Raw genomic sequence first — 56,564 nt, forward strand, 5'->3', positions numbered from 1 at the left:
AGGTGTCCCGACAGGAAGACATTCGAAGCAATTGATCGGCGTCTTAGGGAGCACGGAACATTCCAGCCTATGACTCGCGACTGGGGAAGACCTAGAACGACGAGAACACCTGCAATGGACGAGACAATTCTTCGTGCAGTTGACGATAACCCCAATGTCAGCGTCAGAGAAGTTGCTGCTGTACAAGGTAACGTTGACCACGTCACTGTATGGAGAGTGCTACGGGAGAACCAGTTGTTTCCTACCATTTACAGCGTGTGCAGGCACTATCAGCAGCTGATTGGCCTCCACGGGTACACTTCTGTGAATGGTTCGTCCAACAATGAGTCAATCCTCATTTCAGTGCAAATGTTCTCTTTACGGATGAGGCTTCATTCCAACGTGATCAAATTGTAAATTTTCACAATCAACATGTGTCGGCTGACGAGAATCCGCACGCAATTGTGCAATCACGTCACCAACACAGATTTTCTGTGAACGTTTGGGCAGGCATTGTTGGTGATGTCTCGATTGGGCCCCATGTTCTTCCACCTACGCTCAATGGAGCACGTTATCATGATTTCATACGGGATACTCTACCTGTGCTGCTAGAACATGTGCCTTTACAAGTATGACCCAACATGTGGTTCATGCACGATGGAGCTCCTGCACATTTCAGTCGAAGTGTTCGTACGCTTCTTAACAACAGATTCGGTGACCGACGGATTGGTAGAGGCGGACCAATTCCGTAGCCTCCACGCTCTCCTGACCTCAACCCTCTTGACTTTAATTTATGGGGGCATTTGAAAGCTCTTGTCTACGCAACCCCCGTACCAAATGTAGAGACTCTTCGTGCTCGTTTTGTAGACGGCTGTGATACAATACGCCATTCTCCAGGGCTGCATCAGGGATTCCATGCGACGGAGGGTGGATGCACGTATCCTCGCTAACGGAGGACATTTTGAACATTTCCTGTAACAAAGTGTTTGAAGTCACGCTGGTACGTTCTGTTGCTGTGTGTTTCCATTCCACGATTAATGTGATTTGAAGAGAAGTAATAAAATGAGCTCTAAAATGGAAAGTAAGCGTTTCCGGACATATGTCCACATAACATATTTTCTTTCTTTGTGTGTGAGGAATGTTTCCTGAAAGTTTGGCCGTACCTGCTTGTAGCACCCTGTAGATGGCAGGATAAAGTTCCCACCAACATGCCCAGGAAATTCACGCAAAATATTAACCAGGTTCTCCTCAAACTATTCCGCCACTATTGCTGATGAAGCAGGAGTGGGGTGTCGATAGAAGCATCCCATTACATTGTTTGATCCACCTTTAACGCTTGTCTTGACACAAATTATTTTACATTCGGGATCTGCACTAATCTCTCTAATGTGATCTTACTTTTCACAGCTTTAAACACCAACGATCGACCTCTCTTTACAACATATTCTGCGATCGGAATTTAGAATCTCGTTGCTGCTGACTTTGGTTTTCAACCAGCTTTCTGTCCCTAATGCTATGTGAGCATTGTTACCGCTTATAAGCGAGATTAGTTCTGACATCTTTCCATAGACGCTCCTGCTGTTAACTAATACCATGTAGACATAGCAAGAACAATTGAAGGTTAAGTTCTCTAGACTATAGTGTGCTGCATGCGTGACAAACGCGCCATGAGTTGCGTGGATTCTGGAAGCAATTACTGCCAAACGTCAGTCTGTTGCCAAAGGACGAAAAACCAGAGCTCTTAATCGACGAGTAGTCCAAAGACATTTTTTCGCATAATCGGTGAGGACTAACCTGAGACTGCCTTTTACTTACTGAATATTCCAGAGTCCTCCGTTCCGAAATCATTGATACCTGGGACGCATGACAATACAAACGGCAGAATTTCAGCTCAGTTCTCGACTGGTTGCAGAGTTACAGTAAGCCTAGTGTGCGAAAGGACCTCGTCCGCTACTGTTGTGAGGCAGATTTTTGGAGGAGGAGGACAATGCAATTTCATAATCAGTATTTAAAAGATGCACTCGGCACTTCTGCTAGTCGTAATTGGAACTGATACTTTGAGCTAAAATATATGAAAATTTTACTCTTGTGGGTGTGAAGTTTTTCAGTTGATTTCAAACATTTTGATTGGACAAACACATTCGCGACTGGAACAGGAAAAGCCTGAAACAGTTGTGGTACTCAAAGCATCCTCCGTCACACACCATAATGAATCTGTGAAAATATATCATTTCAGAGGTTTCAGATTGGTAAATTATTTCAGAAAGGTGTTATCTTGTGAATTTTCAAGCAGTTTTGACAAACTCAGATGCATTCAATTTTATGTTCATCTGCACTATAAATACAAAAACAGTTGTGGTACAATGATTGGTTGCAAGTCTAAAGATAAAGATTGACAGTATTTTGGGCTAACATTTTAATCTGAGTCATTTGTTTAGTAGAAAGTAGAGAATATAAATTACATTGAAAACGGATTGCTCTTTTGCAGGCGAATTGCTTCATGTACTGGCTAGCCTGGATTTCGCATCGTGTAGCGTGTCCTTCACATACTTCCGTTCAAAATTTAATTTTTTCATAGTTTTGCTGCACTGTATTGAGATTTACGTATTTCGATATCAAAATAAATGTCAACAATTTCTCAGATACCACACACACTTAAAACTACGAGTTTAAATAAATACGAACACATTTCAAAACATATGACGTTTTTTTCGTCACCAGGTATATGCAGATAATGCTGTTGTGTTCGTGGGCTGTTTTCCCTCTGCTGAAACGCACCATACTGTTCCAGTGTGCCGTAATAGCAGAGAACAACAGATGAAGGGTGTTAAAGGAGCATTCCGAATATTCGGCAGCCGCCGTTTTACAGCACGCTCTAGCGCCGTCACCGCTCGTCGCCTGAAAATCTCACCTGATTGGTGCGTTCTGTAAAAGAGTTTCACTACTATAGTTTTGTGTGAAGTTTTCAACTTCGAGAAACGCATAGTCTTCGCGAAATGAACGAAAACCTGAGAAGTGTGAAAATTTTGACACACACTGGATCTTTCGTGGCGAAGCCGATATCCTACAATGCAGCAAACACGAAATTTGGATTTTTTTTTTTTTTTTTTTTTTTTTTTGTGGTTTTAGGGCGCACAACTTCAATGGTCATTAGCGCCCTGACTACTCTAAAAATGCACCGCGAGCCACAAGTTGACAACAACAACTAAAAGGAAAAACACAATAAAAGACAGACTGACAGGCATAGGATTAAAAAACTTCATCAAATGTCCTTAGCAAGGTGTGTCAAATTGATAAAACAAAGAACACGAGCAGCTGCTCGTGGGTCATCCGCTAAAACGGCATCGAAAGTAATAGGCAGGTTAAGATCGAGGCGCAGTTGGTTAAGATCGGGACAGGACATTAAAATGTGTCTAACCGTCAGCAAGTGCCCACATGGGCAGAACGGCGCCGGCGCAGCCGTCAGCAGATGGCGATGGCTGAACCGGCAGTGGAAATTTGGATTTAGCAGCCCAAAACACAATTATAGAACCGCTAAGAAAATATCTTCCGCAGTTTCATTATGGGGCAACCACCAGTTGACTGGGCTACATTCAGCTGCAGAGGTGAAAACAAGACACGCACACAACGTATTTTAACCCATTAAGCACCAGTGTCCTATTTTGAGGACAGCACATATTTATTTATAAATACACAAATTATTACTTTGCTACTATTACTGTTCTACGTCATTTGTTGATGCTTTTTATAACAAATGTATGCTTGCAGGAAATTAAAAGCAATAAATCCTACCATTCATTGATTATTGAATACAAAGGCACACTTTTCGTTATTACATGTATTTACTTTATCGACAATTTAGTAATATTTTAAATATGTGGCAAAGATCTTTTTGCGATTATTTATAGTCAACAATGTGTCTTTTAAACCACTTGCACTGTTAGCTCAATTGGTGCTATATTCATTGTTTTCCATTGTTATAAAATTTGGTGTACTCGAAATAGGACACTGGGACTTGGTGTTATCATTTCAGTTATTTGTATTGCTGCACGTTCGAATATGAAACTCTGCTACTGCTGATTTATTTTCTTTTTAGAACGTGGTAATTTTACCAGATTTTGTTGCTGAGGTAAGTAACGACCCTTTTGATATGAAGTTACTTTGAAATTTACAGTGTATTATGTAAGTATATTTATGAATATGTTACCCTTTAGTAAATAATACAGTTCCAGATGGACCGTTCATCCGAGGCAAGCCTATTAGATTTGGCTATAAGTTGTGGTCTCTTTGTGGAGCAAGTGGCTACTGTTTCAAATCTGATTTATACTCTGGAAAGGATCCAGAAGATACTGCAAGGGATGACCTACTATTGGGATCAAGAGTAGTCCTAAACATGTTGGACTGCACTGAAAAACCCGAGAATCATTGTGTGTACTTTGACAATTTCTTCATTAGTAGAGATCTTCTGATTCATCTGAGAAATTTGGGTTTTCAAGCAACTGGGACTGTCAGAGAGAATCGAGTTGGTGACTGTCCACTACTGAGCAGCAACAAGCTGAAAACGACAGTTTGAGGAAACTGTGACTACCAGTTCGACAGGAATGGTAAAGTCTTATTTCTTCGATGGCACAACAGATGCGTTACAATTGGTACAAATTTTGACCAAGTTGAACCTTTGGGAGCAGCTACGCAGTACAGTAGACAAGCAGGTAAGAAGACACAACTGCAACAACCTGCAATTATGAAGTCGTATAACGTGTACATGGGACGTTTTGACCACCATGACTGGTTAATTGGAATATATGCGACGGTAATTAGAGGGAAAAAAATGGTACTGGGTCCTATTACATGTTTGCTGTAAATGGCCCTCGTAAATGCCTGACTCTGCTACAGACTAGTACATGGGAAAAATGCACAGGATTTACTGGATTTCAGACGTGCTGTTACAGTTACATACCTGAAATTGGACACTGGAAGACCGAATATTGGACGTCCAATGGAATACCCATAAAGTCAGTTGAGAGTGATACCAGACATCAGGTTTGATGGAATTGGTCATATGATTGACAAAATAAGCATGCAAAGAAGATGTGTAAGAGCTAAATGCAACGGGAAGCCAAAAACATATGTTAAATGCTGCGTAACACTGTGTGCGAAGTGTTTTGTACCATTTCACAAGAAATCAATAGTTAAGACTTGAGTACAGTTTAGTATAGTATACGATACTGTTGGATCCCAGTGTTCTATTTTGAGGACGGCCATTATATCAGCATGTATGAATATTCTTTGGCTATTTTTGTACTTATTGTGGTTCATACACTATGTACAATATAATTAAGGAATAAAAAATTCAATTTAAAAAAAATTAATTTGGGACTTAATGGGTTAAGAACCTGCCAAAGGAAAGAGGCCTAAAACTAAACTCTTAAATATTTGTGGAGTCGTTTGGCGCCATTACTTTGTAGATTTTTCCATTTTTTCGATGGCGGTGCGGTCAACAATTATGTTAATTACTGTTCCACTTCAGCTCTAAGACAATTTTTGTACAATTAGATACCCATTGCGACATTTGAATTACATACATTCTCCAGTTCCTGCATAGCCAGTCATTTTACGCATCTTATTATGTAAATGTGTCGTACCAGTGAGTGTGGTAACATATGTAGTTGTGAGGACTTTATGAAAGGGTGTATTGTTGTGACTTAATGAAGCATAGTTATACCTGGAATCTTTCCCATTCATCAGTCGTTAAATTCAGTTCCTCTTTTCTTCATTCTTTACATTCATGAATGTGTTTGCTTACTTGCATTGCACATCACGAGTTGTATGCTGCAGAAACATTATTATGAAACGTTATAAGATACCGCCTTGCATTGCATATCACTCACAGGTACAGTAAATGAGATTTCGTTTTTGACAGTTCAATCATTAACTTAATTGTAAATAGGTTGCAGAACAGATGAGCCTTCCGTTTGCAGAGGGTAGGCCAACATACGAGGGTAATCCCAAAAGTGAGGTCTCCTATTTTTTTTATAAGTACATAGACTTGTTTATTTCTACAATGGTTTAACCAGTTTACAGCTTGAACATTTAGCGATTTTTCGACGTAATCACCATTTCTGTCAATGCAGTTTTGTAGACACTGTTGCAGTTTTTGTATGCCCATGTCATACCAGCTCGCCGCCATGCTGTTCAGAAAGTTATGAACCTCTTCTTTCACATGATCAGAGCTAAATCGCTTTCCAGCCAAATGTTCTTTTAACCTAGGGAACAGGTGACAGTCACTGGGCGCCAAGTCAGGACTATAGGGTGGGTGGGTGATTATGTTCCACTGAAACTGCTGCAGGAGAGCAACGATTTGCTGAGCAATGTGTGGGCGAGCGTTTTCTTGGAGAATGTGTACGCCCTTGCTCAACATTCCTCTTCTTCGGTTCTGAATTGCCCGTTTGAGTTTTTTCAGAGTCACACAGTACCTGTCAGTGTTGTAATTGTGGTCCCAGTGTGGTCCTCAGTGTGTATCAGATTGGTGGATCATACTGGAAACACCACATTCTTCAGTGTGTGGTTTAAAGTATTGACTCTTATGACAACATCCGTGGAAACCATATAAATAATAGGAAAGAAATTAATTTTACGTCACTTATAAGGAGGGCATATTACTCACATAACGAATGTAACATTTCTCAACTAACAGAGATAGGCCACAGTTTGTTGACCTTCACTAATCAAAATAGGACACAATATAACAGAAGAGAGTACTTTGGAACTTCAGGCATGACTCAATATTTTGGTCTGGTGGGGGATACTTTGTTTCTAATGATTCCCCTTCCCTCCAAATATAAGTAGTGTTATCTTCACATTTAACATGTCACAAATGAATGATTTTAAGACTTGTTAAATCAGTCCTTGGCACATCAATTTTCCTTAACTTCCAAGAAATATATGACGAAAAGCATTCGTCTGGAAATATGAGACCTAGTAGCATCATCCAAATGACTTAAATATAACAGCGACAATCTTTCATAACTTTGACGAAGCAGGGGGAGACGTTTCTCTCGGTCGCTTCTACCTACATTCTGAACAGTCAGTCCTTATGTTAATTGTTTCTTAGTGTAGGCCTAGGAGTAGAGTCTTTGTCTAGTAATCAAAAAGTCTTGGGTCCTGCATTTGAACCTCACCACTGTTTATAGGTTGAATAAAAATCATCAGCAACAGCAGATTAAGACTTACGGCATAAGAAATCACAATCGTTCTGTAGGATGAAATTTACGAGACTACGCAGAAAAAACAATAAGCAAAGTAGTGGGATATGGAAATACTAAAGAATGAAGAAATACTCTTGAAAGTCTCTAAGGCAGTAGATACTGCAATAAAGAATAGCTCAGTGGGCAGTTCAGTTGAAGAGGAGTGGGCAATCACAGAAGTTGGAAGGAAAAACAAATATAAAGAAGCTAACTGTGAAGAAAACATCAGTAATAGAAGATCAATGAAAGAAGGAAGTACAAAAATATACAGAGAAACTCAGGAATACAGAAATAGAATGAAATAAACAGGAAATTGGAGGAAAGGCAAGGCGAAATGGCTGCCTGAAAAATGTGAAGAAATCGAGAAATGGATGATTGTCGGACGGACTGACTCTGAAAAAAGAAAGTCAAAAGAATGTTTGGTGAAATTAAAAGCAAGGTAGGTAACATTAAGAATACAACGGTAATTCCACAGTTTAATCCAGAGGAGAGAGCGAATAGGTGGAAAGAATGCACTGAAGCCCTCTGTGAGGGGGAGAACTTGTCTGATGACGTGATAGAAGAAAAAAACAGGAATCGACAGTGAAGAGATAAAGAATTCCGTATTAGAATCAGATTTTAGAAGATCTTTGGATGACTTAAGATCAAATAAGGTAGAAGGAATAGATAACATTCTATCAAATTTTCTGAAATCATTGCGGGACACGACAACAAGACGACTGTTCACATTGATGTGTAGAATGTATGAACTGGCAATATACTATGAGGCTTTTGGAAAAACATTACCGACGGTTTTGAAGATAGCAAGAATCAAGAAGTGCAAGAATTATCACGGAGTCACCTTAACAGCTCATGCATCCAAGTTACTAAGAAGAATAATATACAGAATGGAACTGAAAATTGATGACCTTTCCAATGACTATTAGTTGACTTTATGAGAAGTAAAGGCCTCTGAGAGGCAGTTCTCACATTGCAGTTGATAATAAAAGCAAGACTGAAAAAAGTCGAGGCAAGTTCATAGGATTTGTCGACCTGGAAAAAAACACTCGACAATGTAAAATGATGCAAAACATTTGAAAGTCTGAGAAAAATAGGGGTAAGCTTTAGGAAAAGATGAGTAATTTACAATATGTACAGGAACCAGGAGGAAAAATAAGACAGGAAGCTGAAGAATGAATTGCTCAATTAAAAAGGGTGTAAGTCAGGAATGTCGTCTTTCGCCCCTAGTGTCCAGTCTATACAGCGAAGAAGCAGTGAGGGAAATAAAGAAGATTCAAGCATGGGATTAAAATTTGCAGTGAAAGGATATCAGTGACATGATTTGCTGATGACACTGCTATCCTGAGTGAAAGTGAAGAAGAATTACAGGATCTGTTGAATAGAATGAATATCTAATGATTAACAGAATAGGTACTGAGAGTAAATCGAAGGAAGATGAAAGTAATGAGAAGAAGCAGAAATGAGAACAGCAAGAAACTTATCAGAATTAGTGATCACCAAGTAGATGAAGTTACAGAACTCTGCTACTTAGACAGCAAAATAACCCTTGACAGACAGAGAAAGCATGACAGAAGAAGCAAACTAGCACTGGCTAAAAAGGCATTCATGGCCAAGAGAAGTCTACACTAGTATCAAATATAGCTCTTAATTTGAGGAAAAAGTTTCTGAGAATGTACGTTTGAAGCACAGCATTGTATGACAGACTGACTGTGGGAAAGCTGTAACAGCAGAGAATTGAATCACTTGAGATCAGAAGAACTTTAAAAATTCACTGGACTGATGAAGTAAGGAATGAGGTGGTTCTCTGCAGAATTGGAGAGGTTAAGCAATACATGGAAAACACTAACAAGAAGAAGGGACCGGATGATGTTACATGTGTTGACATGGAGCTGTACTGAGTAAAAACTGTACATGAAGACAGAGATTTGAATACATCCAGCAAATAATTGAGAACCTAATTTGTAGGTGCCACTGTGAGATGAAAAGCTTGGCACTGTGTAGAAATTCGTGACAGGGCACATCTTCACCAGTCATAAGACCGATATAAGTGATAGCAGGACTTAATACCCACCACCATATATGCAGATGTGAATTTTAGTTTGTGAAATCTGAGGCTTCTGGAGTCAAACCCATGGCCCAGAGGTTCTACCAACATCACAATACACCAGCACAGCAACATCATCAATAAAGTACCAGGTGAGGAATGCTCACTCAAATTTCCTTTGACGCTTTTCACAATATTAGATACTCTTTCTGATAGTAACCCTTTTACACACCTACCTCTTGTGTTACTGATCAGCTGTGCCTTGCAGCAGTGACAGCACCAGCTACACCACCTGATGATGTCAAGCAGTTCCATCAACAAAATATTGTGTGAGTTACACAACACGATCTGGGGGCAAACCCAAGAAGCGTATTTGCAGATTTCTTCTATTTAGTGTGATTTCAACTAAGTGAGCCAGTGTATGGCATGCACTAGACAACCTTTCACTGTGCGTTTACGTGTCTCCAGTTTCAGTGTACGACACATACAAATTGAAAATAATTGGTAGTACGATTGTTCCTGCACGTTCATAAGTAAATTGCCATTGCTATCACAGAGATTTTCACTAGTCTTGTATTCAGTTCACACTAATGTATATCCAGATGTAGTAATAATAATTGTAGCAATGAAAGTAGTTAATTCTACGTAACAGCTACCTAAAAAGTTATGAAAGGTTTTTTCTGTTTGCTAAAAGTCTTAAAAAGAAGACTTTATGTATTCAAACAGATCTTCCCAAGCCACTTCCAGATGGAGGAGTCATCTGAGAAGCCATATCCCCTGCCCGAAAGACTTCATTATCCGAGTATGCAGGTGTATCACAGGGCATCCAGTCAATCTCTCCTGTAATCCAAGTTCCCACAAAAAATGTTGCACTATTCTTCGTCAATGAACTGTAGGTGCCATGTGTTACTGGATGGTTGTGTACAGTGCCACACACCAAATTCATTAAGCTCAACAGAAATTTTGTATTGTATTTAAAATTATGCTGACAAGAAAACTGGATACTGTGTAACCGTCTACACTGTCTATTCGGATCAGGAAGAGAATGCGCAACAACACACATCGCCATTATGAATACAGCATTTATTGTGTTGATTTAAGACCAAATACTGGATCGATATAGCTCTCCATATTAGCCTAGCTTCTGTGTGCATTGCCGTCTCTGCCCAATAACTGCAACACACATCTATTTGTATTCCCTCACTGTATTCAGTCCTTGGTCTCCGTCTAGAACAGCGGTCGTCAAACTCTTTTACTCAAGACCCAATACTGACATTCGGAACGGGCACCTCAGGCTGCATATGTACTTGCTTTATTATTAATTGGTAACATAAATTAATATGTTATGAACCCCCAACAGACTAGTTACGTAAACTGACATACAGGTGGGAGAGAGGTGTGTTGACCACACAACCCTCCATATCCATACTCAGTGATGCATATGGGGTGAGGACGACACGGCGGCCAGCCAGTACCACTGGGCCTTCACAGTCCTGTTCGGACGGAGTTTAGTTTAGTTTTTAACAGACTAGTTATAGTAAGAGTTTGGTAAGTTGGCCGCGACCCCTGAGTTAGCACTGTTTGAAACACTTCATGTCAACTGTTCTCTGTTTCAGATTGCTGCCACCCTTGTGACACTGTAATCATCCCACGAAATGTTGTTGCGGTATTTGTGTGAGCAGGTGACTGACTAATAACAGTAATTGTACTCATATTTAAATGCTTTTTCGAATATGAGGCACGATTACAAATTATTATTAAACTTCATGAATGTCTGCTTCATAAAGAAGAAGACTCCTCTTGCTGCACTGCATTTTATTTCTTCCAGACGCATTTCACCTTTTTTCACTTTATCATCAGTGGAATCTATAATAATAGTTTTCTTTTGATATGCATTATTCGTAGACTATAAAACAGTTCTCTTTTTATGTACAGAAATGATTGGTCACAGTTCTTCGCATTTTCAGTTGGTATCTGCGCTTTCTGCCATCTAGTCACATGCTGTGAAATGCACCTGGGAGAAATAAAATACAATGCAGCAAGAGTAGGCGTTTGTTATTTACAAAATAAACATTTCTGTGCTGGCTGTGGAGGATGGCGACGCAAACAAACTCGTTATATTGAATATTATTTTACTTCTACTGTATCGTTAATGAATACATTAAGTAAAGAACACTTTGCCATACATGATATGGGTAAAAAATTTGACGGTGTTCATTTATCATATTATGCAGATATTTTGTACCATTGAAGAGCATTATATTCTGAAAGGAATACAAATAAAATAAAATTAAGTAAAGCTATTAAATATAGTGAGCTGATACAAGAAAGTGTTTATGACCTCTTCCCAAATTTAAGATGATTACAATCAAATACAGAGTCTTCACAAGAAAATGAAAAACTAGGTGAAGATTTCATAAAAAAATATACAGTAAAACCATCTGAATATGTTTGGATGAATGATAGAGATTTAATTGATAGGTCACCAGTTATTTGCGGGAATAACACAGATGTTAAAAATAGATTTAGTGTTTTTATTATTAACAATCCAAAAGGAATTCCATATTTGATTACATTTTTGAGTAACTTGTCACATACATTTTAGAAAAAGGATAATATGGAAAAGTATTAGTTAATACTTTTATTAATAAATTATCATTCGAAATGAATCCCTATGGTCATAATTGTTGTGGCCCAGGAACAAAATCAGAGGGAAGATTAGCTGAAGGTGTTCAAGGAATAAATCCTCTAAATGGCGCTTGCAAAAAAAACACGATATTGCATATAGAGATAATAAAGATTTAGAAAAAAAAAAACAAAAAAACAGAATGTATCAGAATAGTGTCAATTTAATTTCATATTCCTTGCTACATGTATCACATTTGAAGGGGACTGCCTCTGTAATGCACAATGCCGAAGTCATGTTACTTCTGTTTCAAATTTATACAATAGCAGCTGATCCGTATGAGGCATACTTGCCTATGAGTTGTCAGCACAGAAAACATTTCTCACTCACTGCAACTGCAGGTATATCTACACCTGCACACAGCTTCGCTCTTGTAATGACCGGGCAACTTTACTTTGCTCATGGTGAAGTTGACCAACATCAATTAAACTTTAAGACGAATTAACATATTACAGTACCTCTGAGTAATTTTGTTTGTTAACGAGCAGGAGTACTACACTCTTAGTAAGCTCTCCATTGACGCTTTTGGATTTCGCTGTTGCTAGATGTACACTGAAGCACCAAAGAAACTTGAATAGGCATGTGTATTCAAATACAGAGATATGTAAACAGGTAGATTACGACGCTACAGTCAGCAATGCCTATTTAAGGCAACAAGTGTCTGGTGCAGTTGTTAGATCTGTTACTGCTGCTACAATGACAGGTTATCAAGATTTAATTGAGTTTGAACATTGTGTTATAGTCTGGGGACGACCGATGGGACAGCGTCACCGAGATGAATCGGAGATTTTCCCATATGACCATTTCATGCGTATACTGTGAATATCAGGGATTCGGTACAACATCAAATCTCTGATATCTCTGTGGCTGGAATAACATCCTGCAAGAATGGGACCAAAGACAACTGAAGAAAATCATTCAAGGTGACTGAAGTGCAACCCTTCCACAAATTGTTGCAGATTTCAATGCTGGGCCCTCAACAAAGCTTCATGTTCGCCTGGGCCCAACAACACTGACATCAGACTTTATGACTGGAAACAAGTTGCCCAGTTGGAGGAGTCTGGTTTCAAATCATATCAAGCTGATGGACTTGTATGGGTATGGAAACAACCTCATGAATCCATGGACCCTGCATGTCAGCAGGGGACTGTTCAAGCTGATGGAGGCTCTCTAATGGTGTGGGGCATGTGCAGTTTTAGTGATGTGGGACCCCCGGTGCGTCTAAATACAATCCTGACAGGTGACATGTAAGCAAGCATCCTGTCTGATTACCTGCATCCATTTGTGTCTACTGTGCATTCCAACAGACTTGAACAGTTTTAGCAGTACAATGTGACACCCCACACGACCAGAATTGCTGGAGTGGCTCCAGGAACAATCTTCTGAGTTTAAACACTTCTGCTGGCCATCAAACTTCTCAGAGATGAACATTATTGAGCATATCTGGGATGCCTTGCAATGTGCTATTCAGAAGAGATCTCCACCCCTTACACTCTTATGGATTTATGGACAGCCATGGAACATTTGTGGTGTCAGTTCTGTCGAGCACTACTACAGATGTTAGTGTAGTCCACGCCATGTCACACTGCAGCGCATTTACATGCTCTCGAGGGCCCTAAAAGATATTAAGCAGGTGTCCCAATTTCTTTGGCTCTTCGGTGTATGATATCACAAAGGGAAATACGAAAAAGAATTATTACTGTATTTACTCGAATCTAAGCTGCACCTGAAATTTGAGACTCGAAATTCAAGGGGAGAGAAAAGTTTTAGGCCGCACCTCCAAATCAAAACAATGTTGGTCCATTATAATATGAGACACAATTTAGGTCGAATGTATGACGATACAGCTACAGTAGTTTGCTTCGAGTCGTAAGCTTAGCAGTTAAGCTTTACCAGGTAGCCATTGCTATGTGTCAGGCGCTCCGTCCGTATTTATACGGGTACCCTTCCTTTTTCACGTGCTTCGTCTGGTTTGAATTGATTGCTTATTTTGCTTCCATCTGATAAGTGCCGTTTTCTTTGTTCTAGGTGCTTACGTCACTAAGCAGAAAATGCATTACTGTACTGTTCGTCGCATTCTGATAGTGCGTGTTTAGGGTCTGTCGCCGCTCGCGGCATGGCTTGCTTTTGTGCGCGCTAACACCGCTTACACACACACACACACACACACACACACACACACACAAAAAAAAAGAGAGAGAGAGAGAGAGAGAGAGAGAGAGAGAGAGAGAGAGAGGAATTGTCTCATTAGTGAAACAATGGCCACAGACTGCTATTTGTTGTTACTTACACTGCTGCTTTCTTTGATAATGATCAACAAGAACCAAATAATAGACTGCGTATGATAGAACATGTTCTGAACGAGAGTTAGGCGAAAATGTTTCTCCATTTGAAAATCTTTGCAGCCGCTTCTTTAGTACATCACATTCTGCACAGAAATCAGAGTCATCTTAGATTTAAAAATCTAGTCAGTTGCTGTGCTTCATTTCTGACTGTATCACTATTAGGCATAAGAATAATACGAATATGAACATGTCATGATACGTATATTCTTCCGCGTTTGCTGTTGCCTCACTCAAGTTTCTTAGTTTATTAGGCAGACAGCATTTAAATGAGATAGCACCAAACACGAAAGAATACATGGCAAAATGTTTATATACGTATTATTCTTATGTTGAAGAGAATACTGCATGTGATTCACATTTCATCAGGTTCCTATTAGCAACCATCTCTTCTCAGAGGTAGGAAAAAATTGAGAATGTAAAGTTGGCCATATTGACAAACATCCCAAACAGTCTCGCCAGACGGATTTTCATAGTACACTGAAATTCTGCTACATTCAAAGATGAAAAATATGGAATTTGTATTTAGTTCGTTGGATAATGTATGAAAATGCAGTGGTCGAAACTCGGGGCAGAGAAAAAAGCTCTTCTTCCACGTTTATTTTTAAATTTATTTACTGACGCAGAGGTTTTGGCACCAGTATTTATCTTTGCGCTTACAAAGCATGCCTGTGTCGCGCTACATATATTCGACGGCAGAAGTTAGTTGTGGCGGCACCTACCAAAATTTTTCATAACTTCCGCTTGTTTTGCACTCAATTCTAAGCTGCAGGCGGTTTTTTGGATTACAAAAAATGGAAAAAAAGTGCGGCTTAGATTCGAGTAAATGCGGTAGTCCTAAATGAATCTGATTGACATTATGATATTTAGTTTTGTGTATTACGTTTCAAATTATCCTTTAGCTGCAATTAATGAAAGATGTGTAGTTTTTTTTTTTATTATCTCAAGTTGGTTCTTTTATTCAGGGTCAAGAGATGGCAAAATAATCTACGCAAGATACTCCATATCCCAATGTAACACACTTGCTGTTATTTTGGACACTTCAGTCCACAGTGTTGCTGGCCTATAATGCAGGCTACGGTATGGTTAGGGGCTGTTTCACAACTGCTGTAAGGGAGCTTCTCTTATGTCAGTTACCTTTGCTGCATGCTTCTTGCATCTCAATCTGTGAATTGCTAGCAAGAAGCCCCGTGTTCGCGGCTATGTTGTGAAGTGACATGCAAGAAACACAACATAGCCACGAAGACGGGGCTCCTCCCTGCCAAGATGTGACTGTGCTGACTGCTCCGAGCCCCTGGGTGCCAGAGTCACGTCTGCGCCATTTTAAGCTTTCAGCAGCATGCACAGGTCACTCACAAAACTCCCTCTCTCAGCCTTCATCTCTGCCATTACAGTCACTTCTGAAACATACAGAGTGCAATATAAGTGGAATCTGTCATGCCGCACATAAAGTAGTTTATCTGTTGTTCCACCAATGCAGAGTAACAAAGATCTCGAACTAGGTCCAGCTCTTTTAAAGATTCTGAGGTACACCCACCCTAAAAGATGGAAATATATATCTTTTTCAGTAATGTATATAATAATTTCAAGTATAAGGAAGAACTTAATATTTTCTCAGACACATTTCATATAGCTGTCAACGTTTGAGAATGCTGATATCATGTGATGTTTTCAAACAGGAAGTAGGTAGCCTTAAAGCTGCACCTTGAAATGCTGCCTTATTCTTTAGTAGTGTCCTACAGACTATATTATTACGAAATAGGAGGTCTGTTCAGAATACTGCAGAACATTCGTAATTTCACGCTAATAGTGTGTTGGAGCAAAATGTGGTTGGCATCTCTGCACACACTGTGTTTAATGCGTAACTGCCAGTGTTTGTTTAATGCGTAACTGCCAGAAGGTTCATTGATGTATGTCTGCTAGTTACTGTTCAGTGCTATATTGAGTAGCATGTTGTGTCACATAATTTCCAAATTTCAAGGTGGCAGAGTTAAGAGAAGCCACGTGTCTGGTTTAAATTTTGCGTGAAACTCAAGAAAACCTTTACAGATACACATCAAATGATGCAGAAAACGCACAGTGATGTGTGCTTAAGCCATACTTGATGTTACAAGTAGTTCACACAGTTTAAAACTTGCCGGACTGAAGTTAAAGATGACCCTCGTTCACGACGCCCTTCGAAGCCTGCTGACGACGCTCCTATCAGGAACTTCAACGAAACTGTGTGTGCCAATCAAGACTTACTGTCAGACATTGCAGAAGAATGTAACATTTCGGTAGGATCATGTCGCGTAACACTGACACAGCATTTTGGGATGCATCGTGTTGCTGCCACGTTCGCCCCACGGTTTATGAGTCGAGACCAGGAAGACCTCCGCCTCACAATCTGTGAACGGCTTATGTATTCAACAAATGAGAACAAGATGTTCCTTAAAACATCAGTATGTTAAAATAACTTAAATTCTGTAACACTTAGCTGATCTCATTCTGTTGTGGGGACACAGAAAGCCTCTGCACCTATTCAGATTTTGGGAGTGCTTCAGCTGTGACGATTCTGTCCAAATGTGTAACTTGAATTAATATTAACACTAACATGAATCCAATTTTCCATGTAGCATCAACATCACCCAAGTATGTCTGTACGAAGCATCACAATTGATTCATAAGTCCCATATAAAATTGTGAAACCCCCTGTACTTACTTCTTGTGATGTAACGGGTTTGTTTTGTTTTTTTTTTTGTTTTGTTTTAGGGCGCAAAACTTCTATGGTCATTAGCGCCCAGCCCGTGACTTAAGACAGTAAAAAACCGAAATTGAAAACCAGCAGCAATGGGAACAAAGTCATAAAATTGGAGAAACTAAAAATAGAAAAAATGCTTAAAAATCCACTACAGAAAGGGGGGTGGTTGTCCCCAAAAAAAGCTTCAAATGACTGACGTCATTTCACTGTCACTAATAAACTGGAGAACGCGGTCGGCTGAGCGCGTGTCATCTGCTAAAATCGACGATAGATCAGGCGATAGCTGTAGACGGGAGCGTAACGGATTAAAACAGGGGCATTCAATTAAAAGGTGTCTTACCGTCCACAGCTGAGAGCAGTGGGGACGGAGTGGGGGAGGATCGCCGCTTAAAAGATGTCGATGGCTAAAAAGACAGTGCCCTATCCGGAGTCTAGCTAAAATTACCTCCTCCCGACGACGCGTTCGGGAGGAAGAGGTCCAAGCGCAAGGAAGGGCTTTCACTTCCCGCAATTTATTACGGGGAAGTGTTGACCAATGCGCATGCCATAGATGAGCAACTTTGCGACATAAACCGCTCCGTGGATTGGTGAAGGGAAGCGACTGAATAGCTGGCCGAGGAAGAGAGACTGCAACCTTGGCCGCTATATCGGCCGCCTCATTCCCACAGATACCAGCGTGTCCCGGGAGCCAGAGGAACGCCACTGAGACGCCCCCCAGGTGGAGCAAGCGCAGACAGTCCTGAATCCGGTGGACCAGAGGGTGCACAGGGTAAAGAGCTTTGAGACTGAGGAGAGAGCTGAGAGAATCTGAGCAGATAACGTACTGTATCCGCTGATGGCGGCGGATGTAGTGGACAGCCTGGAGAACAGCGTAAAGCTCCGCAGTATAAACCGAACACTGGTCGGAAAGCCGAAAGCGATTTGGGGTGTCGCCAACAATATAGGCACTCCCTACACCTAACGATGTTTTCGAGCCGTCGGTGTAAATAAATGTGGCGTCCGTCATTTCTGCACATAGAGCAGCAAATGCCTGACGATAAACAAGTGTAGGGGTACCATCCTTGGGAAATTGACAAAGGTCACGGAGCAGGCAGATCCGGGGACGGAGCCAAGGCGGTGCTGTACCCCAAGTTGTCAAGAAGGTTTTAGGAAAGCGGAAGGAAAGAGAATGGAGCAGTTGACGGAAGCGGACTCCCGGGGGTAGGAGGGAGGAGGAGCGGCCTGCATACCCTACATCAAAGGAGGCGTCGAAAAAAAGGTCATGGGCTGGATTAGCAGGCATGGAAGACAGATGGCTGGCATAACGGCTCAGAAGGACTGCTCGCCGATTGGACAGCGGAGGTTCTGCAGTCTCAGCATAAAGGCTTTCCACAGGGCTAGTGTAAAAATCTCCAGACACTAAACGTAATCCACAGTGGTGGATAGAGTCGAGACACCGAAGAATAGACGGCCGAGCAGAGGAGTAGACTATGCTTCCATAATCCAATTTCGAGCGCACTAAGGCGCGATAGAGGCGGAGAAGGACCACTCGGTCCGCTCCCCAGGAGGTACCATTCAGGACACGGAGGGTGTTAAGCGATCGCAGACAGCGAGCCGAAAGATAGGAAACGTGGGAGGACCAGCACAGTTTTCTGTCAAACATAAGACCCAAGAATTTAGCGACATCTGAAAACGGAAGGGTGACAGGACCTAGATGTAAGGAGGGCGGAAGAAACTCCTTACGTTGCCAAAAATTGACACAAACGGTCTTACCGGGTGAGAAACGGAAGCCGGTTTCGATGCTCCACGAGGAGGCGATCGAGACATCCTTGAAGACGTCGTTCAAGAAGGCTGGTCCATTGAGAGCTGTAGTAGATCGCAAAATTGTCCACAAAGAGGGAGCCCGAGACATCAGGAAGGAGACAATCCATAATTGGATTTATGGCGATGGCAAACAGTACAACACTCAGCACGGATCCCTGGGGTACCCCGTTTTCTTGGGAGAAAGTACGGGAGAGAGTAGTGTTCACCCGCACCCTAAAAGTGCGCTCTGCCATAAATTCGCGAAGAAAAAGGGGCAGCCAGCCTCGAAAGCCCCAAGAGAACAGTGTGCGGAGGATGCCTGTCCTCCAACAGGTATCGTATGCTCTCTCCAGATCGAAAAATATTGCTACCGTTTGGCGTTTCCGGAGAAAATTGTTCATGATATAAGTGGAGAGAGCAACAAGATGGTCAACTGCAGAACGATGTTTCCGAAATCCGCATTGGGCTGGTGTTAAAAGACTGCGGGATTCCAGCCACCAAGCTAAACGGTAATTCACCATACGCTCCAAAACCTTACAGACACTACTCGTGAGAGAAATGGGGCGATAGCTAGACGGGAGATGTTTGTCCTTTCCAGGTTTCGGAACGGGAACGACAACAGCTTCCCGCCACCATCTGGGAAAGGTACTGTCGGTCGAAATTAGATTATAAAGGCGAAGGAGGTAACGCAGACTATGGGTTGATAAATGCAGCAACATTTGGACATGGATACCATCCGGTCCTGGGGCGGAGGAGCGAGAAGAAGAGAGGGCATGTTGGAGTTCCCGCATGGAGAAAACAGTATTGTAGCTTTCGTGATTTTGAGAGGAGAAAGCAAGATGTCGCACTTCCGCTGCACGTTTCTTCGGGAGAAACGCTGGCAGGTAATTTGAAGAGCTCGAAATCTCAGCAAAGTGCTGACCCAACGAGTTAGAAATTGCGACGGGGTCCACTAAGGTATCATGCGCGACAGTGAGCCCAGAGACCGGGGAGAAACTAGGCGCGCCTGAGAACCGTCGAAGCCGACTCCAAACTTCCGAGGAGGGAGTGAAGGTGTTAAATGAGCTAATAAAGAATTTCCAGCTTGCCTTCTTGCTATCGCGGATGACGCGACGGCATCGCGCACGGAGCTGCTTATAGCGGATACAGTTGGCCAAAGTAGGATGGTGATGGAAAATGCGAAGAGCACGTCGCCGCTCACGTATTGCGTCACGGCATGCCTCGTTCCACCAAGGAACTGGGGGGGGCGCCGGGGCAATTCGGAGGTGCGTGGTATTGAACGTTCCGCAGCTGTAAGAATGTCGGTAATATGTGTGACCTCATCGTCGACGCTGGGAAAGCGACGGTCATCGAATGTCGCTAGAGACGAAAAAAGTGTCCAATCGGCTTGGGCAAATTTCCAGCGTTGCGAGCGCACATATGGCAGTGGAGGCTGCAGTCTAAGGACACATGGAAAGTGGTCACTCGAGTGTGTATCATCAAGGGCGAACCATTCGAAGCGCCGAGCTAGCGGAACAGTACCGACCGCAAGATCCAAATGAGATAAATTTGTCGTGGAGGCAGACAAAAATGTGGGGACCCCAGTGTTGAGGCAAACTAGATCCGCTTGGTGGAAGACGTCTAGCAATAGAGAGCCACGTGGACAAGGATGTGGAGATCCCCAAAGCGGGTGGTGGGCATTGAAGTCCCCAACCAGCAAATAGGGGGGTGGAAGCTGACCAAGAAGATGAAGGAGATCAGCTCGAGCCATTGGTGTGGATGATGGAATGTATACAGTACAAAGAGAGAACGTGTATCCAGAAAGGGAAAGACGGACGGCGACAGCTTGGAAGGAACTGTTTAAGGGGATTGGGTGATAATGGAGAGTATCATGGAGAAGAATCGTGAGTCCTCCATGGGCTGGAGTGCCTTCAACAGAGGGGAGGTCATATCGGACGGACTGAAAATGAGGGAGAACAAAGCGGTCATGGGGACGCAGCTTTGTTTCCTGAAGACAGAAGATGTCCGGCGAGTAGGATCGTAAGAGGACCGACAATTCATCCCGATTGGCTTGAATGCCGCGGATATTCCAGTGGATAGTGGACATAGGGAGAACAGAAAATGGAGGAATGTGACCAAGTTTGCTGTCAACTCAACGACTGCTCAGAGCTTGCGACCGACAGCGTGGAATTGCATTCAGCCGAAGGCAGAAGATCCTGATCCATAGGTTGGTCAGGAGCAGCTCCTGCCACCAGCGATCGGCCGGTTGACTGGCCACCAGCAGTGCGCCTCGGCGACACAGAAGACGGCCGAGGGCGATTTCCGCCAGGTGGTGCTGTAGATGGGACACGCCTTGGCGGAGAAGGAGAGGAACTGGGTTTCTTTGTAGCCTTCTTGGAAGTATGATGTTTAGATGAAGGAGGAACCGATGGTTGTGAAGGTGCGGTACGTAAAAACTCTTCACGAGTATGCTCTTTTTTCGAAGACTTGGTGTCTGACTTTTGGGCTCGAGATTTAGCAGAACCCAACGAAGGGTGAGCCATAGAGTGGGCAGGCGAAAGTGGTGAGGTTGAACGGGCGATCTTTGCGCTGGCCGATCTGACGACCGTGGTACTAAAGGTGAGGTCGCAAGTCTGCGTGGCCGCCTCCTTTGTTGGCCGAGGAGAAGCAACGACAGTGCTGTATTTTCCTGTCTGGGGCACGGTGGGCTGTCGACTGGCGAATAATTTTCGAGCAGCAAAGGTCGACACCTTTTCCTTCACTCTTATTTCCTGGATGAGCTATTCGTCCTTAAAAACGGGGCAATCTCGAGAGGAAGCAGGGTGGTCACCCATACAGTTGATTCAGCGAGGGGATGGAGGTGGACAAGCACCCTCATGGGCATCCTTGCCACACGTAACACATTTGGCCGGATTGGAACAGGACTGGCTGGTGTGATTGAACCGCTGACATCGATAGCAACGCGTAGGGTTTGGGACGTAAGGGCGAACGGAAATTATCTCATAGCCTGCTTTGATTTTCGATGGGAGTTGAACTTTGTCAAATGTCAAGAAGACAGTGCAGGTTGGAATGATGTTCGTGTCAACCCGTTTCATAACTCTATGAATTGCCGTTATGCCCTGGTCAGACAGATAGTGCTGAATTTCTTCGTCAGACAATCCATCGAGGGAGCGTGTATAAACGACTCCACACGAGGAATTTAAGGTACGGTGCGGTTCCACCCGGACAGGGAAGGTGTGGAGCAGAGAAGTACGCAGCAATTTTTGTGCCTGGAGGGCACTGTGTGTTTCTAACAACAGGGTGCCATTCCGTAATCTGGAACAAGACTTTACAGGACCTGCAATTGCGTCGACACCTTTCTGAATAATGAAAGGGTTGACCGTGGAGAAGTTGTGACCGTCGTCAGACTGAGAAACAACAAGGAACTGTGGCAAGGATGGAAGAACCGTCTGTGGCTGAGACTCAGTGAACTTACGTTTGTGAGCAGACATAGTGGAAGGTGAGGAAACCATTGCGGAAGAATCCCCCATGATTACCGGCGACTCCGATGGCGCGCTCCTCCCTTGTGGGGGCCCTCTCTGAGGGCACTCCCGCCTTAGGTGATTGTTCACACCTCAGGTCACACCTCCCGACAAACGGACGGAGGGACCAATCGGCACTTTCGGAAGGTATCAGCTCGGGTAATCACCCCTCCCTGGGCCTGGCCGTTACCAGGGGGTACGTACGTGTCCTACCTGTCTACCCGGGGCGGGGAATTACGCGTTACCCCGTCACCGGCTACGCACAAAGGGCGTGTGTCGGCCTTCAGACAAGCACAGGGAGGAAGAAAGAGAAAGGGAAAGGAAAGAAGAGAGGTCTCAAACGCCGCAGCGGAGAAAAGGGAAAAGAGAAGGACAAAGGAAGGAAGAAGACATAAAAGCAAGGAAGGCGAAGAATGCAGTACATTTACGAGCGTCCGTCTCCGGACGTAGGCACAAACCATACTCCCAGATGGGGAGAAAGGGAAGGAAAGAGCCAGAGGTGAGGGGAGGAGGGGCGAAGATAGGGATGGGGAAGGATGCGGAAAGGGAAGGTATGCAGCCTGGAAAGGAAGGAAGGCCACATTAGCTCGGGGTCCCGTGCTCGTTACGCACGTATCCACAAAAGAGTTGTGGACCCCCTGGGGGGATGTAACGGGTTAAAGTGGGTAATCACTTGCTCAACTTTCAGCTTACATACTGATGAAGAAGGAAAGTGCATGAACACAAAGCAGCAACCTTGCTTCCCTTGCACTTCTACCACACATTCTTCCCACCGCCACACAGTAACACACATGGAACACAAATTATCCATAAATGTAACTACTGTTCTTAGATGTGGTACACACATTTAATATTTGTTTGTAACCCATTTAATTTCTAGGCAAACATGAATTTTTACATCTTTAAAACAATCATTTTCATAATCTTGCAATTTTTCTAACCCCTGCAACACAAACTATTAGTCCTGGAGAAAACAAAACTTTTTTGGTAGCAAATTTTAAATTTGTACTGGTAAACATTATTGCTGCAAGCTGCACTGTTCAAGTTATCCCATAAATTATAAAAAAAGTAATCTTTAAACAACCCCTCCCCTCTACTCCAATGCACACCCATCACTGAACATGATTTTTAGTATAGCTTTCAGGACACTCGTTCCTAGCAATGTGCAAAAATTTGTGACTAAATTTTGTTCCCCTCATTTTCCTTCTCTGACTAGACTACATGGTGAATACACATTTTCAAGTTACATCAGTAAATTTCTGCCAGTTTATGAAAATTAGTTCAGAACACCAAATGTACTTTAAACATGGCTGTGGTGGTTGTTATTAACATTTAATACACCATGAAGTTAAACTGTGTGACAATATTAATACACAAACAATTCATTTGCCAGCAGAAAATCTGGAGCAGGAGCATGAAAGACATTTCAAACATTTTTAATGAAAACTGTGACAGGCTACTATGGTGTAATGTATGTAAATGAACATAATGATTATACAAGGAAGCATAAAATGTAATTTTATGTTGTTTAATGTTCTTTTGTACTGGGCACACACCAAAAAGCTTTACTTTCTACATACTTGGCAGCTAGACTATATCTCATTCCACTGTACAACAACTGAAGAAGCACACTAAAACCTTAATGTAGTAGACCAAGTTTTGAGACTCATTTAAAAGAAAGACTGTCAAGTATTAAGCAAAACTAAATTAAAAACTGAACACACAAGAAGTTTCCAAATGGAATGGCAACAGAGATGGAAAGTACATGATGAAATGTTTGAATGACAGTAGAAGAAGGTATTAAAATTGTAAAAACAAACTTCCTATTTTTTTGCAAGCCAACGCAGACAGTAATCATGGGTTATTTTAATTCAGAATGGTAACAATGAGATACAAAGTGACAGAGGAAATTTTTGGGTCTAGTGTGTAAGGGACAGAAGGGATACATATTTGCTTAAAGACTACCTAATGGAATTCTTTTGAAGGCAACAATTTTCTCGACGAAAAAATACACTGGGTGTATACGGGGACAAGGAAAAAATGCCCGGGTTTTTCCCAGATATCCAGTTTAAAAAAATATGCTTTTTCCCAGGTGAAAATACACTTTTTCCGTGCTAAGTGACAGTAGGTTTTCCATAGATTTTCCAGAGGAACTATGAAACTTATCAATACTTTGAATGGTTAACGTAAAAAGAAGTTTTGGAAGGACCTTTGATTTGCAGCAACATATACACTGCATATTTTTGTATTACAAAAGTATAAATTCAAATTGCACCAACCACAGCACGTTAGTTTCCGGAGCGTTGAAACCGAGGTTGCGATGACCTTCTGTATGCCAATCATATCTCGTGCCACATGATCTTGGCAGCTGATGACAGCAGATATTCAGAGCATAGGACAAATGTTACAGTCAGCCAATAGCAAGATCACTGGTTACATAGCGCAAACACAGAAAGGGGAAAAGTTAGAGGTTTGTATTAATATACATAGTATAGCTACAACAGAAGCTAAGCTTTCACATGTGATATTGATCTTTTTTGCGTGTGTTATACTTTAACATACATCACACAAACGTGCCAGTAAATTTAATATTATGACATAAATGTCTGGGCTTGAAATTCTTGTAAGTGGCTGGTCCTCAAAGTCTTCAGTTTTAAGCGCTCTGTGATTTAGAAATTCATGCCACTTTCTCACACGTAACATAATTCATCTTGCATAAAAAGAAATTTACTTTGAAAGTAACACATTTCGAACCACCGTTCGCAATACTATCTGGAGACTGTTAGAAATAGGTTCGATTTACCAGCTGCCAGTGAGCACCAGAAAACAAGCATTATTGCGCGTGCACAGCTGCAGTGGTGTAGGGAGCCTGCGTGTTCATATGTAGAAAGTGCTAAGAGAGCTTACATTACACCATAAAAGAAACAGGGCATCACAGGATACTCCCAAGGGCATCGTAATTTCGTAAACTATACTAAAATGCATAATTCGGCTTGAAGTGCTCATTGGTTTTTTCCAGATTCACAAAAAAGTAGGTCTCATCTGATACTCTACGATCTCATTTTTGGTTTTTTATTATGGCATAATGCCATATATGGCAGAAGGTAACATGCTCTTGAAATTCAGTGAACAGTTGGAACTAGCCAATACTGAGGAATGAAACACTTTGTTTCAAATAAAATGGTTGCCTCAGCAGAAAGATTAATGAAGCTTAATTTCTTGAGCAAAATTGCAAAAATAAATTCACTGTTCTGCAAGGCAATTAATCTTTGACTGCTAATAACTTGGAAATAAAATTAAATCAGGAAACAAACTAATAAAATATTTCGCCCTCCGTAATCATGCGAATGTATTTTAATTCACTTGATAGCTCCCAGCCACAGAAATCAGTTTTGTTTTCATATGACGTGGGAGCTGTAAACCAAGAGAAGCAGCGAAATCACTAAATGTCATTTAACGCAAATATGGGTCACATGGAGACTAACCCTCTCCACACTACAACTCAGACAACTCTGCGCATGCACGAATCTGGCAGCTAGGGCGCGCGGGAAAAATTTTTCTCGTTTGCATCTGGCTGTTTGCTGCTACTGCCCATACAGCTAACAGCGACAATTGAAGTAGCGGAAAGCGGGAGAAGGAACTGCTCATACGCAAGTCAACTACGCATGCGCATCAGTCCCCTGGCAAATGCTCAAACGAGCCTAATGTTAACAGTTGTGACATCAGGCCCACAGCAAGCAGTTTATTGTTACAAAGAATTACATAGTCTTCGCCCTATGCCCTTTGACATATTTTTGCTATTTGCAGACACTTGTGCGTGCACGGTGTTTTATTGTTGTAAATTGTGCATTTCCTTTGCCGCTAAAGTTTCATTTTTTCTCTCTCTTTTATATTTTATTGCTGCAATATCATTCTCCAGTAGCAGGATACAGAAACATTCTTTGCTAGAGAATCGATTCTTACCAGTCAAAATTGCAAAAATTTAACTGAAAGCTAAAACAATGAAAAATTCCCAGAATTACAAAAAATTCCCGGGTTTTCTCCGGTTTTCTCCCGGGTGAAAAAATTCCCAGGTTTTTCCTGGATTTCCCGGGTCATATACACCCTGAATACATGATTATTCTCTCTTCTGGTTCTGAAAATATTACTGTGGAAGTACTACTGAAAGCTGAAGGACATCAAATAATAAAAAGGAAAATGCATTTTATGAGATGGTGTTATCAACGGACTGAAGCACCATCACAGACGGTTTCTATTTTCAAGGAAAGGAATGGAAGAGACACTACCTCCTAAGAGGCATTAATGTGAACTTTACAATGAGCCATATATTTTGCGAAACTATGGAGAAGAGAGTAAGACAGTGTTGCCCACCATACTGGGAAGACCAAAGTAGGTTTAGGCAGAACATATCCTGTAGAGAAGCCTCTTTATTTTACAACAGCTAATGGAGAACTCCATAGCAATAGGAAAAAAAGAGTTATACATGGGCTTTGTAATTTCAGTCAAAGCTTATGACACAGTTCCTAGAACAAAACTGTCAGAGGTTCTCAAAGATATAGATGTAGTTCCATCTTCTACACACTACTACTGAAATATGCAGAGATATAAATGTACAAATTAAAATAAAGCAAGTGTTATGAAAACCTATTTAAATCACCAAAAAGTGGACAGCTGTGGAGGAATGTGATGTAGAGGTTTTTTCATTAAGTTTTTCTGGCATCCAGGCTACGTAGCTAAAGATGCATTTCATCTTCCAAATCTATCCATTTTAGGTATATATCAGAAATGGGAACTCCAGAGGATTCTAACAAAAACTGAATATCTGGTAGTGAACAGTGGCACTAGATTTGAATTACATGCCAATTACAGAGTAGCTGTGAGACAAGTCCAACAATTTAAGCATCTACAGGGCACATAACAACAAAAGTGGATCAGGCAGTAGAGAACACACAATACAACAAAACACAAAAGTAATAGGGTGTATGGATTTATTTTTGGTGTAACAAGAACCTTTTATAACAACAATAGGGAAAGGTTGTGTGACTTAATTTTTGACTCTGTCCTATGCTATGGGTTTTACAAGCTGACCTCAAATGAGGACATAGCCATGGAAATGCATTATTTAGACAACAGTATCAGAATTACAACAAGCCAGAAGGAAACTAATTATGAATTAAGAGCTACAACTGGGAGAAATGAAACACTGACAGACAGGTCTGAAGGAAAATTAGTAAACTGGTATGGACTTACGTTGAGATTACACATCATTGGTGCGCCAACATAATTTTTGAATGGAGATAACAAAGGTTGATGGAAATGCTAGAGACCACGATGTAGCACTGCAGTGTATGCACAGTGGCTGCCCCTCAGTGTCTTGGCATGAGGTAACAGGAACACAACAATATGCTGCTGTTAAGTGAAATTTGTATTCATTAATCTTGTATAATACAACAACAACAATAATTATAATTTTTCAAGAATGGGAACTGCCAATTATGCATTCAGTATTATAGTTTGTAAATGGAAACTGTCAAAGGTCATGGGAACCATGTCAGAACAGCAATGAGAATGCTCAAATGCATCTGTTTACTACACAAACTGAGAAATAACTTTCAATATATTTCAGCAGCTTTTAATGAAAATATCCAGACCTGTAATTGAAGTAGTGCATGAAGTGAAGGAAGATATCTCATGGTCTCTACATTTTCTGAGGTTCAACTCCAAGGTTAAGCAGTGTTCAACGGAACTCCTTACCTTTGATTTTAGAACTTTAAAATTTTCAATTAATTTAAAAAGACTCATTTTAAGCTATCGGTGTTATAATCTTTATTTTAAATGGTATTTTCAAGCAAATGTTGAACCTGGTAATCTGGATTAACTCATAACAATATGAAAATGGTGAGTAAGAATCTCATGCCAAAAACTAAAATGGCATAAAATAAATGCCAAAATAATAATAAACTATAATATTCGCATGACATACCATCTGTTGGATTTGCCAACTCACAATCAAACTGTCACTTCTCAAAGTAATCTATACATTCGGCTATGCTGTAGATCAGTATGTAACAACAAAGAATTAATTAATTTTCATTGCCTTTGCCAACTTACCACCAAGGAGTCACCTTACAACCTAATATATACCTTGTACTATGGCACAGATCAGTCTGTCACAACAATTATCATTATGCTTTAACCACCCTATCAATATTTGTTATATTTACGCACTTTCCTAATTTTTTCCACAGAGCTGAGTGTGGATTACATTTGTGAAATTACTCGCAAAAGTAATCCCAAACTGATACCTCACTTTTTAAAATCATAATGAAGCACATTTACATTTATTAAAATTCAAGTACAGGAATAACATCTTTGTAACAGTTTCATTCTTGGGCCCATGAGTTAAGTTTGCCAGCCAATAGCTGATCACACTCCAAATGGCTGCATTTTGTCAAATTTCAAGTCATATGCAAATGATGCTTCACAATTCACACGAAGAAGGGCTTCAATTTTCTGTAATATTATTTACAACAATGTGAAGTGAATTTAGAAGTTGGTTATGAACAAACTTGTCAATAATCGATGGTTTATAATATATTTCTAAAAATATTTCATAATGCATTTCAGGTATAGCCCAGCATCAGATGGCTTGCTAAATTAACAACACAATGCGAAAATGTATAGGAATGCATTAACACGGACACAAAAGTTTTGAAAACTAACATTACAATACTGTGATAAGTCCTTCCAGCTTCTAAGACCATGAAGTTACTGCATTCAAATAAGCAATGCTGAGGTAACATACAGACAGCTAGCAGACAAATGAATATAATGGGGAACACAATATAAGTAACCTTCCTTGTACTAGATGGATTGCGAGTGACAGTGCTGCAAACTGCCAATACAGGGAAGTAAATCATTACTGTTTACCATGATTTATTTTGCAATAACAGAAATTTTTACACATTTAAAGTAGTGTATATTTCATGCAAACATACAGGGAAATTAAACATACTGAAGGCAAGTAGTAAGCAATAAAGTGTAAAGTAAAAATACTTAACCTTAGCATAAAATTGTAGTTACAAAGTAACTTGCAGTGTAACTGGATAGATACAAAATCTACTCACCAAGCAGCGGGAGGCGAACACAGATATAGAAGGTATTATGTATGCAAGCTTTCAGAGCCACTGGATCCTCCTCCTGGCAGAAGAAATTAAGGGGAAGGAAGGGGAACAAAGGAAAAGGATTGGCGAGTTGGTCGATTTGGGGGAGGATGCCAAACAGCGAGGTCATCAGTCCCATCGGATTACGGAAGGATGGGGAAGGAAGTCAGCCATGCCCTTTCAAAGGGACTATCCCAGAATTTGCCTGAAGCGATTTAGGGAAATCAAGGAAAACCTAAATCAGGATGGCCGGATGCAGGTTTGAACCGTCTTCCTCCCGAATGCAAGTCCACTGCGCCACCTCACTTGGTATGAAGGAAAAGGACTAGAGAGGTTTAGGAAAAGGGGTAGAGTTCAGAGGAGTCACCTGGAACCCCATATCAGGGGCAAATTACCAGATGGGATGAGAAGGTAAGACTGATTGTTGGGAAATGCACTGGACAAGGTTTGAAAACCTGAGAGCTAAGAAGTGGAAAATAGGGCAGTATGGAAGACAGATTACTGCTAAAACATCATACACAAGTTAACAAGGGCACTGTGTGTGACAGAGGTGGGTTGAAAAAAATATACACGTCAGAAAATGAAAGATATAGGAAACTAAAATGTTGAAGAAAGGAATAGCTACTGTGAACAAATGCTGAGATGGAAGAAATTAAGCTAAATAAAGGCCAGGTGGGTGGAAGAACTAAGGACATGTTGTAGTGCTAGTTCCCACCAGTGGATGTCAGAGAGACTGGTGTCTGGGGGAAGAATCCAGATGGTATGTGTGGTGAAACAGGTACCAAGGTCATGACTGTCATGTTTTAATGCATGCTGTGCAACAGGATATTGTGTTTGCCAGTATACACCCTCTGTCTATGCCCCATTCATCCTGATAACCTGGTGGTAGTTATGCCGATATAAAAAGCCAAATAGTGTGCATGTAACAGCTAGTATATGAAGTGTCATTTCACAGGTGGCTCTGCCTTTGACAGTATATGTTTTGCCAGTTACAGAACTGGTATACATAGTGGTTGGAGGTTGTTTCATTTCACTATGTGTACCTCACAAAACATTAGATAGCAGATTTGTAGTAGTGGGAGATGTGAAAGAAATCATGAAGAAATTAAGGGTCCAGCTGCACAAACTAGGAACAGGCTGCCTCTACACTGAAATGTTTTGAGGTAGTAAGTACTGAAGAATGATCATTTTATTCTCGTTGCTGTACTAACCCAGTGCTAACTGATCAATGAAAAAGTGAATGGTAACAGACTATGGTTTACAGCATTTTTTATTATGCTACTAGCTTAATTAGTCCTCTGTATTTTCCACAGTTACAGATGTATGATCTTCCATTTTGTGATGCATACAGAGTCAAAACAAGTTAAAAAATAACTATTTTTTATGCCAAAGTTGAATCTTTTTGTGTATATGAAGACGGTATCTGTTCTTCCGGACATGTCCGAAAGAACAGATACCATTTGTGACCATGCAGCTCGTTAGAATGAAATTACAATGAAATAAATACCCTTAGCTGCATACAGGCATTGGCATACGTCAACGAGGACAGATGAAAATGTGTGCCCCAACCGGTAATCGAACCAAGGATCTCCTGCTTACATGGTAGACGCTCTACATCTGAGCCACCGAAGACACAGAGGATAGTGCGACTGCAGTGACTGATCTCTGGCACGTCTCCCGCGAGACCCACATTCTCAACTTATTGTCCCGCACTCTATCCATAGTGCCCCTGCCCATTATACTCATTAATTGTGGCGTTACTGCCGATTCCCCTAAGAGTTCGGGCACTGTTTGTTCACCCGTATGGAAGAAGATGGTCAATGGCCGAACGGCGTCCCTGTTGACATATATCAACACGTATGGGTATTCATTTCATTGTAATTAAATCTTTTTATGTCCTAAATATATTTTATTCTGCGTTTATGTTGGCAAGAAATATATCCTAACTTAAATGTGTAAAATTTTCTGGTCTTATTGTGAAACAAATCTTGGTATGAAGTAAAGGCTTACTATCCCATATTGGCAGACGGCAGATCCACCACTCATATGCCATCTAGCATAAGTGAGGTTACTGATGTATGCATTGTCATAGCACTGTAATTATAACATATTGCAGTATGTATTTATGTGAAATAAATATGAATTTTGGTTTTCACACCTTTATACCCGTATTAATACATCTGTATACACTTTGACATTTGCAGTATAAAAATGTGTTGTTAATTTAGTAGGTCATCTGGCAATGGGTTACACCCAAAACGCAATGTGAAAATCAAGGAATCCCATTAATACCTAGTTATTACTTTTTGCAAACTGTCAGTCTTTTATAGAATCACATTAAAAACTGTTAGCTTTGATTGCACATTTTGCTATTGATTTTCATTGGTAGTTACAATAATAAATGTGTGATCTCATGACTGTCACCTTTGCTGACAACACAGACCATTTTGCACCTATTGGACTGCATAACAATTAACTCCTAATGATATTTATCAGAAACTGAACTTTACAGCTGTTGCTTCTGCCGAAGCCTTATTTACGTATTCAAAGACTGCTTATGATGTAGATTGCCATGAAACTAACTTCTCAGACCAGTTATCTTTTCAAACTCAATTCCAAATTAATTATTTTCGATTAGAAGGGTACAACTAACAACAACAACAACAAGTAAATCACATTTTCCATGTAACGTAATAATGCGCTACCTGCACTGGTTCAATTTATAAATCTCTTTACATTGGTGATATTCACCATAAGGTGACCATTCTTCTGCTGCACATTAAGAGTTGACATTTAAAAGAAGCATACCAAATCAGAGTAAACCCTTTCTATGCTAACATACCATGAATTCCATTGAGTGGCACATTATTAGTTTATGGACATTTATTAAACTCTCCTCTCCATTCAATGTGAAGTTCAAAACCAACTGTACTTTAATGTAGTGTTATGAAGTCCTACATTTAACATCAACACTAAGATGTTCTTATGGGGCAGCCACTTTATTGCTCACACAATGATTTCGGAAAAGTTAAAATTCCATCATCTGGTGTAAAAAGTAAAATCACTTAACTATCTGAGATCACCCCAATGTTGTCGAAGAACAGAAGTTCAAAAAGAGCAAACGGGGGACATGAAGTCCATAAAAATTGCTCCCCCAAAAGAAACATTTTATGGAATTTATGTTCCCTTATCCTTCTTTTAGTCTTTACACAATTTTTGTTCCATGACAACATTGGGGTACATTATATCATCAGATGGTTAAATTATTCTTTTTTTATTTTTTTTTTTTTTTTACACTACATGATAGAAATTTGACTGTAGTGAAACGAGCCATGTGTGCAACATCGTTGATTCAGGATTATTGTATAATTTATTCATTTCACAAAATTAAATCAACAGATAACTGTTTTATTATTATTATACTGAATTTCTCATGCTTCCAGCAACATAACATGAATTATGCTTATTACCACACCATCCTGCACACAAAAATTAATGAACAGCAGCAATATACACAAGGAAGTCACTTACCATGGTGGCTGGCTTAGCACAGATCTCATCTGATTTTTCTTTTTTGACTGAAATGGTCCTCAAATTGGCCAGGACTACAGTTTTGTATATCTGAAAAACGAGGGCTCTCATAAGAACACTCATATTAAATTTACAACGCTCTACTGGCCACAGGAAATGGACAACTACACAGGAAATAACAATTGGTAGGACACAAAATGTCCAATGGAAAAACTGATTCACAACTTTCTGGTTATATCATCACAAAACGAAGTAACAGGAATTATGACCAATCAAAACAACTGAGAGACTGAAGTTAATTCACCAAACCCAAATAAAACCATTTACTACAATGCTACTTATGAAGGAGAAAAAGATAAGATGGCTCTTCAAATCTTGCTAGATAAATATTCAACTGAATTTATCTTGGGCCTGTACTGTAACCCATGAGGTTTATAACCGTATTCTTACTAATAATGGTAAGGACAGACCGGAATTCGTACTGTGAACCACATTTTCATTATAACATGTAACATGCATTTTTAACGCACGGTTTGTTTGAAACTTTCTTCAGCCGCATTTTCGTGGATTTATACCTACTACTGCAGTTTGCAACCCTTATGAACTCACTACAGGGAAAAAAACCACACATACTGCTGTTCACATACTGTACTGAGAAACAATTGATCTTTTGATCAACACAAACATGTAACACATGTTCCCTCATGACTTACATTTCCTCTGACGAATCTTCTATTCTCTCATATCGAATAACGCACTTAGTGAAAAAATACACGTACTAGCAGATCTCACTGAACCTATTTCGTTTGTTACACATCTCCAAAACCCTGTTGCTAAACGTTTTTACGAAAGTACACTGAAACACCCTATTACTATGTTCTTCCGTCAATACACGATTTAGCGATCTGTAGAGCGGTATGAATAGGCGAATGCTCGAGCACACTAAATGGCCATAGCAAATATAACAGGATTCGGCATTTCCCTTTCATCCAAATGTAACAATTCACGAAATTATGTAATAGCCGTGGGAGGCTTTAATCTGAGGAACTTAGCAACACGAACCAATGGCTCATGCTACAGACTGAGTGAGCTCTACATCAGATCACAGCAAACACACTTATTGTTCCTCGTTCACAGACATCACAGCCCATGGGCTAAGCAAGCCACCATAACGATACTAATATAGGTAGTAAATGTGCGACATTCACTGTCCATTTCTTCTGGTCAATAACGAAGTATTGAACACTAACTTTGACTTTCTCTCTCGGGACAAACACAACCTGAAACATTTGACAATCACACGCCCTCTCAGTATAATACAGAAGTCGGCCAATGGTGACGCAACCACTATTTTTCAGGCACGGAATAAAATTTCTTTGAAGTATGCCCAGTAAAAAACAATATACTAATAAACACTGTATTAGTATAGTTAACGTAACACGGAGGCATTTACTGCTTCTCAAGATCAAACAAACTACAATAATAAATTCTGCATTATGCTGTTTCAAAATAAAGATTCGTATTTCCAACATATATGGTTATAAATTTCAGTAGCTTATTTCTTACCTAGAAGCATTAATTCACGTATTCCTGCTAAATACAATATTGCAACTGTTTTTCTTCTTCTTTTTATACAGAACAGTTAATTCTAGTTGAAACACAAAACACTGTTCTGTCTACAGGCGTCTAAAGCTAGCGAAATGAGGGATGCTCAACTACCGGGCTTACCGATAGATGGCTCTAGCGCGTGCCGGTCAAGAGATCATATCATTGAGTGTCCGCCATATCTGAATTTGACAAAAAAGGAAGTGTCAAAACACGGATGAAAATGTTTTTCGTTCTGCGCCCTCATAAGTATTTTATATTGGATGCTTAGGGGTATCTTTACTGACAACAGAAATTACAACTGAACTATTAAAGCATTACTTCGTATAAACGGAAAAAAATCATAATTTTTTTTCTTTATCTGAAGTGATGCATTACCGATCTGCATATATGCTGACACTGTAATTGCAACATGCACTTACGAATTTGGCTCTTTCTTTGATCAGAAATTTAAATGCCATGATTTTATTAACGCCTGTACATGACAGTATTTTAACTGAGTGATAAGGTAGAAGCACCAGTTTTTAACAGTGCTTCAGTCTTTGATACGAGACAAGAAATACATTTAAATGAGACAAACACAAAGGCCAACGTTAAGGCTCCTCTTAAATGCATGACTTGTATCATTTGGAAGTTAAGTCTAGTAATAATATAATAATATTATATTGGACTGATCCATGATGATGTAGGAGGTGAAGGAACATGTTGAAAATAACCTCGATCACAGCTGTTAATTTTAAGGCTGGGGTGTCTTAAAACTGTAATTTTCCAGTCTGACACCCAAACAATGACTGGTACAATGGTTTTATTTTAAAATTGAATTTAAAATATGTCAGGGAGCAAAATTAATTACACTTTGAATTACAACCATGGAATTTTCGTGAAAGCTGCAGAAGCTGGCCAGACAGACATCCCAATGGCTGCTACAATCTGTGTGGGACAAGGGTGACATTATATTGCAAATTTAGTGTAAAAAGTTCCATATTGTCTGAATTTGTCCTATACTGACAGGACATTCTAGTCCAGTCGATTTTCTTATCTGCAAAAGTACACTAGCAAATACCAGTTGCACAAAGGTAGTGCCACATTACAAACTATCCGGTAACAACAGAATTATTGGTGAACAATGTACAGTAAATAATATGTAATAACCTGAGAAATTCAAAAAGAAATAGAACAGTATTTGGAAAGAGAGTAACATTTTGAAAATAACAAATGACACAAGTAGAGTTTTCAGTTTTTATGAAAGCTCACTTAATTTTTTCCCCCCTCTCTCTTCTCCATTATCGAGGGAAAAATGTGATAACAAAAGTGCAAGAAAGTTGTGTACAATGTTGGAAATGATGAAAAAGAAAATCTCACTATGCTTCCTCCTCCATGTGAAGAGTATTCCTGTAATAATAGCTAATAGCATACCAAGAACGTGAGGGTGTCACAGTGGAGATTTGTTTTCTGGTACAGACATCTGATACAACTATTCCACAGCAAAATATACTGTCAGTAGGTGTGGTACCAGTGCACTCCCACAGGATAACAGCATATTATGTCCTCCAGGAATCATATTGGGTACACCACATACAGCATAAACTGTACAGCAACTACAAGGCTTTGTGAGCAAGTAATAACAGTCAGTATCTTTAATTTCAACGTAACTCTTAACTCCCATAATTACCTGCTTAAAGGTGTGCTTGTACTACAGGTTATTGGTAAAGCAAACACTAATTGAATAGGTCTTCACACTTTTAATACTTAGCAGAAATTCTGAAAAAAGTAAATTGTTTTATTACTTTATCACCTCTATGGCGAATGAAGAGGTACTGACTGGCTTCTTTGAACATTTAATAGAAGCCTTCTTTTTACCTGCAATTGATAAAGAGCCATTCCAAGTTATGTACAGAACAATCTCTCACATTTTTCATGAGGTTTGTTATTCTGTACACTAATATTTCTTCTTCAAAATGGTAAATAATGCATTCAGACAGTGTTGGTATTAAAGGTAATTCATGAAATAAATTATATTTAAACCAGAAAATTAAAGGTTCCACATGACACATGAAAAGTACCATTCTACACACATGTATGTACAGATTCCAAAATGTCTGTGAATTTGAGTTACAAACTTTTTTAAATAGAAATATGAAGATCACAATACTTTGGGTCTGCAATAACACAAACGTAAAATATTTTAGTTCCATATGGGAAGCTTTGTTCTTTACATGACTCGTGCAACTGCTTTCACTCTTAATGGAAAACTAAATGGTTTATGTTAAAGTTAACTAGCAAAGAGTGTAACCATTTTTGCACAATTTCTGTGAAGTAAAATTCCTTAATGTTATTTCCTTCCTTTGTCATCATAACTTGATAATTTCAGTTCCGTATGGAACATATGAACTAACAAAATGAAATACTTTTATTACTATGACCAGACAAAATCTTTTTAACATGCAGTACACAGTTCAAATCAGCAAAAAGTGTAACTGTATAATTAAGGTGAATGTTGATGTAAATTAGGCATGTAACATGAATACTGAAATTTCCTAGATTTCCAAGTGTACCTGTAATCACTATATTCTGTACTTTGTAGTGCTAGAAAGATATTTGCATTCTTCCCCCCCCCCCCCCCTCCCCTTCCTCAACACAGCAAAATATAATAGAAAGACATCCTAGCAGAATAAAGACAAAATTCAGAAAATTAGGTTCTAAAGTAATAAGAATGCTTACGATTGATTGGCACATTGTGTTCGTTCTAGGAAGTATTAAAACAAGAATTAACAGAGTAACAATTTTATTGCTCTTATGTTGCAGTGTATCCACAAACATTACTGTCTGAAACATAGGGCCACTGCATACTCCATTAGATCACACTCATCCTTTGATTAAACTGTTTTCTTAAAGTGAAAAATTCAAGTTGACATAGCTATTGAGGGAAACATTTTGTCACACTTAAAGCTATCTGTCAAATAAATCTCAGAACATTTTTTTTCATTAATTTCACACAAATCACCTGTTTTTAATGCAAGTGCATATTTTGTAACACCAAACATCTTAATATAAGCTTGTATAATAAACAATTATAATTTTGTTACAATATCTACACAGGACGTAAAGAGATAATTTTACTTCAATGTGATTCATCTTTTGAAGTTCATCATTACACAACAACAAATCTATGGACAAAATAGTTCTAAAAAATCTGTCAAAATGTCACACCCATGTGCATGGAATGTCCCATTACATAATATTTTCCAATTTTAGCACTATACATGATTAAACAATATGAGTTTATTTAAATTCTGGCTTATACTTGATTTATTGTTTAAAATTTTCTCAGCTGCTTTTTTCCCGTATGTTTTTAAGCGTATGCAGGAGTATAGGGATGCAATCTTACAAACAAGTTGAGCCTCATGTAAGTTCCTCAATCCTAATTTCATAATGGTAATCATGACCAAGAGCAGGAAATGGGTAATTTACAAATTTATTTTTAACACCATGCAAAATCTTGGCCTGTACATATTTCTGTCGCATATCCCGAGCAATCAGAAACATCTGAAACAGTTTCTGAGTATTCTACAACACAGTCACTTGTTTTAACCAGTTTTCCCCGGTTAGCAAAATTTACAAATGCATTTTTATTGGCCATATTGGGAAAAGCATAGAGAGAATCACATTCTAATGCAGATTTAACTACTGGTGGCTTCAGTATGTGAAGACAGTCTTTGCATGTGATCTGCCTTGAAAGGCGCAATGACACATACCCTGCAATATAATACAGTATGTTTTGCTTGTAAAATGAGAACTTAATCATCAACTTACCATCAAGAAGTGCACACCACTTCTCTACTTCATTTTCTGCAGCACTTTCATCACTTTCTACTACATGCTTTCTTGCATGAAAATCATAAACAGGTGGCAAACAACACACATTAAAATTTGAGCAATTCCCATTTATTGCAGTGACACTGTTACCCAAGAGCAACTTTCTCATGGCAAATTTGAACTGGTATGCATTTGTATTGTTCCAAACACCTCTGGACTGAATGCAGGAAAAAAAAGCTCTATGTGGTCTTGTGATAGTTTATATGTTAGAAAATACTTCAGAGGAGATTCAACACAAAGCATACTTGCCAGAGCTATGTGCCTGACTGATTGCATATTGAAAATTATCCCAAAAGCAAAAGTATTTCTTGCATGGAGCAGCGACGGAACACCAATGATTTGTAAGCTTTTGATATAATTTTCAGTGTGTGTGAAAATAGCAAGCCAATAAGATTTGTTGTCATCCCTCAGGGGGCTCTTATACCCTTTACCTAATGGATTTCTGGAGTTCAGAATATCAAAAATCCTATCAATATTATACAAGTATTCTACTGTTGCTTCACTTCCTTTAAAATTTGGATCACCAACCCTCCTCGAAAACTTTATACTATCTGCCACGCTAGAACTCAAAAGTCTGTGGAGCTAATGAAACAGTTATTTTTTCTATTTACATAACTTATATGTTGTCCTGATAGTTTGTTGGCAAATGTCATACCTTCTTGTTGTACCTTGTTCAATTGCTGAATGAAATGCCATCTAATAATGCCAGTTGGAGAGTCAATAGCAGATACTTCTGCTAGAGCATTTCTGGCAAACTTAATTATATGACACATGTCCAAGATACAATAAAAATTGTATTTTTCCACAGGATGAGGAAAGTAGCTTTTAAAATCACCCTTGGAAAAATTTAAAGTACAGCCAAGTGAACATAAAGTGCTTATATTTACCTTGCAGCCATCACATGTAACACACCAAACCCTAATGCCAGAACTACGCAGCCTCTCTAAAGCAGATTTTATCAATGTGGCCTGATTATTTGCCTGTACACCGTTGATAAAGAAATATGCAATTGGGCATTTAAATTTGCCTTTAATAGAGACAAGCATGAAAACCAGAGCCTAAGATGCCTCTATTACTTCTTTTGACTGAGGCACTTCCCTACCAAAGTCTAAAAAACCTGTGTATTGCTTAGTTCCTTGGTCCCAAAGTACTTGCTTCCCAATTGCCATACTGTCTACAATTAGACATGAATCACGGAACTGCTCCCTTACAATTGGGTTCAAATCAATGTACTTAAAAACATCTTTTAAGAAGCCAGGTTCACAGTCTACACTTGCCACCCATTTGGAAATTAATGATTTATGGGGCAGAGGCATTAATTTTTGCAGGTATTCATATGCTTCTGGTGAATAAAAGTTCACAGTCATCACAAACATTTTCACATTTGTTGTGTATCTATTACCCTTTGACGAGAGAGAGTTGTTCACTAAATTGCACACTAATTCCACTTGTGTTCCTTTCTGATGATTAAGGAAGTTATGTAACTTCTCAGGAAGATGCCCCTTCCTCAATGAACTTATGATGTTATCCTTGGAAAACACTTTCTTCTCTCTTCTTCGAAGTTTTTCACGGGCGCACTTCAGTTTACGTTTTAATTCGTGCACACTGTCTGAGAAAAAATTGCAAGTTTCGGTCGCCTTGTCTTCCATTTCTACTTTCGACTGTATACCACAATCAATTACTTAAGAACCAACTGCACTCTGAAATAAATAATTTCGTTATATATGATTGAAATAACTCAAGGCTTGATGAAAAAATATTATAAGAAAACTTTGGGGATGTGAAAACATCCTTATACTAACGTTTTCGACACAATTCGCAGCTTCTGCATTGGATAAATGGGACATGCTTTCCCCAGAAGAATTCTCATTGACAACATTCTCCACGCAACCAGTAGCTTCTGCAGTGGGCAAATCGAGCACGGATTCCAGGACAGAACGCTAAAAACAAAAATATGGACCTGTATTACAACACTGCTTAGACCTATGTAGCCCATTTGCGTCCGTACGAAATAAATTCACAAAAGTCAAAAAGCATACACATAGCAAGGAAATTCATTAGCTACCTCAAATGGAGAAGCATCGTTGTCACTCAAAATCCTAACATGTCGTCGTGGCTGTTTATTTGGTGGCATCAAATGTGCCGGAAAGTCAAAAACTGATGGCACTGCTTCGGGTCTGAAACGTTTCTTCCATGTTCCAGGGCTCACTACGTAATCATCTTGCCGGAAAAGGTTTCCGCAAAGAAAACTGCAAGACGTAGGATTAAAATCTTTCCACTTCATGGAAGTAATCCACTTCTTTAGCGGCTCTGCGTGCTTCAGAGGAAACCTGTTCAAAAACATCGAATTAGCAAACGCACTAAGTCTGTATTGTTATCGTATTGTATCGGTAATCCTACTACCTGTGAAATGGTAAGTCACTTTCCTTACTCCATCGTTTCGTACAATTGAAAGCGGAACAAGAAATCACCATTTCGATAATCCTTAATTCCTTATAAACCGTACAGACCGAGAGAAACTTCTTGGCAAATTCGAATATGGCGGGCAATACAGACGACAGTAATCAGGTGGTAGAGCCATCTATCGGTAGGTCCGGTAGTTGAGCATCCCTCATTTCGCTAGCTTTAGACGCCTGTGTTCTGTCTTCTCAAAGAAGTTCACTGTGAAAGAATCTACTATCAAGGATGCTTCACAACCTTGCATACATTGTTGTTGCTCTGCCAGAACGGGCGCTCTATCTACTACTCCTACTCTCGCGCTTTCCGTCAGTGAAATGTGTTTTATTCATTTCATAACTTACACAATTTCAGAACTTATGTCTGAGATACAGGAGACATGTCAAGGTAACAATTTCCTTTTTTGAAATTTTGTCACACTTATAATAATACTTCATTAAGAATTTACTTACTTAAAATTTGTGAAACTTACAGTTTTTACATCCACTATAACCATCATAAATTTTAGTTAATTTTAGGGATCCAACTCAAGGTATCACTTCGTGCTTCATGAAATCTTCCGCAGCGTCGCTTTACGTGAAATACTTTGAAACGTAATAGAAGCGTTCTGATATGATGTTAACTTACAATATCATATCTTAATTTACATTACACCACGTGCAGTATGTGGCCTCTATTTACGGTGGTAATGAATTGTATAATTTAGACAAGATATCTGTATGACGCAAAAGGTGGCAACTGATTCTACGGAATTAAAAGTGTGAAGTTATCCACATAGGTACTAAAAGAAATCCACTAAATTTCGGTTACACAATAAATCACACAAATCTAAAGGCTGTAAATTTAACTAAAGGCTTAGGGATTGCAATTACGAATAACTTCAATTGGAACGATTACACAGATAATGTTGTAGGGAAAGCAAACAAAAGACTGGGATTTATTCGTAGAAAACTTAGAAAATGCAACAGGTAGACTAAAGATAGTGTGTACACCACGCTTGTCCGCCCTCTTCTGGAGTACCACTGTGCGGTGTGGGATTCACATCAGATGGGACGGAGGCCATCGAAAATGTTCAAAGAAGATTAGCTCGTTTTGTATCATCACGAAGTAGGGGAAAGAGTGCAACGGACATAAAGCGTAAATTTGGGTGAAAATCATTAAAACAAAGGAGTTTTTTGTAGAAACAGAATCTTCTAGTGAAGTTTCACTTCAAAATGCGAAATTATTCTATTGACTCCCACCTTCATAAAGAGATACGAACATTATGATAAAATAAGAGAAATCAGAGCTCGCAAAGTGCTCGTTTTACCCACGCACTGCTAGAGAGTGTAACCATAGATAAATAGCTTGAAGGTAGTTCGATGAACCCTCTGCTGCGGACTTAATTTTGAATTGCATAGTAATCATGCAGGTTTAGATGTAGGTATAGACGGTAGTATTTTTTCGTGTAATGGGGTTGTATGATTAAAACAGAGAAGATCCTCCGAATCTTATTCTCAGAGTAAAAGAAAATTCTCTGTGCAAGTTCTTAGTTTCATATTAACAGAAATTTTGAAGCATATTCTCTAACCAGTGCTTACTCTTTTCTTTTTTTTTTTAATTTTTATCCTCCAGCGCGACTCTATTTAGCCACCATAATTTAAATAAAATGACAATTAGAGCAGTGTAATCTTGATCAGACGGTCTGTGGAGAGGAGACATACGTAAATACGATTTGAGAATATAATGGTAACACTCATTCATTGAGAGTAATGGATAAAAATAACAGTAAATCATTTGTTTGTTTGGAAGTCGGTAATTCTGTTCCTGTTCATTACTCCTCGTTTTGTTTATCTTCTTGAGCCGTAAACTTGGCTAAGGCATCATATATACTCCTGGACTGATCTCCAAGAACTCTGGTAGTACAGAGTAGGTGGCAGTAATCAAGTCTCAAGAGTTCCTGTACAACGTTGTCTCTGCTGATCTCACAGTGTTACTATTATCACAAATTGTGATGCCACCACATTGACAATAAGGTGTCCCCAGTACGCCAATCTAATGTAAGTGGGCAGGGAATGATTAGTGATTGAGATGCATCCATCTACACAGTAGATGATATTAATATCCTTGACTGTTTGGACTTCACGAGCCATGGCCCTCTCGTTGTGTTTGGCTGTATACCTGTGTACCTTTTACCCTGTATTTGATGACTATCAGTCCATTCCACTGGCCAAGAAAGAATCGCTTGTCGTTTGATCTGTAAAAGGAGGTCTATGTTTCAAAGTTTGATGTTCATAGGTCTTCCGCTGCTAACCGCATGTTGTCCTATTTGGTCTGTTTTTTCATTATGGATGATGTCCAAATGTCATTTGATCGAAATGATTTCTATAACGTGACCAGTCTTTTTTGCTTGATAATAGTGATCTCCTAGGTGTAGGGCAAACTGGCATGTCCGTTTGTTCTGATTCGGATCACTAATAGAGTTTAATATGCTATGTAAGACAGTGCATATTACTGCTTTGGAGACTGGCATGGAGTGTAGCTATTTTATTGTCTGCAGAACAGCGAATGTTTCATGGAGAAAAATGGAAGCATCACATGGTAGCTAGAACTTCCCTTGTTTCGCAGTTTTTTGGCAGAAAAATGTGCACCCCATATAATATTCCATATCCATGTTGAGCCATGAGTATAAATGTGAGTATAGTTGCCTACTTTTACACGAGGGAAGAAATGGGCGAAAGCTCCTTTGCTGGTGCTAGAACAATCAAAATAAGTTACATGAATGAACTGAGAAGAGCCTTGATAGTCATACTGGAACATTGGAAGGACTTCAGTGCAGTGAATTTTAATTTGCCATTGCTTCCAGTATTCCCACCATTTATAGAGAAGAAACTGATTCCAGCGGATTCCAACTTCCGTAGCAAAACACACACGTGTACATTATCATAGGCACCAACAACATCAACAAAGACGGCTGTGATAGTTTCTTTCCATGTGACTGCGTCATAGATGTCAGAGATTAAAGTATTTAAATTATCTATTGCTCCTTTGCATTTTTGAAACCCATACTGACTCGATGGCAGGCTTTGATTTGATACCAACCGCAATTCCAAGCGATTTTTGATGAGGTGCTCTACAGTTCTGTGGCTGCAGGAAGAAAGGGAAATAGGTGGATATGACGTGGCCTGCTCTTCATCTTTATGTGGTTTCAATATGTCCAGTCTTCTGTTATGTGTCATTCATCCAAATTTGATTAAACCTTTGCAGTTGTTTACAGAGTGCTACGTCTGGGAGATTTTCTATCACTTGATAGTGAATAATGTCCTTGCCAAACGAGGAGTATGCCGCCGTTTTAATATTTCAGTTCTTGATACGAAAATCGTCCTGCTAGATGATGATTGTGATCACTGTATTCTGGTGGATGAAACGGCTGCTTGCTGCTTGACTGCAGAAGCTCATGGTGTTCAGTTCATTACAGGTAGTCGAGTTCTTGTATTTAAAAAACCAATTTTCCATACATCAGCAAGATTAAATTTTTAGTTAAAGATTGACGAAAGGTTTTCCAGCTGTTCCTTGGAATGTCTTATAATTGTCGTCGAGCTCTCACCGGTATTTCCTAGTACACAATGAAGTTTTCTATAAGCCGTTGTTTCCGAAAGGACCATACACATTTCTTCATTGTGCTATAGTTCTAGAGCACTTTGGTGTCCACCAGACAGGGACAATTGCTCCATCTCGATATGGCAGATGCTATTTGGATTGTAACATTAACAGGATTTATTTGTGGGTCTATCGAAGTTTACAGAGGGAGATCATTCGAGTCAAGAGAGAATTTTTCGACTGTACGCTCCGTTACATGCTGAAAGTCAGTGGAGCAAAATGTCAAATGAACGGTCGATGGTCGTCCGTATGGGTTATGTAGCATGGTAGGAGAAACATCACTAAGGTGTACTAAAATGAGATTCCCCAGAAGTGTAAGCAAATACGTGCCAACTACAATGCCCGTTTCCCAAACCCATACTGAGCACTGTGCATTGAAATCTGCACAAAGGAGAAATGACGTTTGAAGCTGGCCAAGAATCTGATCCAAAGCAAAGTTTCGTAATTAACACTGAGGAGGTTTGTATATGGTGACAATAGTAAATGCTCTAGTAGGAGAATAACTTATAGTGGCCACTGCTTGGCAGGCTGTCGTCCTAAGATCGATATCAAAGTTTTTAAATTGCATCTCATCCCTAATTAAAAATGTGACAACTCCTTTTCGATCCTCAGCATCAGCAACAGCTGTTCACCTGGACGACACACATACACTTTGCACTCACACTAACACATCTCGAAATAGTAATAAAACACAAAGTCCTAACACACCCACAGCAGAGACATAGAGATTAAAAGCAGAATACGACTCAACAAACTGTTGACCTCACATAAAGGTAGTGCGCTTTGTTTATTGAGGGTCTACAAACAGTCAACAAATTCAAGTACCTGTAATAGACAGCTCGGAAACATGTGAGCAGAATGCAGATAAACCAGTGATTAAAACAAAACCTGTAACAGTCAGTTGGAAGGAAGGTAACAATAATGTAGGTGCCACACAAGCAAAACTAACACGAGATCACACAGACACATAAAAACCTTGAAAATATAAACACTCAAACAAAGACAATCTGCAGCCATCTGTGTTACATATGTTAACAGAAGAACCAGAGTATCCCAAACAGGTCCAGAAACAGATATGGATACCACAGACCCACTCCTAACTAAGAAGACAACTACTAGGATATGAGAATTTTAAAGTTTTCCCCGCGAACTGAATGTTCAAACAAATTTCAGGCTTGTAGCCAGTCGTTAATTCATTCATTGCATGATATTTCGACAGGGCACCTGCAAGGTTTACAGAGGGAGATGATCCGATCAGGTGAGCCATTGAAGACTTTGGAAGTACCCACACACAATATGCTACCCAACCACGTAGGAGACAGACATGTGATCCTCTTTACTTGTTTATTTATTCATGTTCTGTAGATCCAGTACACAAGATAATTGTACGGATGTGGAATGAGTCATAATAAAATTATACATGAGGACAGTAGCCTACTTATATATACTATTAGATGCAAATTACAGTATGTATACAGGAACAAAATATGTTAACAATTACAATATTAGCCAGTTCCTAAAGTAAGACAAGAGTTATAAAACAATTCAATAATAAATTACAATTGTTCCATATTAAGTTATAAGTGTTCTAGACGTGAAGTACATTGTTATTCTGACATAGGTCATCATGTTCAGTTTACAAAGTGGTAACAGCAAGCATTACAAGTGAATGTGCCATATCTGACTAACAATATAGAAGTGTTTATGTCAAACAACTCATCAAGAGAGTAAAAAGAATATTCCAGGCGATATTCTTTTAATTTACTATTAAATTTTTTAAATATAATTGCCATTCTTGGCGTGTAAGGCCTCCAGCCATAACTGTGGTTACTTGCCTTAAGATTCTAATTTGGGATCGCATTGGCTTGTTTTTTAAACATTATTTGCTGTATCTATTTTATGTTGATTTGCTAAATTGTAACACACTCAAAGCACTATTATTTTCACAGTTCTTTATTCCTTCATTAATAACGTGTGTGATTTTTATTTCTCGCTGAGACTTGAATTAATGTTTTAAAATAAATGGGTGTAATTGTAAAAGGGAACCAACAATAGCTGGCCATTGTGGCTGAGCAGTACTAGGCACTGCAGTCCAGAACCGCACTGCTGCTGCGGTTGCAGGTTTGAATCCTGCCTCTTGTGTGGATGTGTGTGCTGTCCTTAGGTTACTTAGGATTAGATCTTTCTTAGTCTAGAGGACTGATGACCTCAGATGTTAAGTCCCATAGTGCTCTAAGCCATTTGAAACTTTTTTTTAACCACTAGTAACTGATTACGGCCCCGTCCACAATCGTAACTGAATCCTGCCTTCTCTTGACTACCATGTCTCAACTGGTAGCAGAGTGTGGTTACGATTGTAATATCGCCATTTCAGTTACTGTTGGTTTGATTTGTTAAACTCTGTTAGTGTTGTATGATTTATGCCTTTCTATTGTGCTCTGTTTTAGGTGGTCAACTCTGTAATGGCGGTCTCACTTATGAGCTGGCGATAAGACGCCAGCCTATTGAGGGTAGTGTTCCGGACTTAGCATCCCACTTGCGTGCTATCATTCTTCAACCAGTTGACGTCATGCCGGATGCTGTGGGTGAGACAAAGGCAGCCACTGAGTTTTTGTATAAAGAAGTTAGCAGTCTTGAGAACGTCGGCTTTTTAGAGGGCACTCAGCGTAGTGGCAGTCAGACGGGGTGCAGGTACAGCTGATACATTTAACCAATAGGATATCTGACTTAAGGGTATTAATGGTAGGAGATCGTGATAAGGAATCTACTGCTGAATTGGAGTCTTTGGTTAGTGTATTGCAGTTTAAGGTCACATGTTTACGGCATGATGGGAAGAGGATGGGGGAGCAGGATTTGCAGTGCACAAGCGAGCCTGGGAATGACGCCCTTTTGTCCTCCGAGGGGTTAGTTGGGGCGTTTGCTAAATTGCCTAATCCCCTGGTGCATCTGTTTCGAGACATCACAGAATTAGCTATAGATGGTATAACATTAAACAGCTTATGTAGCACTATCAGTTACCAAATTTGGTTTACCACGTACCAAATGCCCTGTCACGGAAAAAGCTGAATGTAACACTCATGCTGCCTCTCGTTTATGTTCTAAAACTATTTTGTTAACCAATTATGATATGTAGAAGCAATACAATGTTTCCCTCTGTAAGGAATTTAGTAGTTTTGACCGTAAAATGCCTAAAGGAGGTTGCCTATCCGACATGAAAGTTAGAATTACGTAAATACTCAACTAGCAACAGATACTGTATAGAAACTGTTTTAACTGTCCAAACTGCTCAAATGATAAAGAAAACGGTCGCCATCATAATTAGGCATAGAAATATGTAACACCTCTTTTCAAAGAATAAGATATACGCAACTTTATTGGAAAGAGACAACCTATACTTTTCTGGTACGGAAGTGCGATGAACCCAGTCACAAGCAAAAACAAAACTATTATAGTGGGTAAAAGCAGTAGCAGAAAGATATTCATGTTCTCACAAACACATAGGACACTGTTACAATCATCAACATTGAATACTTTGTCAAAACTGAATAACTTCATCAACACTCCAAATGCAAGTCACTGTTAAACTCGAAATTGGGCATGGGCCTAGTCTTACTTCATCAGATATTTTCTGCACAGTACAAATTTAAACAAAACTCACTTGCATAAACATTCACACTATCCTTTAAAGTCAAAGAAGTAACTGTATTCATGGAAAACGTTATTCATAGTAACTTCACCTTCAGTAAGTGGGTGCTCATAAACTGATATTACACTTTTTAGAACACAGTGTGCACAGAACGCAACATAAATATCAAGAGTAGTTAGAACTTTCTATAATCAAGTAACTTTGTGCATTAGAGCAAATTTCAATTGCGGAGGGGTGGGGAGGATGGGGGCTTAATCTTGACCGAGGTTGTAAAGCAAACTAACACGCTTTCAGGAACAATCTAAAGAAAGCCAACTTACATAAACAGATGTTAATAAATTGACTTACCTTGTATGCATTTTTAATAGATTTTACAGTCAATACATCACTAGGTATTGCTTTTCAAACCAATCATTAAGAACATTTACTTTAAACTGACCGCAAATGAATTGTTGTCTACTAGTTACCATCGTAGTTCTTTACTTTTAAAATCAGTGATTAAGTAAATAATTTTGAAAGTCAACAAAACTTTAAATTGAACTGTTTCAAACACTGGGAGGCTTTTACGAAGCTACACTTACTACCTCCCTCAATTTTGCTAAATCCACAGTACTTTTAACTACTCTTTCTCACTTAGTATCAAACAACATTAATTAAGTAGCTGTTATGCTTTGAGACTCTTTTTTCCACAACAAGGACACTCAGTAATCATAGTCAAAATGGAGAGGAACTTAAAAGTGTTGTGATAAGGAAAAAATCAAGGTAGGTATATAAATTTGGGTATGAGTTACCTTATATTTGAGCACACTGTAAGTGCTGATCCATCACTTTACAAATCTATAATTCTCCCTCTCTGTAGCAGTGACTGCGCAATATTGGTGGCGAGTATATGATAGTAGATGGACTTGCACTTGTAACTGATGTGCTCTGTCATATTTTTCTTTGCGAATTTCCTCAGATTTAAAAGTTATTTCCAGTAACAGAGCATAATAATCCCTCAATCCACCCAAGGCTTTAGCATTTTATGGACAACCACAAAAAGCCTCCTTCGGCACGAGCACTATGCACTTCTCAATCATTAGCTGCCAATGGTTCGGTCGCCAGTCTCTGACTAACTCCTTGGTCCACCTTTTCATTGACGCCAACCACAATTTGCACACGCTGCAAGTTTCCGTTCCAGAGGGAAACCACAACACCTTTTTTACATATAAAAAAACTAAGAACCCTAAGTGAGGATCAGCAGAGTAGTAAACAACCATTTTAAATAAAACATATCATTTGCACGCATTAGTAAGTTATCAAAATGTTGATTAGCAATTTCCAGTTATATACACTCCTGGAAATTGAAATAAGAACACCGTGAATTCATTGTCCCAGGAAGGGGAAACTTTATTGACACATTCCTGGGGTCAGATACATCACATGATCACACTGACAGAACCACAGGCACATAGACACAGGTAACAGAGCATTCACAATGTCGGCACTAGTACAGTGTATATCCACCTTTCGCAGCAATGCAGGCTGCTATTCTCCCATGGAGACGATCGTAGAGATGCTGGATGTAGTCCTGTGGAACGGCTTGCCATGCCATTTCCACCTGGCGCCTCAGTTGGACCAGCGTTCGTGCTGGACGTGCAGACCGCGTGAGACGACGCTTCATCCAGTCCCAAACATGCTCAATGGGGGACAGATCCGGAGATCTTGCTGGCCAGGGTAGTTGACTTACACCTTCTAGAGCACGTTGGGTGGCACGGGATACATGCGGACGTGCATTGTCCTGTTGGAACAGCAAGTTCCCTTGCCGGTCTAGGAATGGTAGAACGATGGGTTCGATGACGGTTTGGATGTACCGTGCACTATTCAGTGTCCCCTCGACGATCACCAGTGGTGTACGGCCAGTGTAGGAGATCGCTCCCCACACCATGATGCCGGGTGTTGGCCCTGTGTGCCTCGGTCGTATGCAGTCCTGATTGTGGCGCTCACCTGCACGGCGGCAAACACGCATACGACCATCATTGGCACCAAGGCAGAAGCGACTCTCATCGCTGAAGACGACACGTCTCCATTCGTCCCTCCATCCACGCCTGTCGCGACACCACTGGAGGCGGGCTGCACGATGTTGGGGCGTGAGCGGAAGACGGCCTAACGGTGTGCGGGACCGTAGCCCAGCTTCATGGAGACGGTTGCGAATGGTCCTCGCCGATACCCCAGGAGCAACAGTGTCCCTAATTTGCTGGGAAGTGGCGGTGCGGTCCCCTACGGCACTGCGTAGGATCCTACGGTCTTGGCGTGCATCCGTGCGTCGCTGCGGTCCGGTCCCAGGTCGACGGGCACGTGCACCTTCCGCCGACCACTGGCGACAACATCGATGTACTGTGGAGACCTCACGCCCCACGTGTTGAGCAATTCGGCGGTACGTCCACCCGGCCTCCCGCATGCCCACTATACGCCCTCGCTCAAAGTCCGTCAACTGCACATACGGTTCACGTCCACGCTGTCGCGGCATGCTACCAGTGTTAAAGACTGCGATGGAGCTCCGTATGCCATGGCAAACTGGCTGACACTGACGGCGGTGGTGCACAAATGCTGCACAGCTAGCGCCATTCGACGGCCAACACCGCGGTTCCTGGTGTGTCCGCTGTGCCGTGCGTGTGATCATTGCTTGTATATCCCTCTCGCAGTGTCCGGAGCAAGTATGGTGGGTCTGACACACCGGTGTCAATGTGTTCTTTTTTCCATTTCCAGGAGTGTATAATAATTTTTGTTTCCCTCCAAGTGAGGCAAAGTATTTACCCAATGAAGATAAAACATTTCATACAATCTAAAAGACATGAAAGTTTTTTACTGAGAAAAGAGCATACACTTTTGTACAGTACCGAATTAATCATACAATAATTACAGAAACTCAATGATGGAATGTTGAACAAAACAGAAAGCAAAATGAATTAGCAAAGCATTTGACCTATGGTGTTACATATGTCTCATGTTTCTTTGAGGTTTCCGTTAGGGATACTTCAAGGAAACATTCATAACACCTAAGTGGTGTCAGCAACAAAAAAATTATACTATGCAACTTCAGTTGGGAGAATAAAATACACATACAGTGTATACACTAAGAAATTTCATGGATTTCTTCCAAAACAGTTTGAAAATAAGACATCTACAGTCATTTTTATTACTAAATAGAGTAATTTATCTTCATATTACTTTAAGAACCAAAAAATCCATCATTAAACAGGACACCTTTAACATTTTCATCTCAACCACATTTTATCTCAATAACAATACAGACAAGCAGTATACAAAATAATCTGCATATTAATAAAACAGCATTCTAGAAAAAGGTAAATATGCATATACAGTAACATACATTAGCAAAAGCGCACAATGTTTTATACTATTCAGAGGGTATTGAAATACTTAAAAATCTTGTATCCACACTTATGCACATATACAAATAAATATAACCATTTAAAACAAAAGTATCCCACTGGACATTTCACTAATAGCAATCCAATTTTTTTGTCGATCACATAAGCAAACAAAAATTTATCATAAATCTTATTCTTGCTGCCTGCAGTAGTATTTGGCAGTCCATGTTGCAAACATTTAACCACATTAAACCATATACAAAAAATATTTCAAAAGAATCATTACAAATTCGCAATCTGCCCATTATTGGTTTTGCAGTCTTTGTGTGTAAACATTTAGGCATATGAACACAATTTGGAGTAATAACACTAAAAGAACACCTTTTTAAATTGAGACACTGGCCCATCATCAAGGTTTGGCAGTTCGTGATCACTTATCAAATCCTTGCCCCACATTGGCAAGTCCTTTGGCTACTGCTCATATAGCAGTTTGGGTAGTTCTATGCCTCAGAACGACTTGGCATTTCGTTAGATTGGTTTGTTACCCAACAGTACAACATTTGGGTATTCTTTTTCATTCCAAACTGCAGTACTTTTACCACTGCAGTTGACTTTCCATCATCTCTAGTACATATTAGGCAATCAGTGTAATCATAACTTCTTTTATGTTATTCAGTATCTGAAACATATACAAAGACTTTAGACACTGGTAACAAAGATGAAAAAATAGTTCTTTTCAACAAGACAACATAAAGTACTACATACATACTTCTTCTTCTTTCTTCTGTAGTGGTCAATCCAAGGATTGGTTTGCAACAGCTACAATGGCAGCTTGTCTCCATTCTGTGCGTCTTTCAGCTTTTCTCTTCATTTCTTTATAGGTGTTACATCCCACATCTTTCACGATCTGATCCATGTACCTCAGTCATGGTCTTCGTCTTGGTCTTTTTCCCTCGACATATCCCTCTATGATTGTGTTCAGAAGTCCTTTATTTGTTAATAGATGGCCTGTAAACTGCACTCTTCTTTTGACAATGAAACTCCAGACGCTTCTCTTCTCACCTGCTCTTTCCAGAACCATTTCGTTTGTGACCTTGTCTATCCATTTTATTTTGAGCATGCATCTATAGCACCACATTTCAAAAGAATTTAGCTTCTGTTGTTCCTCTGTCCCGAGAGTCCATGTTTCACACCCATAGCATGCCACACTCCACACATAATGATTTCAAAAATCTTTTCCTGGTTTCAAGGCTGCTGCTCTTAGATGTCAATATGTTTTTCTTCTTGTTAAAAGCAGCCTTTGCTTGAGCTATTCTACTTCTCACTTCTGCCTTGCTCCTTCCATCCCTGGTAATATTACTGCCCAGATAAGTAAATTTATCAACTTGTTCAAGCAGTTCATTGCCTACATGAACTTGGACTTTCACTTGATCTTCTTTGTCGCATGCCATTACTTTTGTTTTTGCTTTATTAATTCTCATATTATATTCTTCACCCATAAATTTATCCATTCTATTCAGTAGGACTACAAGATCTTCTTCACTTTGAGCCAAGACAGCTATATCATCAGCATATCTTATCATATCTATTCGTTGGCCATGAATTACTACACCTGCCTGTGAATTTTCCCTTACTTTTTTCAGCGCCTCTTCAATGTATACATTAAAGATAACAGGGGATAGTGTGCAACCTTGTCGGACGCCTTTCCGTATCTGACCCTCTTCTTGTTTTGTCCGTCCACGGATAACTGCTGTCTCATTTTTGTACAGGTTCCATATCATTTTTCTATCTTTATGGTCTATTCCTACTTTTTTGAGTACCTCAAACATCTTATCCCATTTAACATTATCAAAGGCTTTCTCTACATCTACAAAATCTATGTATGTTTTCAGGTTCTTATCTAGTCGTTTCTCTGTTATTAGTTTTAGAGCAAATATTGCTTCTCTGGTTCCTCTATCTTTCTGGAATCCAAACTGGTTTTGGAGAGTGTAGCTTCGACTTTTTGTTCTATGCGTTTTAGGATAATTGAGGTTAATATTTTAGAGGCGTGAGTAACTAGGCTGAGTGTCCTATAATTTTCACATCTTGTAGCATTTGCCTTCTTTGGAATGGGGATCATAATGTTTTTCTCAAAGTCTGTAGGAATTTTATCCTGCTCGTACATGTTTAAACAAGATTATACAACTCCTGATTCAGTTTTGCTCCTCCAGATTTCAGAAGTTCGGCTGGGATATTGTCTATACCAGGCGATTTGTTGTTTTTCAATTTTTTCAGAGCTAGTTCAAACTCTACCTTTAATATAGGTTCACCTATGTTGTGTGCATCTACTTCTGTTTCTTCTTCCATGATGTTTTCAGACAGGTCTGGTCCGCTGTACAGTTTTCCTATATATTGTTTCCATCTTCTTGCAACTTCATCATCATCATCCAACATATTGCCATTTTCATCCATCACAGCCCTACACTTGTTTCTTCTGTCTCCAAAGCAATGTCTCACACATTTATAGGCCTTGTCGATATTTCCCTTGCTCATGTTGTCCTCAACTGAAATACAGAGATCATCAAGGTTTTTTTCTCTTGCTTGTTTTGCCTCTCTGTTGATTCTGTTTTTCAGACTCTTGTATTTTTTTATTTCCTTCTTTCTTCCATCATATTTAGTAGGTCATTAGTGATCCATTCCTTCCTTTTCTCTGTCCTTTCTTTTCCTATTACTTCTTCTGCTGCTTCTAAAATACCAGTTTTTATTTTTTCCCAGCTGCTTGGGATGTCATTGCAGCCCTGTGTATTTGTTTTCTTGTCTGTTTCTAGTTGATAGTGCTTCAGTGTATTTTCGTTTTTCAGGTTTGTCAAATCCCATTTACATGTACTTCTTCTTTTAATTTTCTTGAATTTTAGTTCAGTCGTCATCATAACGAGTATGTGATCACTTTCCACATCACAGCCTGGATATGATCTGCTGTCCTTAACTTACTTTTAAATCTTTGCTTCACTAATATGAAGTCAATTTGGTATCTGTTAATGTCACCAGGCGTTTTCCAAGTATATCTTCTTCTTGGATGATGATTAAAGAAGGTATTTGTGATGCAAAGTTTATTTCTTTGGCAGAATTCTACAAGTTTATCCCCTCTTTCATTTCTTAATCCTAATCCAAAATTCTCTGCCACATCCTCTTCTTTACCTTCCCCAACAACGGCATTCATATCTCCCATGATGACAAGGTTTTCAGCTCCTTTAATTCTGCCAATTACTTCTTCAAGGTGGTCATACATCATGTCGATTTCATCATCCTCATGCCTCGTAGTTGGCATGTATACTTGGATTATGATTGTGTCTCTTGGTTTAGTTTCCAATCGGACATAAATTATCCTCTCACTATGTTGAACAAATCCTTTTACTCTTAACCCCATATCTTTATTGAGGATAATTCCCACTCCTGCAATCCCGGGACTGTGTTGTGCTGTTCCAGTGTGTATGATTCTGTAAACCCCTGACCAAAAGTCGCCAGCGTTTGGCCATCTCATTTCTGAGACTCCCAGTACATCAATATCCATTCGTTTCATTTCCATTTTCAAGTTTTCCAGTTTACCACATTTAAGAAGTGAGTTGACGTTCCATGTTGCTATCCTTCTTACATTAATGCTTTTGGATTTTGGTATCTCTTTAGTTGTCCCCGCCCGAAGATCCGAATGGGGGAATATTTTACCTCTGGAGAATTTAACCAAAGAGCTTTTCATCATAAGCTGTTGATACTTGGGATACCCGCCGGGTCTTTAATGTAGTGGTTTCCCGTTGCCTTCTCCATTCTATGCCGTTGGCCACCTTGTGGCTCCTCCACCTTTAGGAGCAGTTTCCCACCCCAAGGGCAAGAGAGTGCCCTTCCTTCTAGCCGCTCATCCGTCCCCCTAGAAGGCCGTTGGCACTTGATAGAAGGTAATCTCCTTATCCCGGGAGATATTCGGCTCAGTAGAAGTATAGGTTGGAAATGGAAGACCCCTAGCCCTCAAAACCTAATAGCGTCAGGGTCGGAAAAGAACAAGAGTTGGCCGAGGGTGGCCAAATAGGAAAGATAAAAGTGAGGAGCCTGGCATAAGTAAGTGGAAGCAATGCCAGGACTACATTTCATTCATTATTGGTTTCTGTGGGCATACTATGTTATTTAAATTAAATGTTATATTCAAGAATAAGTCAAGATAAAATTTTCAATTCATTTTTCATGTCAATAGCTTATTGTAAATGCTTTTATGACAACTCCTATGGTTTAGAAAAGAAGAATATCTTATTACTAACACATATAGCAGACACCCTTCTTCTTCCTTAGACATAGCCAATTTTCATATTAACTTAGTGCCATTTTTACCCAACCATTTTTAGATATTAGTCATATTAGATGATTCATTTCAAATTTTACCTTTGTTTCCTCCCTTGCATCTTTATGATAGGAACCATTTAAGTCATTCAGTTATTTCTATTGCATGCTTATACTTTTCATTACAGCATCCACTTTACTTACAACTGGCTCAGTCAATTTCTAGTGTACCCACTAACAATTTACAGTATTTAATATCACTTCTACACTAAGTAATTCGTCCTGATAGAGAAGAAGCAAAGGAAATAGTAAAGAGTTCTGAGTGGCAGAAGGTGAAGGTTGTCAACACGAAAAGAAATGGAAGCAGTGTTGACAACAACTCGACTACCTGGTGCTCATCATACACCTAACATTGCATAGAGTGCAATGCTCTCTGAGGCTTCAACATTTCATTCATTATTGGTTTCTGTGGGCACACAACTTCAGGTCAACAATATTCCCAAAGGTTTTCTTGATCTAGGGTACACAAGAAAATAAGCGTTGTCATGTGGAGTTCCTTGCACTTCAAATGGCCCGTTGTAAATGCATTTAAATTTAGAAATTTCATTATTAATCTCACTAGATTTTTCATGGGGTTTCACTAACACATAG

General features: G+C 39.7%; 1 protein-coding gene and 1 long non-coding RNA gene across 3 annotated transcripts; both read right to left on the reverse strand.

The window, feature by feature from the left end:
* Nucleotides 1–11,455: 11,455 nt before the first annotated feature.
* Nucleotides 11,456–34,703, reverse strand: LOC126108635 (uncharacterized). 2 transcript variants are annotated; one of them, XR_007523573.1, is made up of 3 exons: nt 34,578–34,703; nt 33,012–33,101; nt 11,456–15,695 (listed from the first exon to the last, which is right to left on the reverse strand). It is a non-coding gene; the product is annotated as an uncharacterized LOC126108635 (long non-coding RNA). The 2 variants fall into 2 exon arrangements; XR_007523574.1 differs by lacking the exon at nt 34,578–34,703 and adding an exon at nt 33,725–33,844.
* A 2,723-nt stretch (nt 34,704–37,426) lies between these two features.
* Nucleotides 37,427–40,940, reverse strand: LOC126108696 (uncharacterized). The gene is made up of 4 exons (XM_049914012.1): nt 40,896–40,940; nt 40,558–40,822; nt 40,295–40,432; nt 37,427–40,192 (listed from the first exon to the last, which is right to left on the reverse strand). Exons 2-4 carry the CDS (start codon nt 40,774–40,776, stop codon nt 40,175–40,177), a joined length of 375 nt encoding a protein of 124 aa, XP_049769969.1. The 5' UTR covers nt 40,777–40,822; nt 40,896–40,940; the 3' UTR covers nt 37,427–40,174.
* Nucleotides 40,941–56,564: the final 15,624 nt, after the last annotated feature.

The sequence above is a fragment of the Schistocerca cancellata genome, chromosome 11 (genome assembly GCF_023864275.1).
Source record: "Schistocerca cancellata isolate TAMUIC-IGC-003103 chromosome 11, iqSchCanc2.1, whole genome shotgun sequence".
NCBI lineage: Eukaryota > Metazoa > Arthropoda > Insecta > Orthoptera > Acrididae > Schistocerca > Schistocerca cancellata.

Excerpts from the sequence above, each read along its gene's own strand:
- LOC126108696 (XM_049914012.1), bottom strand. The coding sequence starts at position 40,776 with ATGAAGTGGAAAGATTTTAATCCTACGTCTTGCAGTTTTCTTTGCGGA. Across the intron at positions 40,433-40,557 it reads ACGATGCTTCTCCATTTGAG|CGTTCTGTCCTGGAATCCGT; the intron begins GTAGCTAATGAA and ends TTTTGTTTTTAG.